Source organism: Strix aluco, chromosome 14, assembly GCF_031877795.1.
Source record: "Strix aluco isolate bStrAlu1 chromosome 14, bStrAlu1.hap1, whole genome shotgun sequence".
Taxonomy (NCBI): Eukaryota; Metazoa; Chordata; class Aves; order Strigiformes; family Strigidae; genus Strix; species Strix aluco.
In genome coordinates, this window is record NC_133944.1 from 24,346,027 (window position 1) to 24,418,115 (window position 72,089).

The following is a 72,089-nucleotide window of genomic DNA, read 5'->3' on the forward strand; positions in this document are numbered from 1 at the left end:
TCTCAAGTGCTATGTAATTACACATTAATATACATTCTTACGAACTGACTAATGTTTTCTTCTGTATTGGTGTTGTTTTCAGAATACACCGATGATAACACCCTGATTCCTAAGAACTCCTCCGTGATTGTTAGAAGAGTCCCTGTTAGAGGAGTCAAAACTACCAGCAAAACACGATTTATGTAAGTACCCATAAAGCACTGTAGTCTGTGAGGGGTTGCAGTGTGTTAACTTTTTGTATGGAGATTAGTTTACAGAGGCATTCGGAGTGTATCTTTCTTCTTTTTACTGCTTTTACAGTAAAGAGAGATACGCATGTTCCCCTCTCAGAAGAGTCTGTCAGTGTTTGACTGTGTCTTGCATGTGGGGGAGGCGGGGTGGGATATGGCAGGTATTCTTATGCCTCAGATCTGGCTTTCTGGCATACTGGCTACAGAGGAGAGACCAAGGGTCGCTGTTTGGATGGTTGGTTATTTAAGAGCACAAAGCTGTAGCACAGACTTCATCGTTTTGATACTTACACAGCAGAGACAAAATATCTGAGGACTTCCTCTGGCACTGTTGTGTTCTAGAGCTGTAAGTCGGACAGTAATTGCTGACAAACTAGAAATGGGATTTTTTTTTTTTTAGTTGCACTGAATGTGCCAAGAGAGAACAGTTTATGTATACAAATACATTTCCACGTTCACTAGACTATCAGAATATAATGTCTTGATGTTCAGGTTTTATAATCTGCTTTCACTGCTTTTGGTTGGGTACAAGTGCTTTGTTCTAAGTTCTCATCACCTTTATTTCTTCCTCTAGAACTCGAACCGAGCCAGTGAGTGGAACACCGAAAGCGGTATGTAAAAACACAACCTCACACTTTTTTTCTACACATTGCACTTAATTCTAAACAACGTAGCCTCGTATTAATCTCCCAAACATTAACTTAATCTGTTCTGCAGCAAGACATAGTATATGTTGTAGAGACCATGTATTTGATTCACAGCACAGTGAAAACTGAGTAATGCCACCATTTGCACAGTTCTAATGTGAATATTGGTATTTGTGCCTAGTGATGCATTGTGTTTCATATTGAATATGCTGGAATATTTCCTGAATGACTTTGTGTTGTACAGATAATGTAGGATTGGTTTTAGATCAGGTAGGTTCAAGGTTTGCACAATTCAATGGGTGCCGTGTTCTACATCTGTCTGTCTAGAGCTAGTATGTTTGTATAGGCTGTCGTGTGCTCTTTGTTTCTTGCAATTAAAATTGTTTGGAGTGTATTTTTTCCATTTTCACATTGTATCACTTAGCTTTTGTTTTTAAATACTTTCTTTGCCTAACAGTTTGGGAAGATGTTATCAAAACCCACTGAGAAACCATTGTTGTTCTACTTGGTACTGTTTCTTACTTTTGACTTGGCGGTTCAAACAAATCCCAAAATCAACGTATCCCATACATTTTGAGGACAGTTCTGTGCAGCTAAGATTCCTTTTCGTGTCCTGAAATACTTGGGTATTTGTTCCTAAAGCTGTATAACTGAAGTGCTATTGTTTGGCCTCCTCTGAGTACTTAAAGGTCTCTAACGGATTGCTGTGAGTTTAAATGTTGTTGCTACCTGAAGTGGCATTCCTAAGTTCTGCATTTGATCTTTCCGTTCTATCAGATGAAACGGTTTAGTTTCACAGTTTGTCTGCAAATGCAAATATCTAAAACCCAGCGCACTGAGTTCAGCTGCTTCTCATGAACCACGTTTGGCCCCCTGAAGCTGTCATAGGTTTGGACTTTGTTTTGAACCAATACACTTACATTAGGTTGGACATGTCTCTTTCCGTGACACTCGGAGGATAGAGTGCAGACTTTCAGACTACAGTAGAGGTTAACTTTTGCTATGTTTTGATTGTACAACTTGAATATGTGTTTAATTTTTTGTGAACAGGTTGAGGACTCTTCTGCACCCACTCCTCTGGCCCAGCTCATTAAGGTATGTGTATATTCTTGTCAAAGACTTCAAAAAACCCCACCACCACCAACAAAAAACCCCACTGGCTTCATATTTTTAAGTCTTGTACGGTGATGTATAACTGGATAACTGCTGTAATGTGAACAAAACTTAATTTTTAATAATTTACAGTATTGGTTTTAACTTTAGAATGTGTGTATATTTCCGTAGCACCCTGTAAAGAGTAGTTCCCAGTTTGGGAGGACAGAAGGGGAGTCCCTCAACACAATGTTGCACTATTGCTCATCTTCAAGACATAAAGAAGCAGCACTTCAGGACCTGTTTACTGTTTTCTCAGACCTTTTGTTAATTTTGTGTTGGAGACCGACACAATTTTCACAGAAGAATTTAACTGGCTGCAAGTTATGGACATTTCGGGGGGGGGGGGGTGTGGGGGGTGTGCAACAGCCAAAATAGAAGCGTTTGTGTAACACGGACAATTGCGTGGCTACTGTTGAGTTTCTAGTCACTGCAGTTATAGAGCCGCTCTCTGAATGCTGCACAGTTTCATAACTTGTAGTCTATGGAGAGTGGACAACACACCCTAATTTGTTTGAACGCAGACTGTAAATTGTGTAAATGTGCCTAACTGTTTGCAGGAATATCCCAATGTGTTAGTGCAGTGTATTAGCAGAGGTGGCCTTCTGAAGCTGCTGTAATGCCATGGTTTGCTGTGGAACTGCTTGCATTTTTTGCTCAACAATGTGTCACTTTGTCTGGGAAAGCACTAGTGGTTGCACTTTGTGAAAAGGCGTAGTGTGAGCCTGTCAAATTACTGGTCTTAGAGAATAGAGAAGGCAGGGCCTCGTGCAGAGGGGCTAGTTCTTTCTTCTGAAAATAAAGGCTGGAGTTCGAGAAATCTCTTCCCACTCTCCTCTTCCCTCTCTCACTGCAGAATTAAATTGTGTACATTTGGGGAAAAAAACCCAACAGTTACTTTGGAAGGTAGTCACCAGAAGAAATTGTTGGTTCTGTAAACTCATGTGAAGTTTGACTCTAAAATGTGAAAAACTGTCCAAGTGCTGTACACATTAAAGCTTTTGAGAAAATGTAGGTATTTCAGAAAAATGCAGGAATGTAACGTAAAGCAGCTCCAAACTGTTATACTCCAACCTCCTCGGTGCAGACGGGCTTGGCATGGAGGCAATGTGTTGACAAGTTTTCTGCTTTATTATTACCTTGTAGGAAATGCCGTATTTGAATTATGGTCTGTGCCTAGCAATGGTTTGTGGGGTTTGGATGTGTCTTGTAAACTGTCTGGGTTTAAACAAATTGGTCAAGTATCTGTAAAGTTTTCTGTAAATGGTAACGGAAGGGGTTTCATAGATGTCGGTCTGGATTATGTTACTGTTGTGTCTATAAAACAACCATTTCATAAACTGTTGAAACTAGTGGGTTGCTTTTGCATATAAACTCAAAACCATGAGTGGTTGCTCTGAATGATGGGTGCTTGGAGGTCCGTATCCTTTACATCCCTCCCTTAGACCCTGCTGGGATCTGGACTAGTGTGTAATGAGAACATTTGAACAAATGCTACTTACAAAAAATCAGCTGGCTTTGGTAATTTGAAGGTCTAGTTCTGCGTAAGGTTTCTATTACAATTTGTGTGTTAGAAGGGCACAGCAAACAGGAAAAAACCTGCAGGTTGTGCTGACCGTAGTTAAATCACTTACCGTGAAGAAGTGAGTAGGCAGGGGACATGCAGTTTGGGCTGCCTACAGCACACCATGGTCCAATTTCTGCTGGAAAGAATCTCTTGTCTTGCTGAGGAATTATAAAAAGCTTGATTCCTCTTAATGCTTCTGTGTCTGAAGCTGAATTTCGGTGAGCAAAAGCAACTTCCCTGACTCTTAAGTTGTGTGTCCTTTTAATGCTGCAAAGTGTAAACACGGATACTTGCATACATCTCCATTAAATGTACAGCGGAGATTTTCTCCTTCAAATAATCTGGAGCTCAGGAATCCATTTAAAAATACTGGATAATGTAATTTTTTCTACGCAGAGCTTCAGTCTGCTTGGAAGACATTTGGATTGGTTACACAAGTCTTTATGTAAGGTACAAACAGAGCCTCAGGTTTTGAGTGCCCAAGAATGCTCCTTCCAAGCAGGTTAACGGGCACAGAGACACCATGTGATGGCGTAAGGGCTCCCCAGAACATCTCTGGGACAACTCTGGCTCATAGAAGCAGCTGCTTTCCTGCAACCTCAGCTACTGCTGGGCTGCTTTTTACAGGGTTGGGTGAGTCTTTGGCTGGGGGAGCTTAAACGTGTTTCTAATGTGCGTGTCCAATAATTACCTGTTAAACAGACCGGCAATCTGGCTGAAGCCAACGCTTCCGAGGAAGATAAAATACGAGCTATGATGATCCAGTCTTGCCGTCAGTACGATCCGATCAAGTAAGTGTTGGCAAAGTCCTACCTGTTCTTTGAAGACTATGGAAACATTGTAGAGATGGTTGTTGGAACAAGAGAGACGCATACATACCATTTTCTTTTTTTCCCAAAAACCTTTTAGTTACGTGAAGAAACCCTTGGGTCCACCTCCACCGTCCTATACTTGCTTTCGCTGTGGAAAACCTGGGCACTATATAAAGAACTGCCCAACAAATGGGGTAAGATTGTGGGGGGCTTCTGGTGTCACTTGGTTTTTCACTTGTTTTACCTTGGCAGTTATGCAGCAGTTACATGAATACCCCTATTAGGAATTGTTTCTCTTGGGCTGAAATACAGAGGTTCTATGGCAGTGGTGCAAAGCCCTTCAAAACTCCAGGGAAAGCTGGGATTTTCAATGGGAAATTTTCTTTCTTCGAGGTCATAGTCCTTGTATATGTCCATAGATCTTTCTCTGTGAACTTTAATGTATATTTTTATATATTTCAATGTTACTGCAAATTTTTCTCATCTTAACTCTTTTTAATGACAGTTTGCAGTTTTTAGTATTTTGTAGAAAAAGATGACGTTTCTCTTGACCCCATCTATTGAATATTTGCGTGTTATAATTACACAAGTCTCTGGTTGAGTATTCAGGCCATTTAACGTTACTCACTGAACGTACGTGCATCAGCTCTGAATTCAACCTTCACCTGTAGGTGGTGAATATCAGTGTCCCCAGTGGCCGATCCAGAGCCCTGCATTAAGCTCTCCCTCTGAACTGCACTTTGGAGGAGGAGGGGGTTTGTGCCTCTCCTCTGAGGGGATGGGGAGCTGAGGGATATTTCACCCTTAAGGACCCTGAAGTTGAGCCAAAGAATGTCGACTGCGTTCAGAACACTGCTCGAGCCTTTGGAGCATCCTGGCTATATTCATTTAGGAAAAAGAGTATTTCGGTCGAGCAACCCTTAGGCTAGGTAAAAGGAGAGGATTAAAGGCCTTTCCTGCTTAAAATAGTGGTTGAAATGTCGTTTTAAGTGTGGGTCTTAAGATGAGCTATGTCTGCATTTCTTTTCTTAACAGGACAGTAATTTTCAGTCTGTTCCCAGACTTAAAAAGTGCACAGGAATTCCCAGGAGTTTCATGGTGGAGGTGGAAGATCCCAATACCAAGGGCGCTATGCTGACGAAGACTGGAAGATATGCAATACCAATTATTAATGCGTGAGTATGGAATTAGCTGGTCTGACCAAAAAGTGAAGGAGAGAAGCCACGTGTCAGTGTCTGAGTGGCAATGCCACCAAGCTGGCCAGCATCTGTAATTACGGGGGAAGAAGCACTGTCATTGTATCGTAACCTTAAAACCTGTGATGATTTCTAATATTAAAATAGGGCAGTGCTGCTGTTCAGGCCCCTGAACGTTGGTTAAGCTTGTGGTATGCTAAGAATCCGTATTTCTGCAAAATATTTCAGTCGTGTTTACAGTGGCGTCATTCTTTTTGAAAGCTCCTTTTGCTTCTGCTTTATCTTGCTAAGGCTTCTTGCAGAATTTAACAAACAGCTGTTGGACTGAGATTCCCTCCCCCTCTGACATTTATCAGATCCCATGTGTGAAGCAGAGGGATGTTTACCTGTTGCTGTAAACTAAGAAAATCCTGCTGTGTGCTGACAAGAGTGGCTGTTTTAAAATGCACTCGGTAGCAGCTCTGTTTTTCTGTCATGGATCTCCTTTTGCAGAAGCTGTAACATAGACTTCTTCCATTTATAAAACATAATTACACAGAGACTGACTTTATCCTGAGCCTGCGATTGACATTTACCCTCTGGCAAAGGAGAGGTGGGGCTCATTTCACCTGGTTTCTAGCTGTCAGAAAATGATTTCTCTAGTCTGAGCTAATTTCTTAGTTGATCCAATGAATGGAAGAGTTCTGCAGAAGGAAAATTGTTCCCCCCTCCCTTTTCTAGCACTCTGGCTATAGAAAAGTAGTTTAAACTAAATGTCTGTATTTTTGAAGGCTAATGTGGAGTGAGAATGACACCTACTGTCTTCATTGGATAAAATCCAAAGCTTGGGAAAGTTCTCCTTTATCCATCTTTAACTTTTTTTCTTTTTCCTTCCCCATCCCCCCTCCAGGGAAGCTTATGCCAGAGGAAAGAAGGAAAAGCCTCCCTTTTTACCAGAGGAGCCGTCCTCTTCCTCCCTTTCCTCAGACGATCCTATTCCGGAGGAGCTGTTATGTTCCATTTGTAAAGAAATCATGGCTGATGCAGTTATTATTCCCTGCTGTAGAAACAGTTACTGTGACGAGTGTAAGTGTTACTGCCATGTTTGCTAATTCAAAACATCACACCCGATCTTCTGACAGCAGAAAGATCATAACATTCCTTTGTTACCAGCTCTGTTTAATACTAAAGTGTACCCTGAATAGGAAAGGACTCTTCTTGTAGAAAGGAAAAAACAAAGGCAGAAGGCTTTTTTCCCTTTTTATGCATCTAGTTAAATCCTCTTTCCATGCAGAAGGATGAGTACGAGAAGAGTGCGTAATGCTGCAGCTGATTACAGTGTTAGTTATCAAATGCACTGAGTTTGTGCACAGTCCTTTCTCTCATACAAAACTATAGAGCCAACGCTGGTGACTTACTGTGGTCTGCAGCAAATGGCTCGTTGGGCATTTAATCCGCATTCTTCTCCACGGGAGAGTTGGTTAAAACCGTCAGAACTTGAACCTACTAATGGTTTTTGGAGATGTGTCTTATTCATGAACCTTGAGCTTGGGGACTTCTCACTGTGCTGGACAGTGGAGAACAGACTAGTCAGAACATCAAGACACGGCCTGCTCTACATCTTCAAATGTTACAATAGTGCAATAGCAAAACTGGGCAGCTATTTCCTGCATACTAGAAATTTTTTACACTGCTGAACATTTATAGCTTCATGCTCTCAGTTCGGAACCATATTCGCCCATTAACCATCTACAGGCCTTTATAATTGATTAGAACCCAGACAATGTCCTTAGTTTAGCTAAAACCTATTTTGATGATTCTGATTATACCCAGGTATTAGAACGGCATTACTGGACTCTGAGGAACATACATGCCCAACATGTCATCAGGCAGGTGTTTCTCCCGACACTTTAGTTGCCAACAAGTGCCTACGCCAGGTAATGCAGTGACTTTTAGATAAACTGTTTGTAAGAAAAGTCTAGTCAGTCAGTTAGCTGAAAGGGAAGAAAATATTAATTTACACCTCCTTAAACAAGGCTAAATGGAATAAGGCTAAATTTACTTTGCAAATACATTCCCTGTTGTTAGAGAAGCTGACAACTCTTGAGCGACAATCTGGCAAATTCAGGTCACACTTGTGTTCAACAGGATTGCCTCAGTTTCAAATTCAGTGTTAACACCGGAGTGCTTTACACACAGATAGTCTGAGTTACCAGTCATTAACACCAGTGTTTAATGGGATGCGTTCATGTATCACAGAAGGGTTTGGCTTGGAAGGGACCTTAAAGCCCATCCAGTGCCACCCCCTGCCACAGGCAGGGACACCTTCCACTAGCCCAGGTGGCCCAAAGCCCCGTCCAACCTGGCCTTGAACCCTTCCAGGGAGGGGGCAGCCTCAGCTTCTCTGGGCAACCTGTGCCAGGGCCTCACCACCCTCACAGGGAAGAATTTCTTCCTTAGATCTAATCTGAATATATCCGTATGTTGGTTTATTTTAGGATGGAGAGTATATACGGGAATACACAAGTAATTCTACTCTGTGGAGGCTTTTGTTCATTGAGCTACTGAAGGTTCATGTTACCTCTTTGTAAATATTTTTCTGCCTCTAGGCTGTGAACAACTTCAAAAATGGAACTGGCTATGCACAGGTGATCCGTAAGCAGAGGCGGCAGCAGCAGCAGCCACCAGCACATCCACCAGCTCTGACCCCTCCTGCTGCGCTGGTGGCTGCCAGGGGACGTCCTCAATCTTCCCCCCTGTCAATCCATGGTTTGCGGGAAGAGAAGGTAGGTTTTCTTCCACCATATGCAGTGATTTTCGTATTTTAGTAGAGCTTATTTTCCAACTGTTTGCACTGATTCACAAGGGCTATCTGGTTCCTGGACTGAGACAGCCAGCATTGCCGAGTCTTCTGGGCTACCAAGGACGATCGATACCCACAACTGGTAAGTAACTGTAACTTACAAATTTCGCTTAAAAAAATTATCTTCAGGTAAACCGAAAGGGATTTTTTTTCTCTCCCCATGCCAAAAGGTCATCCAGTGAGAGCCGGCAAAATTCGCTCGGCAAGTGGCAGACCAGACTGGGAAGTGTAAGTGTGCTACAGAAATTCAATATATTGCTGCTTGTAACCTGTTAAACGAGGCCGTAACACATAACGGACACAACAGCTGATTTATAAGGGAATAAGTATGCACAGATCGTTGTGGAGAATACATGTGGTAACTAATTTTTAAATGGCTTAATTTGAATTGGCCTTCACAAACACAAAGGGGATCTGTGCTCTCCGGAAGATTATTTAAAATAAAACTCCAGTACATGATTGAAAAGAGGACTCTGAAGAATGAAGTCTTTCTGAGGCAATCATAATTACACGTGAAAATGAAACCTAATTAAAGGATCAGATGGAAAGGCACCCTCTTGATTACTGAATAGGGCTGAAGAAATTGATTTCCCAATAGAAATCAGCCTCCAATATTCTTTTTTTAACAACTTAGTTAATACTGATTGAGCAAACTACTGGAAAAGGCAAGGCTGTTACTTTACTATTTAGTCATCTCAAGCAGCCAAGCTGCTTTCTCTCGGTTGGAGAGAGAGGAGTCTCTTTTGGTTTATTGCAGCATCGTTAGTCCTTCCTTTTGGTATCTCTGTGTTATAGATAGATTGTAAGGGTGAACTGTGTGTATAAAATCTTAAAGATAAGTCAAAACAAAAACCAGGGTCCATCCCACAGATTGTCTAAAACCTCAAGTTCAGTATGCAAAAAATAACAATTCAGGGCCAAGAAGGGGCCAAAGACGTCACCATGAGGCAGCAACCTAGGAAGCGTGTGCGGAAGATGTTAAAAGAAGTTTGAGAGAAGATGAGTAAATGTCTGTGCAGTACTTTGAAGATCAGAACTGTGATGTATTAAGCGTGTCAAGGTGTGGCAGAAGAGCGCTTGGCACGTGTCTCTTTTAGCACGGGCAGCCTCCGGCCACAGTTGCCAAACTGACTATAAGAAGGGGAGACTGAGGGATTTGTTGGGGGTGAGGATGTGGAAGGCAAGTATGAGGACCAAGAAATGAGCGTAGTCTCAAATGAACAAAAAGCAGGGAGAAAAATGCTTAAGTTGAGAACAAGAAGTGCTCGCCACCACGCTCCTCCTCCATTCACTTTCCTCTTTAAAATCAGGGCAGAGTGTAACAAGCAGTGACTGGTGTTTTGGGGTTTCTTTAGAAGCTCAAATCGCGGACGCCCGCACAGTGAACGTACCCAGAGGACTCAGGCCCCAGCACTACCAGCATCAACACCGCTCTCTGTGCCTGTGCCTCCACCTCCCTTGTATCCTCCACCACCCTCCGCACTTCCTCTTCCCCCGGGGGTACCACCACAACCGTTTCCTCCTCGGTTTCCACCTGGGCAGCCTCCATCTGCTGGGTGCACTCTCCCTCCTCCAGGATATCTCCCAGCTCCTGCAGACACGTCAGCAGCTTGAGGACCAGCAGCAGTTCCAATGGCTCATTCAAATGCCATCCCAATGACACAAGCACCTCCTTTGGAGAATCATAGAATCACTGAGGTTGGAAAAAACCTCTAAGATCATCGAGTCCAACCGTTAACCCAACACTGCCAAGTCCACCACTAAACCATGTCCCTCAGCGCCACATCTACCCGTGGATGGTGACTCAACCACCTCCTTGGGCAGCCTGTTCCAATGCTGACAACCCTTTCAGTGGAGAAATGTTCCCCAATAGCTGATCTAAACCTCCCCTGGTGCAACTGGAGGCCGCTGCTTCTCCTCCTATCTCTTGTTACTGGGGAAAAGAGACCAACACCCACCTTGCTACAACGTCCTTTCGGGTAGTTGTAGAGGGCGATGAGGTCTCCCCGCAGCCTCCTTCTCTCCAGGCTAAACACCCCCAGTTCCCTCAGCCGCTCCTCACAGGACTTGCTCTCTAGACCCTTCACCACCTTCGTTGCTCTTCTCTGGACGCGCTCCAGCCCCTCAGTGTCTGACTTGTAGTGAGGGGCCCAAAACTGAACACGGTATTCGAGGAGCGGCCTCACCAGAGCCGAGGACAGGGGGACCGTCGCTCCCCTGGTCCTGCTGCGATTTCTGACACAAGCAGGATGCCTTTGGCCTCCCTTGTCTAGGGAGGAGTTTGACAGAGCACAACGAGACTTAAAGAAGAGTGGGGGTTTGGCCCAATGAAGTTGGGCTGTTTTTCATGTTTGTGTTTCGATGGCCTGTCGGATGGCAGTTACACTCGAGTGCATCTGACATCAGCAAAACTGACAGAGTGTTTGCTCCAATAGACTTTCTGGGTGCAGACGGCAAACATGCAAAACTAAAACAAGACAAATGTCATCCTAAAACTTTCCCTAAGACTTGTAGGAATTCTAAACTGGTTTTGCTTAAATAGCATGTCCACCTTTGCATCTGCAAGCAGTATGCATTTTCTCATACTGGCCATGTTTTGTTTCTTGGTGTCTTTTTGTGATAAAGGTCAAGCTGTAATTGTAATAAAGGTCAAACTTATCTTAACAGGGAAAAGAAAAAGTCCAGACTCGATGAGTATACACATGGTTCAGGAGCGGATGGAATCTAAAAAGACTCCAAAGGAGCGCAGGCGTTCCTTTTCCAGGTAACTGCTTTACATGTCCTTAATGGAGGAGCAGGCTGGCTAGAGGAATCGGGAGGATCTCCACTGCCCTCTCCAGGTGGATGGGATGATTCCAGGGATTAGCAGGGAGAGGCGTTCTGTATGTGGGGTACTAGCTCAGCTACGGCAGAGATTACAGTTGACTGAGAGTTACAATTTGGCAGCAGTAGCTGAGGAGCAGGTGTCTCTTTCCCTGAAGCTTCTCTGCAGTGACACCCTTCACCTCCTGACAGCCGTGAGGAGGCCAGAACCTGAAGAGGTCTAGTGCCTGGGTTTTCTGTGTCTCCCTGTTCTGAGTGTAACCGTTACCTCAAAGCTCTTGGGAGGAGATATGGGAGAGAAATTGTATTCACCTCCTCTTTTGTTTATCTCCTGTGGGTACACGGGGAGACGTTAACCTGCACTGCAAACTGGTGGCTTTCCTAGGAATTTCATTGGAGCAGATGGAGCAGAGGAGCCAGGAGTCATGCGGCCTCACTTCGGAAGGCGTGCGCCTTGCTGTCTGCCAGCGCTGGTGGATTTGGGCCTCTGCCGAAACCCTGCTCCTGCTCCTTGAGCTCTACTGGCTGCGCAGGCGGAGGAGCGCTGACTGTGACAGCGGCAGCCAGCGGGGAAGCTCCAGCGATGCTGAGGAGGAGGGAGAGGACGATGACTGGGAGGGCAAAGCAGACCCCAGTGACACCTTGGGTCAAGCCAACCCTCGAGTGGGGACCCCCGCTGCATCTGCCAAGCCCTTCCCAAGAAGTCCTTTCTGACGGGGATGCATCCAGCCTAGGGATGGGGCAGCGCCTACGAACACGTGAGCACCCCCAAGAACAACATCACCAACCGCCTGCTGCTGGTGCCCCTGAGACCACCCCTCGGGCACGTCTTCCACCAGAGCTGGGCACTGTGGGGGATCCGCCAGCGAGGCACTCCTGCATCCCCGGGGAGCACCTGCCAGAGTACGTGCTGTGCTTCCTCCTCTGCCCCGTGACGAGCCAAACAGAAGCCAGGTCCCCGCTTCCCACGCAGCCTCTGTGTCTTCGTATAGCCTCTGCATCTCAAAATCCAATAAAAGGGCTTGTTTTAAGAAATCCTGTGTCCGTGAGAGTAGGGCATTCTCTGCCTGGCTTTCCTGAGCGCTTTGCAGCCTCTCCAGCCCAACAGCAAACCTGGGACTCTGCCTGCGCTTTGGCCCTGAACAAGCATTCTTGCCACATCCAGCCAAACAATCCAAACACTTGTCCTTTGCAGGCACACAGAAGGTGGTGGAAGGGAATTCTCTTGCTGGCTTTCCCGAGTGCCTTGCAGCCTGTCCAGCCCAACAGCAAATCTGGGTCTGTGCGCTTGCTTTGGCCCTGAACTGGTGTTACCGGCAGGGCTTTGGATTTTTCAATCATGGCTTAATATTCCAGTGATTATATTTAAAGAAGTCAATTATATAATTCAACTAAAATAAGTGTGTGTTTTATTAAGAAACCCTATTTTAAAAATATATTTCAGTTTTATATAAACCCTGAATTACACGTTTCTTATAGAAATACATCACTGGAAATCAGCTAGACAATAACCAATGTTTCTGGAATGTCAGTACACTCAAACTGATGGTCAGTCTGTAAAGAAAAAAATTCTTGAGGATTGTCCTGTGTTTGTTCTTCTGGGATACTACCCTTTTGGATCATTCTAGAGGCATTCCAAGAGACACCTGCACTGGGCCAAGGAAATGTAAGGAATAATCGGATTGCCTAATTACTCAATATGGTTGGATATCCTGTGTTCACAAAATTCCCTTGTTTCTCACTGCCTCCCAGCTTCAGCTTCAGTGACAGAGAAATAAAACCCACCTCTGCTCTGAGGGTTGAATTTCTACTTCATAACTGCTGTAATATACAAATGATTTTGATTTATATTAAGAATTAAGTTTGGGACTGAGTTTATGCACCTCTGATACGTTGGCAGCTATCCAGCAAATACCTCGAGTTGTGTTCACTCTTTTAGATGTCAGAGTAGACACTGAGGAGGAAACACAGTTCTCAGATGTTTCTCTTTGACAATGGACAAGTGTTGGAAACACTGAAAGTTAAATCTTGATGCCTGGAACACAGTAGAGTTTTGGGTTTGACTTCAGTGGAAAGAGAATGTGCCCCTGAAAGCAGTTAGTGGAGTGGCCAGGACAAGCAAATTTGTTTTGCTAACACAGTTCAGCAATGTTAGAAAACACTTTTCAAAAAGATTTAAACCTTCCTCTGGACAGGACCAATGAAGCTTCCTTCAGAGCCCATCAGCACCATTTGTTTACAATCAGCCAGAGGGACTGCTGTCTAGTGACAGGAGACACTGTCCAATCCTCGTGGAAATCAGCAGCACCTGCTGTGTGAGTGGGTAAGCAAAACCAACAAGGTGTCGTGAGAGCTCTTTTGCAGCAGCAGGTGTTTTATGTGAGTCAAATCAGAGTAGGAATAGCTTTCCTTGATGAGTCTTCAGTGTCTGTCCTCATCTGTAACTCCACAGGGCCGAGTAAAGTCCTTTACCTCAGCAATACTGCTGCCTGTAAATTCAAGTAATAAGACTCTGGGAATATCTCTGTGTGACCGTTGGAAAGAAATTAATTGTTTAATATTAAGCACTTGTTTCCAAACTGCCCAAAACCATGTCAGGATAAGCAAAGCATATAACTGTCCTTCACCACTGTTGGTTAAAGCTTAGATTATTTCAGCTGGTCAAAACAATTTGTCTTGCCATTGATATTCCCGTGGCAGAGAGCAGAGCTCGTGTGCAGAAAGCAATTCCAGCATCATCCAGAAGGTTCCGTGTTCAGCACTTGGTACTCTGTGCTGGGCTCCCCGCAAACCATCAGGAAAGAAAGGGAAATTCAGCACTCTTCCTTCTCTTTTACCAGTCTGCAATATTTTATTAAATTACATTGTGTGTAATTAAATTACACTGTGTGTAATTATTGAGCAAGTATGTTCTTGTGCCTTTGGGAAGTAGATATTTCTGTGCCACCTGCACACACGCTTCAGCAAGCTGCAGGTTTCTACGGAGATACCTGCCTTTTCTGCTAGCCTAGGAGTGGAATATTTAGCACCGGCTCGAGCAAGTAGTGCAAAGAGGCTGTAGGAATGTCACTTAGGAATGTGCAATACTTAGGGTAAGTATGATTTACAGGGTTCTGGGAATCTTTGACCTGCAGAACTGAAGGAGCAATAAACAAGTGAGTATACTGGGATGTGAAACACTTCTGGCAGTTCTTAAAGTCATCTTGTTTCCACTTCTCATTTTCTGTTGCTTAGATTTACCTTGGAGACATATAGTAAGAATAATAACTAATCGTCTGGTTTTTCTTCTCTTCTTAATTCTAATTGACATGCAAACACTCACCACAGATTTTCCAGCTTTTCCCACCATTACAGCTAACAAAAAGTCATGAAATGTACACAAAGGCTAGCCTCTCCCCCAGCTGGTCACCCCAACGAGCCAGAAGTACTCAGCACTGTTGTCTTTGCAGACGAGAGGAGCACCGCTGTCCCCCTGCAGCGGAGGAGACAGTGGGTGGTGTGGAGGTCGAAGCTGATAAGGCTGCCCGAATAACACAGGGTGCAGCTGCAGGGGGGAGCCCTGTGGAGACAGGACGGCTCTGCTCTGGGGTACCTGGTCAAGTTTCGAGGGCCTTTTGTCTGGTGAATGACCTTTGCTTCATTATCCACCAAATGCATATTAAAGTTAACACCCCTGAACATGCTAACGAGGGCTGACATGATCATGCTAATTGCATCATCCCATGAAACACCTCACCCCTCCCCGTACATGGGATACGTAGGTGTGTGGGTCGACCTAGGGGACGGACCCAAGGGAAGTGGGTATAAATCAAGGGGGAGCAAAAGGGTGGTGGGGGGGGCTGAGAGTGCAGTGAAGCGAAGAACATGGATGGCTCCTGGAACCCTCGCTGGCGGGATCGACGCAGGAACCCAGACCGGTGATCTCTATCCCTCTATTCTCTCCATCTCCCGCCTTTCCTTTTTCCCCTTTTCTTCACTACCATTAAGCAAGGCAAGGCACACCGTATTGCTTGCCATGACTCGTTATATACTTAGCCAATTATCGTGTATCCAGTTAGAACACTGTGGGAAGTTAATAAATGGTTGGACTTTGCGATTTCTCTCACCGTTGTCTGCTCCGTTGGGGATTTACGAATCTGAGTCACTTGTCTCCCTCATCTGAGTGGGACATGACAGTCTGACACAGTACATAGATAGTTATGGGTTGCTCCTAAAGTTCGTTGACTCTTAAATTTCACTGTACACTCATCAAGTGAGGAACGAAGCCACACTGCACCCAACCACAGAGACTCCGCACCAACCAAAGGCACGGGCAGAACCCGGCAAGAAACTCAACCTGTGCAGCGTGTTGGAGCTGGAAGCACCGAGCTAGCCCAGGGCTACAGCAACCACCACTGCCAAACCCCGCTGAAACTGCCAACCCCGCTGCGTTGTTACGTGTGTCCTGATGAGACGCTTCCGCCTTTCTCTCCTACGTCGTGTTCCTTAGTACAGGAATATGCACATGGTTAATCTTGAACAGGCTGTTACATTATTCAGCTATGCAAACCAGAGAGGGACCGAGAGAGAGAGAGATGTGTAGATGAACTAAACTACAAAATAATATCATTGACTACAAAGCAGAAGACCCAGAGACCGGCTGTCGGTTTTGTAAGGACAAAAGCAGATGCAAGAAGTACACGGAAGCGTTGGCAGGTGGAAACCTAGCACGAGACTAGAGATTCATGACCTGTCACTAGAAGGCAGCGGATGCTCTCAGAGCTGATCTGACATGTGCCAAGACATTTAATGTGGGATCTCCCGGTGCAGATGGGGTGAGCAGCCACCTTTATTGTGCTGGTGACAGGGGCCAGCACTTGGGGCTGATGCATGACCGCTCAGAAGCGTTCTCCGGGCCGGCTGTATGGTTTTTGTGCCCGACGCTCTAATGGTGCGCGATGTCGGATCCTGTCTGGCCCCAGGTGGCCGGAGCCTCTCCTGTTCTCAAGCACTGAAGTACCACAGGACAACCGTGGTGCTGCATGTCTGGAAGAGCTGGAGCTGCTCCTCTCAAGTGCCAGGGTGCAAAGGGGTCTGCTCCTGCCTTGCCCTCAGTGAGTAGCTGGGGGATTGGGGATTTGGCACTTTGGGGAGGGGGGGGTGTTTCCCAAATCCCCTTGACCCCTCTTTGCCACCCCCTCCACCCCCAGATGCTTGGGTCCTGCAGGGCAACCTCCCCTTACTTAAGATGGAGCTTAAGCGGGCACCCAAGAGATGGCAAAATCTTCTGATCAGTCACTACACGTGTACGAATCACCACACACACCGCATTAATTCTCATTTTGGGGACAAAGAGCCATCTTCTAGATTTTCAGCACATCACGGAACTTCAGAGATCCTTGCCTACTGGCACTCTGCTCGTTACTATCAGCATTGCTTTTGTTTGTACCTTCTGTGCTCTTTCCCTGAGGAAAAGAAGGGAACCGCTTGTGGTGGGTTGATCTCAGCCAGATGCCCGGCAGCCAGAAAAGAGCCTGACCCAGGGATGGAACAGCTGATTTCAGCGGAAGCCTTTGAAGCAAGGACAGAGGTGATCCGGGCCATGGGAAAGGAGGCGGGGAGGAGGGGTTGTGGAGACCACCAGAAGAAGAAGAGAGAAGAGAAGGAGGCACTAAACGTCTTAAGTGCAACCACTGCAAACGTAAATTCAAGAACAAACTTCATCTGTTTAAGAGGTAACATTCCCCAACAAAGTTGCCCAGACAATCACGGACACAGGATTTCTTAAAACAAGCCTATTTATTGGATATTTACATAGGGTAAATCCCTCCTGCGCCTCCAAGCAGGAGGAGCATCACAGCTGTGAGCAGATGCAGAGGCTGTGTGGGAAGCGGGGACCCGGCTGGTGTTCAGCTCGTCACGGGGCAGAGGAGGAAGCACAGCACGCTCTTCATCAGGTGCTCCACAGGGATGCAGCAGCGCCTCGCTGGCAGATCCCCCCGGTGCCCAGCTCTGGTGGAAGACGTGCCCGAGGGGTGGTCTCAGGGGCACCAGCAGCAGGCGGTTGGTGATGTTGTTCTTGGGGGTGCTCAGGTGTTGGTAGGCGCTGACCCATCCCTAGGCTGGATGCATCCCCGTCAGAAAGGAGTTCTTGGGAAGGGCTGGCAGATGCAGTGGAGGTCCCCACATTATCTTGAGGCTTGCCTTGGCCCAAGGTGTCACTGGGCTCTGCTTTGCCCTCCCGGCCATCCTCCTCTCTCTTCTCCTCGGCATCGCTGGAGCTTCCCCGCTGGCTGCCGCTGTCGCAGTCAGTGCTCCTCCGCCTGCGCAGCCAGTAGAGCTCAAGGAGCAGGAGCAGGGCTTCAGCAGAGGCCCAGAACCACCAGTGCTGGCAGACAGCGGGGAGCATGTCTTCTGGACTGAGGATGCATGGCTCCTGGCTCCTCTGCTCCATCTGCTCCATCAGCCAGGCCATCTCCTGCCGCTGCTGCTCCTCACGCTGCCGCAGGAGCTCTTGTGTGGCCGTGTCACTCTGGTCACCCGCTCTCAGAGCGTGTTGCAGGACGCTCAGCAGGGTCAGGACGCGGGTGATACGCACAGCCATGGTCTGGAGGAGGAGGGGGAGAAGGGGCTCAGTGGGGCTGGGTGGGAGGGAGGTGGCGGCTGGGGCAGCAGGGGAGAATATGCCGGGGCGCGGGGACGGGTGGGAGAGGGGGTGAGAGAATTTGGAGACAATAAGGAGAAGGGTGGTGAGCGCTGCAGGGACGGGGACATCTCCCCACAGCCCCCGGGCACTGGCCGTGGCTGGCAGCCCCGGCACCCCTGCGCCCAGCCCCGAGGGCGGCACCTGCCCTGTCCCAGGTGCCCCCCGCAGTGGCTGCGCCCTCGCCCGGCTGTAGAACCCCCCCTGAGGGGCCAGAGCTTCTGCCCCGGCCCTCGTCCAGCCCAGTCTTCCCCCCGCCGGCCTCACTCACCGCTGGCCCGAGCTGGACTGCAGCGGGTGCTGCCGGCTGGCACCCTGGTGACATCCCTCGGTGACTTCTCCTCTGTGATGTCACAGGCACCAGAGCCCCATGGGGACACCCGCCCCTCGGGCCACGGCCACTGCCCCCGGCTCTGCAGCCCCTGCAGCGGGAAAAGCACAACCCCCCTGGCAGGACAGAGCTCCCAGGGCCTCTCCACGTGCCCGGCTGAGCCCCGGGGTTGCGCTCCCGGCTCCCCCCATGGCCCAGCACCACCATCAGCAGCAGCTGCAGCAGCAGCCAGGAGCCTTTGGGGAGAAGTTATTTCTCACGCTGTCACACGTGTGCGTGTAGCACACGCACCCACACCTCTGCTGCTCCGACCTGCGTTGGACTGTTATACCCCTGCATTGCACCCAGAGACTCCTGACTGCCCGGCCCGTTGGGAAATCAGACCCCCCTGATCAGGAGAGTGACGGAGGCGGGTCTGTCAGTGGCCGTATTCCCACTGTCTAGCGAGGAAGAAAAGTAATGTGTGTGAAAAAAAAAAAAAGATCTTTTCCCCACAGCAGCAGCTTCCCTTCTTTTTAACATTGTTTAGGCAGGGATAAACCAGCACGAAATGAACAAATAATTAAAGAAAAGTTCATGTCTTAGAGCAGGGGAAAGGCTTCTCAATTATTTTTTCATTCACAGAAAAATTCTCCCAATAGAACACTTGAATTTCAAAGAATTCTGCTATTATAAAGGCATTTCTGTCTTCTCTAGCTTAATTTTTAAGTCTTTATGCAGGCGATCTCTGGGTTTGGAAAGGGATCTCTAGGTGAACTGGGGATGCTAGCGCTCACAGTAATTATCCTTCCTCATCCCCAGTGAACTTCATTACGGTGCCGGCACAGCGTTGCCTCCTGTGCGTCCCCCTCTGTGACGGGCACCTGGCAGGCAGGAGACAGTTCTGCCCGTGCAGGCAGGTTGCCGGCTTGGGCAGCCCTCAGAGGTCGGTGTCACTGACTGAGCCGAAGGGCTGGTGTGGACAAGGAAGGACACTTGGAAATTCATTCTGGATGAGTTATTGAAGGGATGTGGTTAATCTGGGTTGAGCCCCTGACTGGACACTCTCACAGAAAATTGTAATGACCTCAATTTGGTTTGGTTTCATTTACTTTGGAAGTGATTTAAACTCACTGAGTAGTGAATAGGGAAGTATGACTTAAGACAGATCTCAAATATTCAATATCCCCAATTTTAAAAAGTGAAAAAATATATTAAAATAAAAATATGCTTCTTAAAATGGTTCTGAAGTTTGACTCTGATCCACAGCCAATACCGTGAAAGAGTGGTACAAATCAAGAGGAAAACGTCAGCAGGGAACAATTCAACAAAAACTGTTAGCAGGAGGGCTCACACGGGCAGAAACCAATGCAGGAATCGATCCCCCAGGATGTAATTTATCTCAGAAAAGTGAACAAACCCCACCGTCTGGTTTGGCAGGCTAGATGGGGTCCATGTCTCAGTTCAGTCAGGCTGGTTAAGCCTGTCCTTAAGGCACAGCTCTGGGCTCCACCCAGCTCAGGGCTGGGACAAGAGCACAACACGCAGCAGCACTTCTCTCCAGGCCCAATTCTCATTTTCTTGAGACACAAACAACAGCGTGTGAGAGGGAAGAGCACAGCGCTGTGCTCCAACAGGCAGGCTGCCCTACACAGCCCAGGGCAACCAACCTGCGGCGCTCACACCGGCACACACCTGGCTCACAAACAAGGTGCGAGCAGCACGTGTCTACACGTGTCAGTGCCAGCAACGGGACCACAAACATCTCACCTGAAATTGCAGTTAGGGCACGTATTTCACATCTCTGACAGCTGGAGTAGTCTGCTAAGCAATCTGAGGGGAAAAAATAATCTTATTGCACTGTATCTTCTCCTAATTTTCACTCCACTTCTTGGTTTTAAACCAGCAAATGAACCGGAATTACCCTTTAACGAGTGATATTGCAAGTGCTAAAGACAGCCAGAACAGCCCCACCATAAATAAATTGTAATATCGCCTTCCAACGGGTTATAAAATGGGCATTTATATATTTTAATTACATTTATTACATAAGATGAGAGAATTAACGTTAACTGAAACTTAAATGACCCAATTAGTCACACCAGTTGTTTCTTTCACTGTGCAGACCCCCAAGATGCAGGAGCTGGCGCAACAACCCCACCTCAGCACTGCCAGCCGAGTCCCCTTTTCAATCCACTGCTCTATGCCATCTTGTTACTATTTGCAGTTTGAAGCCGGTTTTACCACCTCCAAAATTTTTGTTTCAGTTTATGGATGGCACAGAAGCAGCTTTAAAGACCCAGGGCAGTGTGTGCTGCTGGTGCCTTGGTGCTCACACCACGGTGAAGGTCGCTGCTCTCAGCAGCTGCAGACTGAGGAATTTCTGTTCACCCCTCAGCGGTGAGGGGTAAATAGCTCCTGATTCCAGTGGGCATCTGACACAGGTCAGCCTGCAGGACGCAGACCTACATATTAAAAACACAAGTAATTTGTTTTTCAAATAGGTTAAGTACACCAAAACACACACACAAGCAAACAAAAAAAACCATTAATGGGGAAAAACCTCGGGTTTTACCTTTACAAGTAAATCCAGTGCCACCAACTGAAACCGTGTTCCTGGAACGCCCGTCACTGTGTGCCCTTCTGCAGCTTCACACCGCAGCAGGTCTCTTCTCAACCTCAGGGTCTGCAACGGACATGGAAAACCACAGCACTGCCAACTCAGAGCAGAGGCTCCAGGCTCTCACCTCTGAGGCAAAACCCTTCACACCTACACTGACGCATTTTATACAAAGTCTACCAGCCATCCAAAAAGCTCAGTGCACCCTAAAAACAACACCTGGCTGCTATTGTTACGGATGTGGCTGGTCATGGATTATAAAGAACAGAAACCCGGGGTCTGGGAGCATCGCTTCACCGTGGGTATATCCCAGAAACACACGGCCACAGAGACCCTTGCACCACCGTCCTGTGCTCCTCCTGCACCAGAAATAATTCTGCCAGTTCTGTACATTTCCTTCCTCTTTATACCCGGCACCAACCAGGGCATTAACTCTTGCTTCCTCAAGCAGTTACACTCTTACCTTGGTTAAAGGGTTCTAACAGCCATCCCATGTCAGACTCCAACCCCAATCTCTAGACAGCCTGGCAGATGGTGTTCTGGAGGGTAATGCCGGGTGTCTGCTGTGAGTCTGACATCAGCATTCCCTAGAGACAACTCCCCGCAGCTTTTACAAATCCATAAATACACACAGTCCAGTTATACTGAGAAGGGACGAGAAAACTAATCCTTTATTCAATCTCACTATTGCCCCAAATGCAATTTCCACATGGACTTGGCACCTAGAAACACCTATTTTCTTCTCATTTTTGTTAACTTTACTTTGCACGCTTTCAGTTTTGTCCTTCGTGCAGTTTCTCCCTTTCCCATGAACACGTACAGACTCTCAGTAGATACCTCCCCCCCCGCCCCGGGAAAAGATGGAACTGCAAGGTGCCAAAAACATCCCTCTAAGAAATAAAGGCTTTGTTTACAGTATGTTTATTAGAAAAACAACTATAAAAAGCAGCACGGCCGCCTCTTCAGCAGCAAGGCGGCTATGACCAAAGTGCCCCAAACACGTTGGTATTCGTACTGAACTTCCACAGCATCAAACCGAAGCATCTACCGAAACCTGGGCTCAGGAGCTTCATCCACAATCCACAGAACATCTGTTAAGGAAAGGCGATATCAAGACTGCTGACAGAGGAGGACACGGGCTGCGGGCACTGGAAGTTTAATTAGTTCTGATTTCCCATAAGACAGAACAGAACTTTGGAAACGATTCCCCACCTCTGGGTGTGAGTTTATTTGGAGTTGTGACTCTCTCAGGGCCTGACCAGACGTTGCTTTGCCTTAGTCTCGTTTAAGGGCTGGACAGGCTGTTTGGATTTGTGCATCATTTTTACCACTTCTCTTTGACACGAGGTTCCCAGTTTCACCGGGATTTTTAAAACGAATATCACACCCCCCAGTTCCCGGATGGCACTGCTGCAAGAGCTGGAGTGCTGCCCCGCCAGGCCCCGCTCAGTGACCGCACGGAGCAGTTACGGACAGACCGAGCGGTTTATAAACTCTGTGAAGAATCTCCAGCGGAGCGAGTCCCGCCAAAGGAAGGGCAGCAGAGGCAGTTCCCATCAGTGCCGGAGTGTTCCCGGCCGTCTGCCCGGGATCCCCGCCCGCATGAACCCGTGTCCCGGACCAAGCGGCCGCCCCCGGCCCCGCCGGCCCCGCGCGGTCCCTCCAGCAGCGCCGCACCGAGGCCCCGCGGCGGCCCCGCGCAGCGCCGAGCGCTTCAGCGCGGACACCGAGCCGCGGCGAGCGGGGCGCGCGGCCGGCAGCGGCCTCTGCGGGAACGGAGCCGCGGCCCGGGCAGCGCTGCCCGCGGCCCCGACCCAGCGCGGCGGCGGCGGCGCGTCCCCAGCGCGCAGCCGCGGGCGGGCGCTGCCCGGAGCGGCCCCGAGGGCGGGCGCGGGCCCCGCTCAGACGGGCCCCCTCGGCGCGGAGCCCGGCGCCGGCTCCGGGGGAAGCGGCGGGGCCGCGCGAGCCCCGTGAGCTGCCGGCGCCGGCGCCGCGCGTCGCTCCGCGCCCCCCCGCGCCCGCGCACGGACCAGCCGCCCCCCCCCGGCGGGCGCGAGCGCAGCCTGACCGTGGGGCGGGAGGCGCCGGGGGAGCCCCGGAGCGGTCCGGGCTGTCCCTGTCTGCCGCCAGCTCGGCCGGCGCCGGCCGCTGCTCCCCCGCCTCGGGGCCGCGGCGCCGGGGCGCGCCGGGACGGGCTGCCCGGGCGGGGCCGGCTCCCCCCGCGCAGGCGCCCGCCCCCCCCCCGCGCCCCGCGGCCGGCAGCTGCCCCGCCCCGCCCCGCGCCCCCCCGCGCCGGCCGCCCCTCCCGCGGGCGTGTGTGTCCGCTGTTTCTGCGCGGGGCTCTGCGCCCGCCCGGCCCCGGTGCCCGTGTGCCCCCGCCCCTGCGCGCCTGTGCCGCTGCGCCTGCGGCGGGGGGTGGCGGCCGCGTCTCCCGGGGCCGGTCGCGCGTGGCCGTGGCCGTGTCTCGGCTCCGGGCGGGGCCGGGACTCCGCGGGCGGGGGCGCGTCCGCGCACGGTCCCCGCGCCGCTGCCGCCGGGCGCTCTCCAGGGTGCTGAAGCGGCGCTGCCCGCTCTGCCCGTCCCTGCCCGCTCTGCCCGCCGCTGCCCGCCGCCCTCCCGCCCCGGCGGCCCCGCGGAGCACCGAGCGCCCTCCCCGAGCCCCGCCGCGCTCCCTGAGCCCCTCGGGCCGGCCGCCCCCTGCCCCGCTCACGGGGCCCATCGGCGCGGGGCTGCGCCGGAGCTGCGGGCAGCGTCTCCCCGGGATGGGACCGAGCACCAGCCCCGGGCACGGCCGCTCACACCCTGCGCCGAACGTGCCCGCGGCTGCTGCGCGCAGGGGGGGAGAGCTCGGGGGGGGCCCGGCGGGCTGGGGGGAAGGGCTCATCCCTGCCGAGGAACCCGCGCTGCAGCTCCCACGGCCCCACTCCGCAGAATAAAGCAGCTACATGCAATTAAATGTCTACAGCTGATTTTAATTAGAACTTAGCTGTAAGTACACACATCCTACAGGTGATATTTATCCAGGATCTCCCCCAACAGACAATTTCGCAGCCCGGTTTGATTTGGAGAGTAAACAAAAGATGCTTCACTCACCTTCAGCCGTTAAAACTTCATCTGTGGGACCTCAAGAGCAAACACTCTAACACAGAACACAGCGCGTTGTGCTCAGTCACGCTGTGAAATTCCTTCTTAGTACTTACACTAACACTACTAACTGAGTGTTTATCTCATGACAGAGTTGCTGCAGTAACATCTGTAAATCGCCTGCTACAGTTCATCTCCACTCCTGAGCCGTCCCCACCCTGCATCTCTGCCGTGCTGCCTGTCTCCATCCCTGCCCCCGCTGAGACGGCAGGTGAGGGTCGTCGCTTGTGGGAGGCATCGGCCTGTCAGCCCTGCGCAGCCCCTGAGGAGCAGCAACGCTTTGATGAGAAACAGGCCTGGGGAGAAAGATCAGAAACTGCCGAGTTGTGCCGAGGTGGCGGGGAAAAACAACGGCCAGCTGCAACACTGAGCTGTGGGAAAGTGCTGAGCTGTGAGAAGTTACCGCCGCGTGAACAGCGCGTGAACGAGAGGGTGACTGGTCTGCACAGCGCGTGTTAGAGGGGTCTGATGGTGATCGGAGAAAAGGTTGAGAGCTGTCTAATTGCTGATTTGCTAATTATGAAGTAAGAGCTTTGGCGACAGCATAAGTATGTGCTGTTGGAAAAATAAACGGCTTTGCTTGTTATAACTCTTATAGAGTTGTGCAACTCCAATATTCTCCCGCAACAGTGGGTAATGAAAAATTGTTTAATTTGTTATGGTTCTTGTGGGAATTGATCCAAAAACGTCAGAATCCCTATTATGTGTTGCACATTCTTAGTCACAGTACCCTACCAGGATTTTTAGCAGAAGGGAATGCACAGGCTGACAGGTTTGTGTCTATATGTATGTAAGAGAATGCTATGAGAGCTCAGAAATCAAGTACAGTGATAACGGGGTTGAGAGTGTTTGGATTAGGTTAAGGGCCAATAGAGCAGACCTTGCGGTGGGAGTCTGCTATAGACCCCCCAACCAAAGCAGTGAGGGGGATGAAGCTTTCTATAAACAGTTGGGAGAAATCTTGCAGTCACTTGCCGTTGTTCTTGTGGGGGACTTTAACCTCCGGGTATCTGCTGGGATCACAGCACAGCAGAGAGGGAACAATCCAGGAGGTTCCTGGAATGTGTGGAGGATAACTTCCTCACACAGCTGGTGAGTGAGCCGACCAGGGGAGGTGCCCTCCTGGACCTGCTGCTTGTGAACAGGGAAGAGCTTGTGGGGGAGGTAAAGGTTGGAGGCCGTCTGGGGTGCAGTGATCATGAGATGATTGAGTTTTCGATCCTTCGAGAAACAAAGAGAGGGCTTTAGTAAAACTGCCACCTTAGACTTCCGCAGGGCAGACCTTGACCTGTTCAAAACACTGATTGACAAAATCCCTTGGGAGGCTGCCCTGAATGAAATGGGAGTCCAGGAAGGCTGGACATACTTCAAGAGAGAAGTCTTAAAGGCACAGGAGCGGGCTGTTCCCGTGTGCCGGAAAACAAGCAGGAGGGGAAGGAGACCAGCCTGGCTAAACAGGGACCTTTGGCTGGATCTCAAGAACAAAAGGAGAATCTATGACCTGTGGAAGAGGGGCCAGGTCTCTCATGAAGACTATAAAGATGTAGTGAAGCTATGCAGGGAGAGCATTAGGAGAGACAAAGCACAGCTAGAGCTCAACTTGGCTACAGCTGTTAAGGATAATAAAAAATGTTTCTATAAATTCATTAACAGCAAAAGGAGGATTAGGGAAAACCTCCCTCCTTTACTGGATGCAGAGGGAAACACGGTAACTAAGGATGAGGAAAAGGCTGAGGTGCTCAACGCCTACTTTGCCTCAGTCTTTAGCAGTGGAACTGGCTGTTCCCTGGACACCCAGCCTCATGAGCTGGGAGATGGGCAGGGGAAGCAGACTGAGGTCAGCACAGTTGAAGAGGAGGTGGTCAGAGACCTGCTACACCACTTGGATGCACACAAGTCTGTGGGACCGGATGGGTTACACCCAAGGGTGCTGAGGGAGTTGGCAGATGTGCTCGCCAAGCCGCTGTCCGTGATTTACCTGAAGTCATGGCTGACTGGGGAGGTCCCATTGCACTGGAGGGTGGCAAATGTGACACCCATCTACAAGAGAGGCAGAAAGGAGGATCCAGGAAACTATAGAGCTGTCGGTCTGACCTCGGTGCCAGGGAAGGTCATGGAGCAGGTCATCTCGAGTGCCATTAAAAGTCATATGATGGACAGCCAGGGGATCAGGCCTAGTCAGCATGGGTTTATGAAAGGCAGGTCCTGCCTGACAAACCTGATCTCCTTCTATGACAAGATGACCCGACTGTTGGACGAGGGAAAGGCTGTGGATGTTGTCTACCTGGACTTTGGAAAAACATTCGACACAGTTCCCCATAGAATTCTCACAGAAAAACTGGCTGCCCATGGCCTGGATGAGCGAACGGTCTGCTGGGTCAAGCACTGGCTGGATGGACGGTCCCAGAGAGTGGTGGTCAATGGAGCTAAACCCAGCTGGAGGCCGGTCACAAGTGGTGTTCCTCAGGGCTCGGTGTTGGGACCATTTCTGCTCAACATCTTTTTTGATGATCTTGATAAGGACACAGAGTGTATCATCAGTAAGTTTGCAGATGACACCAAGTTAAGCAGGAGTGTCGATCTGCATGAGGACAGGGAGGCTCTACAGAGAGACTTGGATAGATTGGATCGGTGGCCAACGTCAACGGGATGGGCTTCAACAAGGCCAAGTGCCAGGTCCTGCACTTGGGCCACAACAACCCCCTGCATGGCTACAGGCTCAGGGAGGTGTGGCTGGAGCTGTCTGGAAGAGCAGGATCTGGGGGTTCTCATTGACAAGCAGCTGAACATGAGCCAGCAGTGTGCCCAGGTGGCCAAGAAAGCCAACGGCATCCTGGCTTGGATTAGAAATAGTATGACCAGCAGAAGCAGGGAGGTGACAGTCCCCCTGTGCTCTGCACTGGTGAGGCCACACCTGGAGTGTTGTGTCCAGTTTTGGGCACCTCAACACGAGAGAGATCTCAAGGTGCTGGAGCGAGGGCAGAGGAGGGCAACGAGGCTGGGGAAGGGCCTGGAGAATAAATCCTGTGAGGAGAGACTGAAGGAGCTGGGACTGTTCAGTGTGAGGAGGAGAAGGCTGAGGGGAGACCTCATCACTCTCTACAGCTCCCTGAAAGGACATTGTAGAGAGGTTGGTGCTGGTCTCTTCTCACAGGTGATTAGTGACAGAACAAGAGGGAACGGCTTTAAACTGCAACAGGGGAGGTTCAGACTGGACATGACGAAAAAAATGTTTCCCAGAAAGAGTGGTCAGAGAGTGGAACAGGCTGCCCAGAGAGGGAATGGAGTCCCCATCCCTGGATGTGTTTAAGGGTTGTTTGGATGGGACCTTGGGGGATGTGGTGTAGGGGAGAACTTTGTAGAGTCAGGCTGAGGGTTGGACTCGATGATCTCAAGGGTCTTTTCCAACCTGAGTGATTCTGTCATTCTGTGATTCTTCTCAACAACCCCTCCTCCCCGCCTCCTTTCCCACAGCCCCAACCACCTCTGTCCTTGCTCCAAAGGCTTCCGCTGAAATCAGCTGTTCCATCCCTGCGTCGGGCTCTTTTCTGGCTGCCGGGCATCTGGCTGAGATCAATCCACCACACGCGGGTCCCTTCTTTTCCTCAGGGAACGGGCACAGAAGGCAGAAACAACAATTGTATTAGTGACGAGCAGAGTACCAGCAGGCAAGGATCTCTGAAGTTCAGAGATGTGTGAAAATCTAGAAGATGGCTCTTTGTCCCCAAAATGAGAATACACTGAATGAAAAGATTAGGAGCCCACTATTACTACAAAGTAGAAAATATCAAGAATCTTCAGACTGTACTTCTCTTCCCATATCCTTTGTTTCCTAATCCTTCAAAAGACCACTAAAAAGTGTCCTTACTTCATGAAACTGTTACTAAATTTAATCTCAGCAAACTACTTACTGCCATATATTACAGCATTTTACATCTTTATTTCAGGAACAGGTTTCTGCTTTTCCATTCTTGGCCTTTTATTCTTGCTACAATTATTTTTATCTGTTGACATCTTTTTAAGCTGAAATTTTATTTTTTTTGCAAGAAATGAAGTCTGTTTCATTTAGTTCTGAAATCTTACCCATACTTGATGGTGTTGAATGTTTTCTCATTAAGTATCATTATACACGTATAATGACCGATTAGAAGATTTTGTCATCGCTTGGGTGAGCGCTGAAACTACATCTCAAGTGAGGGGAGGTTGCTGCAGGCGCAGCGCTGCCCTGAAGGACCCAGGCACCCAGGAAGCGGGGGAAAGGGGACCTCCCGCTTAGGGCTACCCTACCTGCAACGTCTGGGACTTGTACAAACGCGTGTGCAAACGCGTGTGTAAAGTTTGGAGATTGTGCAAAGGCCTGTGTGGTGCTCAGGCTTGTAGAAAAGCACGTGCCGTGTTTGGTGCTGGTGCAAATGCTGGTGCAATACCTGGGACTTGTGCAAGCCCTGGTGCGTGTCCAAGAGCCCCGGGACGTGGAGGGACAGGGCTGCACTGCAGGGCACTGGGATGAACTGGGGGCACTGGGAGTTCATTGGGTTATTAACAGCAGGCGGGTGCAGATAGTTAGAGGTGATCCCTGGGTGTGGGCAGCCTGTGAAGTGGATCCTGGGACCCTTGGGGACATCGGGGGGCACCCAGGTCACCCCCTGTCCCCCCCACCCAGAGGGGTCCCAGCACACTGGAGAATACTGGGAGACATTGAGGGGGGACATGTGGAAACTGGGGGACATTCAGGGACACTCTGGGAACCCCCAGACCATCCTCTATGTCCCCATAGAAGGGTGCCAGGACACTGGGGGACACTGGGGGGAACACATGGGGACACTGGGTGACCCCAGGGACATGGAGGGACTCCCCCAGGCCAACCCCTGTCCTCATAGAGGGGTCCCAGGACACTTGGGGACGCTGGAAGACACTGGGGGACACACATGGGGACACTGGGGGATGCTCAGGGACATTTTGGGGATCCCCAGGCCACTGTTTGTGTCCCCATAGAGGGGTCCTAGGACACAGGGGGACACAGGAGGGGAACACTGTGGGGGACCACCAGGCAACCCCACCCATCCACATAGAAAGGTCCGAAGAACACATGGGGACCCCTAAGTCGCGTGGGGACACTGCAAGGGGGAACATGGAGACACTGGGGGACCCCCAGGTCACCCCCTGTCCTTATAGAGGCATTCCAGGACACTGGGAGACCTGGGGGGGGACACTGGAGGGCCCCCAGGACACTCCCCAGCCCCATAGAGAGGTCCTGGGGCACTTGAGGACACTGCAGGGGTGACATGGGGAGAGCAGAGGACCACGAGGCCACCCCCTGTTACCAGCAGCAGGGTCCCAGTGGGGTCACTGCACAGACTGGGGGGACTGTGCCATTGCCCGGGGATCCTGTTGGCTTTCCCAAAGGAGGAGGGGGGCAGCTGTGGACTGTCCCCAGGCTCTGATGTGGGGGGGGACAGCACTGGAGGCGGTGGCAGAGGGGGCAGTTTGGGTGCTGGGGTGGTGGCACCCGTGGGTGTCCCAGTGTCCCTCTTGGTGTCACTGGTGGGGGACAGGGACACCACGCTGCACTTCTGGACACTGCCAGTGACAGTGGCACTGGGGACCGTGGGCACCGCTGACACCAGTTTGACCACAGGCTGGACACTGGGGACAATGGTGGTGCCAGGGGAGGTGGCCCATGGGCACGGGGCTTTGGCTGAAGGTCGTCACCTGTGGGGCACGGGGACAGTGTGGGGCATGGGGACACGGGGGGCACAGGCACCATCAGGGGTGTGGGGACCATGGGGGGACATGGGACAGTGTGGGACAAGGGAATGTGGGAGGACATGGGGACAGTCTGGGGCATGGGACATGGGACTGGCATGGGGACATGGGGACCATGGTGGGACATGGGGGGGCATGGAGTCCATGGGGACAGTGTGGGGATATGGGGACAGTGGGGGGCACAGGGACATGGGGACAGTGTGGAGATGTGGGGACAGTGTGTGGACTCAGGCACCATTGTTGCCACCGTGATGGGGACCCCAGGACCCTTGGGGTGACACGGGTGACAAGTCCCCAGCTGGGTCTGGCGCGAGTGCTCGTGCAGGGGCTTTCCTACCCCCAAGGCTCGGCTCACACTGACTCCAAAAGGCAGTTTATTGCCACAGAAAAGGGCCCTTTCCACCGGGACTCCACCGGGACTTCCACCGTGACATGGGTGGCACCAACCTCAGAGCGGGTGGCAGGAGGCTGAGGGCGTCCCTGCCTGTATGTGGGGGTGGCGATGTCACCGTGGCCATGGTAACCTGCCAAGGGTGTCCCTGCCCATATATGGGGGTGTGATGTCACCGTGGCCATGGTAACCTGCCAGGGGTGTCCCTGCCCATAGATGGGGGTCCCGATGTCACAATGGCCGCTGTGACCCATGGGGACAAGCCTATAAAAGGGATCGCTGGGCTCCAGCCGTGGTCAGTGCGACCTGGGAGGTGAGGAGAGGGCAGGGGAGGGATGGGGCTTGTGGAGGGCTGCCGAGGGAGGAGGGGGGGTCCCACACCTCGGGGCGCTGGGGCTGTGCTGAGAGCTGACCTGCGCCCCACTTCTCCCTCAGAGTCAGCCGAGGAGCATCTGGGAGAGACACCCCGGTGCTGCTGGGACAGGGACGCTCCCAACGCTCACTGTGGACATGTCCATGTCTGACAGGAAAGAGGAGGAGGCCCCCGACTCAATGGAGCAGGGTGAGAGCAAAGTTTCCCTCCTGCAGTGCAGCAGAGGGGCTGTCGGGGCGGTCAGCGTGGGGCCGAGCACGGTGGCAGGGGGTGACAGTGCCTGCAATGCCCCTTCCTCGCCACGGCCCCCAGCCCTTCCCCTCAGCCCCTCAGGGACAGAGCAGGCCCCTGGGGGACAATCCCTCAGGGACACTTCCCCTGGCCCTGCAGAGGTGCTCATTCCCGCCGGCATTTGCTCTCTCCCCTCCAGCGTGCGTGCTGTGTGGCCAGGCAGCGGTGGACCTGGTTCTCTGGGGGCAGAAAATCGATCAGGAAGAGCTCTATGCCCATTTCTTTTGCCTGGTGAGTGCCCCGGGGCTCCTCCAGCTTGCCAACAGGCACTCCCGGCCATGCTCTCATCAGCTCCTCCTCTCCTCTCTCCTGCAGATTTTTGCCAGCAAGCTGCTTTACTGGCAGGACGAGGAATCAGGGCAGCGGAGATTTATTCCTGAGGACATTCCCTGCGTACTTGAGCGGGTAGTCGACAAGGTCAGGGAGCTTTGTGTCAGGAGAGGTTTGGGGGAGCTTAGCCCAGAGCCCAGGAAAGAAAGCCCACCCCCTCCAAGCAGCTCTGGGACAAAAGTCTTGCTCCCAGCAGCTCCAGCCCAGGAGCCTCGTGCTCCAGGTGGACTGTGGCCCAGCAGCGGCCACATGCTGCACCCTGCCCGGAGGCGTGGGGCTGGCTGGGGAGGCCCTGAGGCTGCCGCTGACGGGGGCTGCTCTGCTCTTTCCAGCAATGCTTCGTCTGTGGTGAGAATGGGGCCGCCATCACCTGCTGCCGCGAGGGCTGCGACCGCAGCTTCCATCTGCCCTGCGCCGCGGAAGGTGAATGCGTCACCCAGTACTTTCTTCCGCACAGGTACCTCCTCTCCCCTCCTCACCCCCAGTGGGGAAGGACCCAGTGCTTCTCACCTCACCTCACCTCACCTCACCTCACCTCACCTCACCTCACCTCACCTCACCTCACCTCACCTCACCTCACCTCACCCATCCCTTCCCTCTTCCCCCAGGTCCTTCTGCAGGGAGCACCGCCCAGAGCAGAAGGTGGAGGCAGTTCCAGAGAAGGACACTGCCTGCATCATCTGCCTGGAGCCTGTGGAGGACAGAAAGTCCTACTACACCATGGTGTGCCCGGCCTGCAAAGACGCCTGGTTCCACAGGGGCTGCATCCAGGTAGGAGCCGTTCCCTCACCCCCGGGACACAGCAGGCGCTCGGCAGCAGCAGGGCCTCACTCCTGCTCCTTTTGTTTCTGCTTCAGGGCCAGGCTCGGTACACTGGTACTATTTCCTTCAGCTGCCCCCTCTGCAGGGACAAGTATGCCTTTCTGCATGACATGCTCACCATGGGCATCCGAATCCCCGTGAGGTTGGTGTCCTGCCGGCTCACAGGACAGGAGGCTGCCAGCCCTGGGCCATGCCAGGGGCTGTCCCTGCAGTCCTGGCCCTCCGCTGTCCCGTCTGCCTGGGCTTCAGCTTCACGGAGGAGCTGTAAACCGGGCAGGGGGGAGGAGCAGGGCTGCCCTGCATCGGCCTTATGCCGGGGCAGCAGGGGCTCAGCCATTTCCCTTTCTCCATCAGATTGCCATCACAGGACAACGGGCCTCCAGAGTGCGAGAGCTGTGCTGGCCAGGGCACCGGTAAGAGGCAAAGCACCTTCATGCCCCTGGGCTGGGGCCAGGGCGCAGGCAAGGCCTGGCAGCGGGTGCCCAGGCTGGGCTTGGCAGAGCCTCTCTGCTCCAGGAGGGCTGGGGGCACTGCTCTGGCCTCTCCACAGTGGCCTCTGTGCCCGTGACCTTCCTGCTTCCCCTTACAGACTCCAGTGACAGCTCAGAGCTCGCTGGCTCTGGCACTGGGTCATCCCACGGCTCGCCAGCACCAGAGAGCAGCAACTCCAGCACCGGCAGCCAGGCAGCATCAGGGCCGGCTGAAGACTCCCCAGTGCGTGAGAGCAGCAGCTGCCCCATCTCACCTGGGCCCATCCACACGCGACACCGCTCCCGGGTGCAACGTCGGGCCCAGACGCCCTACAGCCGGCCCAGGAGGCGCCAGGAGAGGAGCCACGCGCCAGCACCAGGTGCTGAGAGCAACACCCCCGGCCAGGCAGCACTGGGGATGTCCCACGGCTCCCCAGTACCAGCGACCAGCAGCCCCAGCACCGCCAGCCAGCTGCCATTGGGGTCCTCCTGCCCCGCTCCAGCGCTCGAGAGTGGCAGCCGCTCCAGCCGCCGGGGGCCTGTGCGGATGAGGGACCGCTCCCGCGTGGAACGTCGGGCCCAAATGCCCTACAGCCGGTGCGGATGCAGACGCGGGAGCAGCCGTGCGCCGTCCCCGCGTGCTGGCCCTGATCCCCCTCCACCGGCGCAATAAAGTGAGCCGTTAATCTCTGCCCTGGGAGACTCCACACTCATTTGTCGGTTTCCTCCTCCTCTCCCTTTCTCGAGGGGCAGCGTTAGGGGCTGGCCCCAGAGGCTTTTCTTCCCCCGGGGCCTGGCAGCCCCTTGCCCAGCCCTCCCTCCTTGCGGGCTGGCCTTGGCCGGCTGCCCAGCGCCATGGCCGTGTGCTTCGGGCCTCGCTGGCCCGCAGCCTGCTCAGTCTCCCCAGGGAAGGTTCACAGCAGTGGCAAAGCTACTTTTCTTTACAAGTTCCGCTCAGTGTCACCTCCGGAGCTGTGACATGGAGATTGCTGTAGATGGTCTTGCGACAGTAGCCAAAGGTCACTCCCCTTGCCCAGTTCCGGGTCCTGCTGCCCACCCTGATTGCTGCTGTACCAGACCCATCCAAACACACCATCAGCTCAGGCCACACAGAAGGTCCTAGGAAGGAATGTTGTCCCCGACCTTCACCAGCCCTTGGCAGCCTGTTCAGCCCAAGAGCAAACCTGGGGCTCTGCGCTTGCTCAGCCCCTTGTCATGCTTTGAACTCGCCCGGCAGCCAAACCCCATGCAGCCAATCGCTCACCCTCCCCCTGCCCGGGAAGTGGAGGACCCATTGGAGGGACAAAGGGGGACTCATGGGCTGAGATAAAAAATAGTTTAGTAACTGTAATAAAACAATAACAATGATAGAAAGGACAAACGGGTAATGCACCCTGTGATTGCTCACCACCCGCCACCTGATACCCAGCCCCTTCCCAGCCAGCGATCCCCAAAAACCGAGACCCCGCAATCGCAATCCCAGATGCAGGAGAGAGCCTCCTGCTTCCCAGCTGCCCCTCCTCGACATCCTGAGCATGACGTTACAGGATATGGGATATTCCACTGGATAATTTGGTGCTCTGGCTGTGCCCCCTCACAGCTTCCTGTACACCTGTGCATGGACAGGACGTCAGGAATTGGAGAGACCTTGATCTCTTACATCAATCCCTGTATTATCAGCAATCTTCTCATAGCAAATCCCGTATTGAATCCAAAACACAGTGCTCTTCTAACTAAGAAGAAAAATTAACTCCTCCCAGCTGAAACCAAAAGAGGCTCCACCCCTTACGTTATACCATTTATATACCTTTTACGTTAGGGTCAGGTTCCCAATACATTCTAAGGAATCCCCATCCCATTCCCTGGTCTCAAATGTATCTCCACAGATCTCATTCCCTTTGTCTCTGGGCCATCCCTCCAAAATGTGTGGTGAGATCATTTAGACCATAACTTTGGGTTCCATCTGTCATGACAGTCTTTTAAGGCAGGAGGGATGAGGCGGAGTTGGCTCCATCAGCGGAGCGGGTGACCTTGGGCTCAGCGCGACGATGGCGTGAAGTCTCTGCTGCAAGTGGAGCTGGTGCATCTGGCGCGGTCCCTGCTCACAGTCTGCAGGCCGAAGATGTCCATCTCCGGGATGTTGCTGGGCACCAGTTGCTGAAATCAGCCCTGCCCCTACCAAAGTTCATTTTTTTTATTAATGTGATGACATCAGTGTAAGATCTATCCACCATAGCGATGATGCGATGCAATAGCAGGTTTATCACAGAATCACAGAATCATTCAGGTTTGAAAGACCCTTGGGATCATCGAGTCCAACCATCAGCTTGACTCTACAAAGTTCTCCCCTACACCACATCCCCCAATATCTCATCCAAATGACCCTTAAACACACCCAGGGATGGTGACTCCACCCACTCCCTGGGCAGCCTATTCCACTCTCTGACCACTCTTTCTGGGAAACATTTTTTCCTCACGTCCAGTCTGAACCTCCCCTGTTGCAGTTTAAAGCCGTTCCCTCTTGTTCTGTCACTAATCACCTGTGAGAAGAGACCAGCACCAACCTCTCTACAATGTCCTTTCAGGGAGCTGTAGAGAGTGATGAGGTCTCCCCTCAGCCTTCTCCTCCTCACACTGAACAGTCCCAGCTCCTTCAGTCTCTCCTCACAGGATTTATTCTCCAGGCCCTTCCCCAGCCTCGTTGCCCTCCTCTGCCCTCGCTCCAGCACCTCGAGATCTCTCTCGTGTTGAGGTGCCCAAAACTGGACACAACACTCCAGGTGTGGCCTCACCAGTGCAGAGCACAGGGGGACTGTCACCTCCCTACTTCTGCTGGTCACACTATTTCTAATCCAAGCCAGGATGCCGTTGGCTTTCTTGGCCACCTGGGCACACTGCCGGCTCATGTTCAGCTGCTTGTCAATGAGAACCCCCAGATCCTGCTCTTCCAGACAGCTCCAGCCACACCTCCCCGAGCCTGTAGCCATGCAGGGGGCTGTTGTGGCCCAAGTGCAGGACCTGGCACTTGGCCTTGTTGAAGCTCATCCCGTTGACGTTGGCCACCGATCCAATCTATCCATTGGATCTTCGGGCCTCGCTGGCCCGCAGCCTGCTCAGTCTCCCCAGGGAAGGTTCACAGCAGTGGCAAAGCTACTTTTCTTTACAAGTTCCGCTCAGTGTCACCTCCGGAGCTGTGACATGGAGATTGCTGTAGATGGTCTTGCGACAGTAGCCAAAGGTCACTCCCCTTGCCCAGTTCCGGGTCCTGCTGCCCACCCTGATTGCTGCTGTACCAGACCCATCCAAACACACCATCAGCTCAGGCCACACAGAAGGTCCTAGGAAGGAATGTTGTCCCCGACCTTCACCAGCCCTTGGCAGCCTGTTCAGCCCAAGAGCAAACCAACCATTTGATCGACACTCCTGCTTAACTTGGTGTCATCTGCGAACTTACTGATGATACACTCTGTGTCCTTATCAAGATCATCAAAAAAGATGTTGAGCAGAAATGGTCCCAACACCGAGCCCTGAGGAACACCACTTGTGACCGGCCTCCAGCTGGGTTTAGCTCCATTGACCACCACTCTCTGGGACCGTCCATCCAGCCAGTGCTTGACCCAGCAGACCGTTCGCTCATCCAGGCCATGGGCAGCCAGTTTTTCTGTGAGAATTCTATGGGGAACTGTGTCGAATGTTTTTCCAAAGTCCAGGTAGACAACATCCACAGCCTTTCCCTCGTCCAACAGTCGGGTCATCTTGTCATAGAAGGAGATCAGGTTTGTCAGGCAGGACCTGCCTTTCATAAACCCATGCTGACTAGGCCTGATCCCCTGGCTGTCCATCATATGACTTTTAATGGCACTCGAGATGACCTGCTCCATGACCTTCCCTGGCACCGAGGTCAGACCAACAGCTCTATAGTTTCCTGGATCCTCCTTTCTGCCTCTCTTGTAGATGGGTGTCACATTTGCCACCCTCCAGTGCAATGGGACCTCCCCAGTCAGCCATGACTTCAGGTAAATCACGGACAGCGGCTTGGCGAGCACATCTGCCAACTCCCTCAGCACCCTTGGGTGTAACCCATCCGGTCCCACAGACTTGTGTGCATCCAAGTGGTGTAGCAGGTCTCTGACCACCTCCTCTTCAACTGTGCTGACCTCAGTCTGCTTCCCCTGCCCATCTCCCAGCTCATGAGGCTGGGTGTCCAGGGAACAGCCAGTTCCACTGCTAAAGACTGAGGCAAAGCAGGCGCTGAGCACCTCAGCCTTTTCCTCATCCTTAGTTACCATGTTTCCCTCTGCATCCAGTAAAGGAGGGAGGTTTTCCCTAATCCTCCTTTTGCTGTTAATGAATTTATAGAAACATTTTTTATTATCCTTAACAGCTGTAGCCAAGTTGAGCTCTAGCTGTGCTTTGTCTCTCCTAATGCTCTCCCTGCATAGCTTCACTACATCTTTATAGTCTTCATGAGAGACCTGGCCCCTCTTCCACAGGTCATAGATTCTCCTTTTGTTCTTGAGATCCAGCCAAAGGTCCCTGTTTAGCCAGGCCGGTCTCCTCCCCTGCCTGCTTGTTTTCCGGCACACGGGAACAGCCCGCTCCTGTGCCTTTAAGACTTCTCTCTTGAAGTATGTCCAGCCTTCCTGGACTCCTATTTCATTCAGGGCAGCCTCCCAAGGGATTTTGTCAATCAGTGTTTTGAACAGGTCAAGGTCTGCCCTGCGGAAGTCTAAGGTGGCAGTTTTACTAAAGCCCTCTCTTTGTTTCTCGAAGGATCGAAAACTCAATCATCTCATGATCACTGCACCCCAGACGGCCTCCAACCTTTACCTCCCCCACAAGCTCTTCCCTGTTCACAAGCAGCAGGTCCAGGAGGGCACCTCCCCTGGTCGGCTCACTCACCAGCTGTGTGAGGAAGTTATCCTCCACACATTCCAGGAACCTCCTGGATTGTTCCCTCTCTGCTGTGCTGTGATCCCAGCAGATACCCGGAGGTTAAAGTCCCCCACAAGAACAACGGCAAGTGACCACGAGATTTCTCCCAACTGTTTATAGAAAGCTTCATCCCCCTCACTGCTTTGGTTGGGGGGTCTATAGCAGACTCCCACCGCAAGGTCTGCTCTATTGGCCCTTAACCTAATCCAAACACTCTCAACCCCGTTATCACTGTACTTGATTTCTGAGCTCTCATAGCATTCTCTTACATACATATAGACACAAACCTGTCAGCCTGTGCATTCCCTTCTGCTAAAAATCCTGGTAGGGTACTGTGACTAAGAATGTGCAACACATAATAGGGATTCTGACGTTTTTGGATCAATTCCCACAAGAACCATAACAAATTAAACAATTTTTCATTACCCACTGTTGCGGGAGAATATTGGAGTTGCACAACTCTATAAGAGTTATAACAAGCAAAGCCGTTTATTTTTCCAACAGCACATACTTATGCTGTCGCCAAAGCTCTTACTTCATAATTAGCAAATCAGCAATTAGACAGCTCTCAACCTTTTCTCCGATCACCATCAGACCCCTCTAACACGCGCTGTGCAGACCAGTCACCCTCTCGTTCACGCGCTGTTCACGCGGCGGTAACTTCTCACAGCTCAGCACTTTCCCACAGCTCAGTGTTGCAGCTGGCCGTTGTTTTTCCCCGCCACCTCGGCACAACTCGGCAGTTTCTGATCTTTCTCCCCAGGCCTGTTTCTCATCAAAGCGTTGCTGCTCCTCAGGGGCTGCGCAGGGCTGACAGGCCGATGCCTCCCACAAGCGACGACCCTCACCTGCCGTCTCAGCGGGGGCAGGGATGGAGACAGGCAGCACGGCAGAGATGCAGGGTGGGGACGGCTCAGGAGTGGAGATGAACTGTAGCAGGCGATTTACAGATGTTACTGCAGCAACTCTGTCATGAGATAAACACTCAGTTAGTAGTGTTAGTGTAAGTACTAAGAAGGAATTTCACAGCGTGACTGAGCACAACGCGCTGTGTTCTGTGTTAGAGTGTTTGCTCTTGAGGTCCCACAGATGAAGTTTTAACGGCTGAAGGTGAGTGAAGCATCTTTTGTTTACTCTCCAAATCAAACCGGGCTGCGAAATTGTCTGTTGGGGGAGATCCTGGATAAATATCACCTGTAGGATGTGTGTACTTACAGCTAAGTTCTAATTAAAATCAGCTGTAGACATTTAATTGCATGTAGCTGCTTTATTCTGCGGAGTGGGGCCGTGGGAGCTGCAGCGCGGGTTCCTCGGCAGGGATGAGCCCTTCCCCCCAGCCCGCCGGGCCCCCCCCGAGCTCTCCCCCCCTGCGCGCAGCAGCCGCGGGCACGTTCGGCGCAGGGTGTGAGCGGCCGTGCCCGGGGCTGGTGCTCGGTCCCATCCCGGGGAGACGCTGCCCGCAGCTCCGGCGCAGCCCCGCGCCGATGGGCCCCGTGAGCGGGGCAGGGGGCGGCCGGCCCGAGGGGCTCAGGGAGCGCGGCGGGGCTCGGGGAGGGCGCTCGGTGCTCCGCGGGGCCGCCGGGGCGGGAGGGCGGCGGGCAGCGGCGGGCAGAGCGGGCAGGGACGGGCAGAGCGGGCAGCGCCGCTTCAGCACCCTGGAGAGCGCCCGGCGGCAGCGGCGCGGGGACCGTGCGCGGACGCGCCCCCGCCCGCGGAGTCCCGGCCCCGCCCGGAGCCGAGACACGGCCACGGCCACGCGCGACCGGCCCCGGGAGACGCGGCCGCCACCCCCCGCCGCAGGCGCAGCGGCACAGGCGCGCAGGGGCGGGGGCACACGGGCACCGGGGCCGGGCGGGCGCAGAGCCCCGCGCAGAAACAGCGGACACACACGCCCGCGGGAGGGGCGGCCGGCGCGGGGGGGCGCGGGGCGGGGCGGGGCAGCTGCCGGCCGCGGGGCGCGGGGGGGGGGCGGGCGCCTGCGCGGGGGGAGCCGGCCCCGCCCGGGCAGCCCGTCCCGGCGCGCCCCGGCGCCGCGGCCCCGAGGCGGGGGAGCAGCGGCCGGCGCCGGCCGAGCTGGCGGCAGACAGGGACAGCCCGGACCGCTCCGGGGCTCCCCCGGCGCCTCCCGCCCCACGGTCAGGCTGCGCTCGCGCCCGCCGGGGGGGGGCGGCTGGTCCGTGCGCGGGCGCGGGGGGGCGCGGAGCGACGCGCGGCGCCGGCGCCGGCAGCTCACGGGGCTCGCGCGGCCCCGCCGCTTCCCCCGGAGCCGGCGCCGGGCTCCGCGCCGAGGGGGCCCGTCTGAGCGGGGCCCGCGCCCGCCCTCGGGGCCGCTCCGGGCAGCGCCCGCCCGCGGCTGCGCGCTGGGGACGCGCCGCCGCCGCCGCGCTGGGTCGGGGCCGCGGGCAGCGCTGCCCGGGCCGCGGCTCCGTTCCCGCAGAGGCCGCTGCCGGCCGCGCGCCCCGCTCGCCGCGGCTCGGTGTCCGCGCTGAAGCGCTCGGCGCTGCGCGGGGCCGCCGCGGGGCCTCGGTGCGGCGCTGCTGGAGGGACCGCGCGGGGCCGGCGGGGCCGGGGGCGGCCGCTTGGTCCGGGACACGGGTTCATGCGGGCGGGGATCCCGGGCAGACGGCCGGGAACACTCCGGCACTGATGGGAACTGCCTCTGCTGCCCTTCCTTTGGCGGGACTCGCTCCGCTGGAGATTCTTCACAGAGTTTATAAACCGCTCGGTCTGTCCGTAACTGCTCCGTGCGGTCACTGAGCGGGGCCTGGCGGGGCAGCACTCCAGCTCTTGCAGCAGTGCCATCCGGGAACTGGGGGGTGTGATATTCGTTTTAAAAATCCCGGTGAAACTGGGAACCTCGTGTCAAAGAGAAGTGGTAAAAATGATGCACAAATCCAAACAGCCTGTCCAGCCCTTAAACGAGACTAAGGCAAAGCAACGTCTGGTCAGGCCCTGAGAGAGTCACAACTCCAAATAAACTCACACCCAGAGGTGGGGAATCGTTTCCAAAGTTCTGTTCTGTCTTATGGGAAATCAGAACTAATTAAACTTCCAGTGCCCGCAGCCCGTGTCCTCCTCTGTCAGCAGTCTTGATATCGCCTTTCCTTAACAGATGTTCTGTGGATTGTGGATGAAGCTCCTGAGCCCAGGTTTCGGTAGATGCTTCGGTTTGATGCTGTGGAAGTTCAGTACGAATACCAACGTGTTTGGGGCACTTTGGTCATAGCCGCCTTGCTGCTGAAGAGGCGGCCGTGCTGCTTTTTATAGTTGTTTTTCTAATAAACATACTGTAAACAAAGCCTTTATTTCTTAGAGGGATGTTTTTGGCACCTTGCAGTTCCATCTTTTCCCGGGGCGGGGGGGGAGGTATCTACTGAGAGTCTGTACGTGTTCATGGGAAAGGGAGAAACTGCACGAAGGACAAAACTGAAAGCGTGCAAAGTAAAGTTAACAAAAATGAGAAGAAAATAGGTGTTTCTAGGTGCCAAGTCCATGTGGAAATTGCATTTGGGGCAATAGTGAGATTGAATAAAGGATTAGTTTTCTCGTCCCTTCTCAGTATAACTGGACTGTGTGTATTTATGGATTTGTAAAAGCTGCGGGGAGTTGTCTCTAGGGAATGCTGATGTCAGACTCACAGCAGACACCCGGCATTACCCTCCAGAACACCATCTGCCAGGCTGTCTAGAGATTGGGGTTGGAGTCTGACATGGGATGGCTGTTAGAACCCTTTAACCAAGGTAAGAGTGTAACTGCTTGAGGAAGCAAGAGTTAATGCCCTGGTTGGTGCCGGGTATAAAGAGGAAGGAAATGTACAGAACTGGCAGAATTATTTCTGGTGCAGGAGGAGCACAGGACGGTGGTGCAAGGGTCTCTGTGGCCGTGTGTTTCTGGGATATACCCACGGTGAAGCGATGCTCCCAGACCCCGGGTTTCTGTTCTTTATAATCCATGACCAGCCACATCCGTAACAATAGCAGCCAGGTGTTGTTTTTAGGGTGCACTGAGCTTTTTGGATGGCTGGTAGACTTTGTATAAAATGCGTCAGTGTAGGTGTGAAGGGTTTTGCCTCAGAGGTGAGAGCCTGGAGCCTCTGCTCTGAGTTGGCAGTGCTGTGGTTTTCCATGTCCGTTGCAGACCCTGAGGTTGAGAAGAGACCTGCTGCGGTGTGAAGCTGCAGAAGGGCACACAGTGACGGGCGTTCCAGGAACACGGTTTCAGTTGGTGGCACTGGATTTACTTGTAAAGGTAAAACCCGAGGTTTTTCCCCATTAATGGTTTTTTTTGTTTGCTTGTGTGTGTGTTTTGGTGTACTTAACCTATTTGAAAAACAAATTACTTGTGTTTTTAATATGTAGGTCTGCGTCCTGCAGGCTGACCTGTGTCAGATGCCCACTGGAATCAGGAGCTATTTACCCCTCACCGCTGAGGGGTGAACAGAAATTCCTCAGTCTGCAGCTGCTGAGAGCAGCGACCTTCACCGTGGTGTGAGCACCAAGGCACCAGCAGCACACACTGCCCTGGGTCTTTAAAGCTGCTTCTGTGCCATCCATAAACTGAAACAAAAATTTTGGAGGTGGCAAAACCGGCTTCAAACTGCAGATAGTAACAAGATGGCATAGAGCAGTGGATTGAAAAGGGGACTCGGCTGGCAGTGCTGAGGTGGGGTTGTTGCGCCAGCTCCTGCATCTTGGGGGTCTGCACAGTGAAAGAAACAACTGGTGTGACTAATTGGGTCATTTAAGTTTCAGTTAACGTTAATTCTCTCATCTTATGTAATAAATGTAATTAAAATATATAAACGCCCATTTTATAACCCGTTGGAAGGCGATATTACAATTTATTTATGGTGGGGCTGTTCTGGCTGTCTTTAGCACTTGCAATATCACTCGTTAAAGGGTAATTCCGGTTCATTTGCTGGTTTAAAACCAAGAAGTGGAGTGAAAATTAGGAGAAGATACAGTGCAATAAGATTATTTTTTCCCCTCAGATTGCTTAGCAGACTACTCCAGCTGTCAGAGACGTGAAATACGTGCCCTAACTGCAATTTCAGGTGAGATGTTTGTGGTCCCGTTGCTGGCACTGACACGTGTAGACACGTGCTGCTCGCACCTTGTTTGTGAGCCAGGTGTGTGCCGGTGTGAGCGCCGCAGGTTGGTTGCCCTGGGCTGTGTAGGGCAGCCTGCCTGTTGGAGCACAGCGCTGTGCTCTTCCCTCTCACACGCTGTTGTTTGTGTCTCAAGAAAATGAGAATTGGGCCTGGAGAGAAGTGCTGCTGCGTGTTGTGCTCTTGTCCCAGCCCTGAGCTGGGTGGAGCCCAGAGCTGTGCCTTAAGGACAGGCTTAACCAGCCTGACTGAACTGAGACATGGACCCCATCTAGCCTGCCAAACCAGACGGTGGGGTTTGTTCACTTTTCTGAGATAAATTACATCCTGGGGGATCGATTCCTGCATTGGTTTCTGCCCGTGTGAGCCCTCCTGCTAACAGTTTTTGTTGAATTGTTCCCTGCTGACGTTTTCCTCTTGATTTGTACCACTCTTTCACGGTATTGGCTGTGGATCAGAGTCAAACTTCAGAACCATTTTAAGAAGCATATTTTTATTTTAATATATTTTTTCACTTTTTAAAATTGGGGATATTGAATATTTGAGATCTGTCTTAAGTCATACTTCCCTATTCACTACTCAGTGAGTTTAAATCACTTCCAAAGTAAATGAAACCAAACCAAATTGAGGTCATTACAATTTTCTGTGAGAGTGTCCAGTCAGGGGCTCAACCCAGATTAACCACATCCCTTCAATAACTCATCCAGAATGAATTTCCAAGTGTCCTTCCTTGTCCACACCAGCCCTTCGGCTCAGTCAGTGACGCCGACCTCTGAGGGCTGCCCAAGCCGGCAACCTGCCTGCACGGGCAGAACTGTCTCCTGCCTGCCAGGTGCCCGTCACAGAGGGGGACGCACAGGAGGCAACGCTGTGCCGGCACCGTAATGAAGTTCACTGGGGATGAGGAAGGATAATTACTGTGAGCGCTAGCATCCCCAGTTCACCTAGAGATCCCTTTCCAAACCCAGAGATCGCCTGCATAAAGACTTAAAAATTAAGCTAGAGAAGACAGAAATGCCTTTATAATAGCAGAATTCTTTGAAATTCAAGTGTTCTATTGGGAGAATTTTTCTGTGAATGAAAAAATAATTGAGAAGCCTTTCCCCTGCTCTAAGACATGAACTTTTCTTTAATTATTTGTTCATTTCGTGCTGGTTTATCCCTGCCTAAACAATGTTAAAAAGAAGGGAAGCTGCTGCTGTGGGGAAAAGATCTTTTTTTTTTTTTCACACACATTACTTTTCTTCCTCGCTAGACAGTGGGAATACGGCCACTGACAGACCCGCCTCCGTCACTCTCCTGATCAGGGGGGTCTGATTTCCCAACGGGCCGGGCAGTCAGGAGTCTCTGGGTGCAATGCAGGGGTATAACAGTCCAACGCAGGTCGGAGCAGCAGAGGTGTGGGTGCGTGTGCTACACGCACACGTGTGACAGCGTGAGAAATAACTTCTCCCCAAAGGCTCCTGGCTGCTGCTGCAGCTGCTGCTGGTGGTGGTGCTGGGCCATGGGGGGAGCCGGGAGCGCAACCCCGGGGCTCAGCCGGGCACGTGGAGAGGCCCTGGGAGCTCTGTCCTGCCAGGGGGGTTGTGCTTTTCCCGCTGCAGGGGCTGCAGAGCCGGGGGCAGTGGCCGTGGCCCGAGGGGCGGGTGTCCCCATGGGGCTCTGGTGCCTGTGACATCACAGAGGAGAAGTCACCGAGGGATGTCACCAGGGTGCCAGCCGGCAGCACCCGCTGCAGTCCAGCTCGGGCCAGCGGTGAGTGAGGCCGGCGGGGGGAAGACTGGGCTGGACGAGGGCCGGGGCAGAAGCTCTGGCCCCTCAGGGGGGGTTCTACAGCCGGGCGAGGGCGCAGCCACTGCGGGGGGCACCTGGGACAGGGCAGGTGCCGCCCTCGGGGCTGGGCGCAGGGGTGCCGGGGCTGCCAGCCACGGCCAGTGCCCGGGGGCTGTGGGGAGATGTCCCCGTCCCTGCAGCGCTCACCACCCTTCTCCTTATTGTCTCCAAATTCTCTCACCCCCTCTCCCACCCGTCCCCGCGCCCCGGCATATTCTCCCCTGCTGCCCCAGCCGCCACCTCCCTCCCACCCAGCCCCACTGAGCCCCTTCTCCCCCTCCTCCTCCAGACCATGGCTGTGCGTATCACCCGCGTCCTGACCCTGCTGAGCGTCCTGCAACACGCTCTGAGAGTGGGTGACCAGAGTGACACGGCCACACAAGAGCTCCTGCGGCAGCGTGAGGAGCAGCAGCGGCAGGAGATGGCCTGGCTGATGGAGCAGATGGAGCAGAGGAGCCAGGAGCCATGCATCCTCAGTCCAGAAGACGTGCTCCCCGCTGTCTGCCAGCACTGGTGGTTCTGGGCCTCTGCTGAAGCCCTGCTCCTGCTCCTTGAGCTCTACTGGCTGCGCAGGCGGAGGAGCACTGACTGCGACAGCGGCAGCCAGCGGGGAAGCTCCAGCGATGCCGAGGAGAAGAGAGAGGAGGATGGCCGGGAGGGCAAAGCAGAGCCCAGTGACACCTTGGGCCAAGGCAAGCCTCAAGATAATGTGGGGACCTCCACTGCATCTGCCAGCCCTTCCCAAGAACTCCTTTCTGACGGGGATGCATCCAGCCTAGGGATGGGGCAGCGCCTACCAACACCTGAGCACCCCCAAGAACAACATCACCAACCGCCTGCTGCTGGTGCCCCTGAGACCACCCCTCGGGCACGTCTTCCACCAGAGCTGGGCACCGGGGGGATCTGCCAGCGAGGCGCTGCTGCATCCCTGTGGAGCACCTGATGAAGAGCGTGCTGTGCTTCCTCCTCTGCCCCGTGACGAGCTGAACACCAGCCGGGTCCCCGCTTCCCACACAGCCTCTGCATCTGCTCACAGCTGTGATGCTCCTCCTGCTTGGAGGCGCAGGAGGGATTTACCCTATGTAAATATCCAATAAATAGGCTTGTTTTAAGAAATCCTGTGTCCGTGATTGTCTGGGCAACTTTGTTGGGGAATGTTACCTCTTAAACAGATGAAGTTTGTTCTTGAATTTACGTTTGCAGTGGTTGCACTTAAGACGTTTAGTGCCTCCTTCTCTTCTCTCTTCTTCTTCTGGTGGTCTCCACAACCCCTCCTCCCCGCCTCCTTTCCCATGGCCCGGATCACCTCTGTCCTTGCTTCAAAGGCTTCCGCTGAAATCAGCTGTTCCATCCCTGGGTCAGGCTCTTTTCTGGCTGCCGGGCATCTGGCTGAGATCAACCCACCACAAGCGGTTCCCTTCTTTTCCTCAGGGAAAGAGCACAGAAGGTACAAACAAAAGCAATGCTGATAGTAACGAGCAGAGTGCCAGTAGGCAAGGATCTCTGAAGTTCCGTGATGTGCTGAAAATCTAGAAGATGGCTCTTTGTCCCCAAAATGAGAATTAATGCGGTGTGTGTGGTGATTCGTACACGTGTAGTGACTGATCAGAAGATTTTGCCATCTCTTGGGTGCCCGCTTAAGCTCCATCTTAAGTAAGGGGAGGTTGCCCTGCAGGACCCAAGCATCTGGGGGTGGAGGGGGTGGCAAAGAGGGGTCAAGGGGATTTGGGAAACACCCCCCCCTCCCCAAAGTGCCAAATCCCCAATCCCCCAGCTACTCACTGAGGGCAAGGCAGGAGCAGACCCCTTTGCACCCTGGCACTTGAGCAGCTCCAGCTCTGCCAGACATGCAGCATCAGGGTTGTCCTGTGGTACTTCAGTGCTTGAGAACAGGAGAGGCTCCGGCCACCTGGGGCCAGACAGGATCCGACATCGCGCACCATTAGAGCGTCGGGCACAAAAACCATACAGCCGGCCCGGAGAACGCTTCTGAGCGGTCATGCATCAGCCCCAAGTGCTGGCCCCTGTCACCAGCACAATAAAGGTGGCTGCTCACCCCATCTGCACCGGGAGATCCCACATTAAATGTCTTGGCACATGTCAGATCAGCTCTGAGAGCATCCGCTGCCTTCTAGTGACAGGTCATGAATCTCTAGTCTCGTGCTAGGTTTCCACCTGCCAACGCTTCCGTGTACTTCTTGCATCTGCTTTTGTCCTTACAAAACCGACAGCCGGTCTCTGGGTCTTCTGCTTTGTAGTCAATGATATTATTTTGTAGTTTAGTTCATCTACACATCTCTCTCTCTCTCGGTCCCTCTCTGGTTTGCATAGCTGAATAATGTAACAGCCTGTTCAAGATTAACCATGTGCATATTCCTGTACTAAGGAACACGACGTAGGAGAGAAAGGCGGAAGCGTCTCATCAGGACACACGTAACAACGCAGCGGGGTTGGCAGTTTCAGCGGGGTTTGGCAGTGGTGGTTGCTGTAGCCCTGGGCTAGCTCGGTGCTTCCAGCTCCAACACGCTGCACAGGTTGAGTTTCTTGCCGGGTTCTGCCCGTGCCTTTGGTTGGTGCGGAGTCTCTGTGGTTGGGTGCAGTGTGGCTTCGTTCCTCACTTGATGAGTGTACAGTGAAATTTAAGAGTCAACGAACTTTAGGAGCAACCCATAACTATCTATGTACTGTGTCAGACTGTCATGTCCCACTCAGATGAGGGAGACAAGTGACTCAGATTCGTAAATCCCCAACGGAGCAGACAACGGTGAGAGAAATCGCAAAGTCCAACCATTTATTAACTTCCCACAGTGTTCTAACTGGATACACGATAATTGGCTAAGTATATAACGAGTCATGGCAAGCAATACGGTGTGCCTTGCCTTGCTTAATGGTAGTGAAGAAAAGGGGAAAAAGGAAAGGCGGGAGATGGAGAGAATAGAGGGATAGAGATCACCGGTCTGGGTTCCTGCGTCGATCCCGCCAGCGAGGGTTCCAGGAGCCATCCATGTTCTTCGCTTCACTGCACTCTCAGCCCCCCCCACCACCCTTTTGCTCCCCCTTGATTTATACCCACTTCCCTTGGGTCCGTCCCCTAGGTCGACCCACACACCTACGTATCCCATGTACGGGGAGGGGTGAGGTGTTTCATGGGATGATGCAATTAGCATGATCATGTCAGCCCTCGTTAGCATGTTCAGGGGTGTTAACTTTAATATGCATTTGGTGGATAATGAAGCAAAGGTCATTCACCAGACAAAAGGCCCTCGAAACTTGACCAGGTACCCCAGAGCAGAGCCGTCCTGTCTCCACAGGGCTCCCCCCTGCAGCTGCACCCTGTGTTATTCGGGCAGCCTTATCAGCTTCGACCTCCACACCACCCACTGTCTCCTCCGCTGCAGGGGGACAGCGGTGCTCCTCTCGTCTGCAAAGACAACAGTGCTGAGTACTTCTGGCTCGTTGGGGTGACCAGCTGGGGGAGAGGCTAGCCTTTGTGTACATTTCATGACTTTTTGTTAGCTGTAATGGTGGGAAAAGCTGGAAAATCTGTGGTGAGTGTTTGCATGTCAATTAGAATTAAGAAGAGAAGAAAAACCAGACGATTAGTTATTATTCTTACTATATGTCTCCAAGGTAAATCTAAGCAACAGAAAATGAGAAGTGGAAACAAGATGACTTTAAGAACTGCCAGAAGTGTTTCACATCCCAGTATACTCACTTGTTTATTGCTCCTTCAGTTCTGCAGGTCAAAGATTCCCAGAACCCTGTAAATCATACTTACCCTAAGTATTGCACATTCCTAAGTGACATTCCTACAGCCTCTTTGCACTACTTGCTCGAGCCGGTGCTAAATATTCCACTCCTAGGCTAGCAGAAAAGGCAGGTATCTCCGTAGAAACCTGCAGCTTGCTGAAGCGTGTGTGCAGGTGGCACAGAAATATCTACTTCCCAAAGGCACAAGAACATACTTGCTCAATAATTACACACAGTGTAATTTAATTACACACAATGTAATTTAATAAAATATTGCAGACTGGTAAAAGAGAAGGAAGAGTGCTGAATTTCCCTTTCTTTCCTGATGGTTTGCGGGGAGCCCAGCACAGAGTACCAAGTGCTGAACACGGAACCTTCTGGATGATGCTGGAATTGCTTTCTGCACACGAGCTCTGCTCTCTGCCACGGGAATATCAATGGCAAGACAAATTGTTTTGACCAGCTGAAATAATCTAAGCTTTAACCAACAGTGGTGAAGGACAGTTATATGCTTTGCTTATCCTGACATGGTTTTGGGCAGTTTGGAAACAAGTGCTTAATATTAAACAATTAATTTCTTTCCAACGGTCACACAGAGATATTCCCAGAGTCTTATTACTTGAATTTACAGGCAGCAGTATTGCTGAGGTAAAGGACTTTACTCGGCCCTGTGGAGTTACAGATGAGGACAGACACTGAAGACTCATCAAGGAAAGCTATTCCTACTCTGATTTGACTCACATAAAACACCTGCTGCTGCAAAAGAGCTCTCACGACACCTTGTTGGTTTTGCTTACCCACTCACACAGCAGGTGCTGCTGATTTCCACGAGGATTGGACAGTGTCTCCTGTCACTAGACAGCAGTCCCTCTGGCTGATTGTAAACAAATGGTGCTGATGGGCTCTGAAGGAAGCTTCATTGGTCCTGTCCAGAGGAAGGTTTAAATCTTTTTGAAAAGTGTTTTCTAACATTGCTGAACTGTGTTAGCAAAACAAATTTGCTTGTCCTGGCCACTCCACTAACTGCTTTCAGGGGCACATTCTCTTTCCACTGAAGTCAAACCCAAAACTCTACTGTGTTCCAGGCATCAAGATTTAACTTTCAGTGTTTCCAACACTTGTCCATTGTCAAAGAGAAACATCTGAGAACTGTGTTTCCTCCTCAGTGTCTACTCTGACATCTAAAAGAGTGAACACAACTCGAGGTATTTGCTGGATAGCTGCCAACGTATCAGAGGTGCATAAACTCAGTCCCAAACTTAATTCTTAATATAAATCAAAATCATTTGTATATTACAGCAGTTATGAAGTAGAAATTCAATCCTCAGAGCAGAGGTGGGTTTTATTTCTCTGTCACTGAAGCTGAAGCTGGGAGGCAGTGAGAAACAAGGGAATTTTGTGAACACAGGATATCCAACCATATTGAGTAATTAGGCAATCCGATTATTCCTTACATTTCCTTGGCCCAGTGCAGGTGTCTCTTGGAATGCCTCTAGAATGATCCAAAAGGGTAGTATCCCAGAAGAACAAACACAGGACAATCCTCAAGAATTTTTTTCTTTACAGACTGACCATCAGTTTGAGTGTACTGACATTCCAGAAACATTGGTTATTGTCTAGCTGATTTCCAGTGATGTATTTCTATAAGAAACGTGTAATTCAGGGTTTATATAAAACTGAAATATATTTTTAAAATAGGGTTTCTTAATAAAACACACACTTATTTTAGTTGAATTATATAATTGACTTCTTTAAATATAATCACTGGAATATTAAGCCATGATTGAAAAATCCAAAGCCCTGCCGGTAACACCAGTTCAGGGCCAAAGCAAGCGCACAGACCCAGATTTGCTGTTGGCCTGGACAGGCTGCAAGGCACTCGGGAAAGCCAGCAAGAGAATTCCCTTCCACCACCTTCTGTGTGCCTGCAAAGGACAAGTGTTTGGATTGTTTGGCTGGATGTGGCAAGAATGCTTGTTCAGGGCCAAAGCGCAGGCAGAGTCCCAGGTTTGCTGTTGGGCTGGAGAGGCTGCAAAGCGCTCAGGAAAGCCAGGCAGAGAATGCCCTACTCTCACGGACACAGGATTTCTTAAAACAAGCCCTTTTATTGGATTTTGAGATGCAGAGGCTATACGAAGACACAGAGGCTGCGTGGGAAGCGGGGACCTGGCTTCTGTTTGGCTCGTCACGGGGCAGAGGAGGAAGCACAGCACGTTCTCCGGCAGGTGCTCCCCGGGGATGCAGGAGTGCCTCGCTGGCGGATCCCCCACAGTGCCCAGCTCTGGTGGAAGACGTGCCCGAGGGGTGGTCTCAGGGGCACCAGCAGCAGGCGGTTGGTGATGTTGTTCTTGGGGGTGCTCACGTGTTCGTAGGCGCTGCCCCATCCCTAGGCTGGATGCATCCCCGTCAGAAAGGACTTCTTGGGAAGGGCTTGGCAGATGCAGCGGGGGTCCCCACTCGAGGGTTGGCTTGACCCAAGGTGTCATTGGGGTCTGCTTTGCCCTCCCAGTCATCGTCCTCTCCCTCCTCCTCAGCATCGCTGGAGCTTCCCCGCTGGCTGCCGCTGTCACAGTCAGCGCTCCTCCGCCTGCGCAGCCAGTAGAGCTCAAGGAGCAGGAGCAGGGTTTCGGCAGAGGCCCAAATCCACCAGCGCTGGCAGACAGCAAGGCGCACGCCTTCCGAAGTGAGGCCGCATGACTCCTGGCTCCTCTGCTCCATCTGCTCCAATGAAATTCCTAGGAAAGCCACCAGTTTGCAGTGCAGGTTAACGTCTCCCCGTGTACCCACAGGAGATAAACAAAAGAGGAGGTGAATACAATTTCTCTCCCATATCTCCTCCCAAGAGCTTTGAGGTAACGGTTACACTCAGAACAGGGAGACACAGAAAACCCAGGCACTAGACCTCTTCAGGTTCTGGCCTCCTCACGGCTGTCAGGAGGTGAAGGGTGTCACTGCAGAGAAGCTTCAGGGAAAGAGACACCTGCTCCTCAGCTACTGCTGCCAAATTGTAACTCTCAGTCAACTGTAATCTCTGCCGTAGCTGAGCTAGTACCCCACATACAGAACGCCTCTCCCTGCTAATCCCTGGAATCATCCCATCCACCTGGAGAGGGCAGTGGAGATCCTCCCGATTCCTCTAGCCAGCCTGCTCCTCCATTAAGGACATGTAAAGCAGTTACCTGGAAAAGGAACGCCTGCGCTCCTTTGGAGTCTTTTTAGATTCCATCCGCTCCTGAACCATGTGTATACTCATCGAGTCTGGACTTTTTCTTTTCCCTGTTAAGATAAGTTTGACCTTTATTACAATTACAGCTTGACCTTTATCACAAAAAGACACCAAGAAACAAAACATGGCCAGTATGAGAAAATGCATACTGCTTGCAGATGCAAAGGTGGACATGCTATTTAAGCAAAACCAGTTTAGAATTCCTACAAGTCTTAGGGAAAGTTTTAGGATGACATTTGTCTTGTTTTAGTTTTGCATGTTTGCCGTCTGCACCCAGAAAGTCTATTGGAGCAAACACTCTGTCAGTTTTGCTGATGTCAGATGCACTCGAGTGTAACTGCCATCCGACAGGCCATCGAAACACAAACATGAAAAACAGCCCAACTTCATTGGGCCAAACCCCCACTCTTCTTTAAGTCTCGTTGTGCTCTGTCAAACTCCTCCCTAGACAAGGGAGGCCAAAGGCATCCTGCTTGTGTCAGAAATCGCAGCAGGACCAGGGGAGCGACGGTCCCCCTGTCCTCGGCTCTGGTGAGGCCGCTCCTCGAATACCGTGTTCAGTTTTGGGCCCCTCACTACAAGTCAGACACTGAGGGGCTGGAGCGCGTCCAGAGAAGAGCAACGAAGGTGGTGAAGGGTCTAGAGAGCAAGTCCTGTGAGGAGCGGCTGAGGGAACTGGGGGTGTTTAGCCTGGAGAGAAGGAGGCTGCGGGGAGACCTCATCGCCCTCTACAACTACCCGAAAGGACGTTGTAGCAAGGTGGGTGTTGGTCTCTTTTCCCCAGTAACAAGAGATAGGAGGAGAAGCAGCGGCCTCCAGTTGCACCAGGGGAGGTTTAGATCAGCTATTGGGGAACATTTCTCCACTGAAAGGGTTGTCAGCATTGGAACAGGCTGCCCAAGGAGGTGGTTGAGTCACCATCCACGGGTAGATGTGGCGCTGAGGGACATGGTTTAGTGGTGGACTTGGCAGTGTTGGGTTAACGGTTGGACTCGATGATCTTAGAGGTTTTTTCCAACCTCAGTGATTCTATGATTCTCCAAAGGAGGTGCTTGTGTCATTGGGATGGCATTTGAATGAGCCATTGGAACTGCTGCTGGTCCTCAAGCTGCTGACGTGTCTGCAGGAGCTGGGAGATATCCTGGAGGAGGGAGAGTGCACCCAGCAGATGGAGGCTGCCCAGGTGGAAACCGAGGAGGAAACGGTTGTGGTGGTACCCCCGGGGGAAGAGGAAGTGCGGAGGGTGGTGGAGGATACAAGGGAGGTGGAGGCACAGGCACAGAGAGCGGTGTTGATGCTGGTAGTGCTGGGGCCTGAGTCCTCTGGGTACGTTCACTGTGCGGGCGTCCGCGATTTGAGCTTCTAAAGAAACCCCAAAACACCAGTCACTGCTTGTTACACTCTGCCCTGATTTTGAAGAGGAAAGTGAATGGAGGAGGAGCGTGGTGGCGAGCACTTCTTGTTCTCAACTTAAGCATTTTTCTCCCTGCTTTTTGTTCATTTGAGACTACGCTCATTTCTTGGTCCTCATACTTGCCTTCCACATCCTCACCCCCAACAAATCCCTCAGTCTCCCCTTCTTATAGTCAGTTTGGCAACTGTGGCCGGAGGCTGCCCGTGCTAAAAGAGACACGTGCCAAGCGCTCTTCTGCCACACCTTGACACGCTTAATACATCACAGTTCTGATCTTCAAAGTACTGCACAGACATTTACTCATCTTCTCTCAAACTTCTTTTAACATCTTCCGCACACGCTTCCTAGGTTGCTGCCTCATGGTGACGTCTTTGGCCCCTTCTTGGCCCTGAATTGTTATTTTTTGCATACTGAACTTGAGGTTTTAGACAATCTGTGGGATGGACCCTGGTTTTTGTTTTGACTTATCTTTAAGATTTTATACACACAGTTCACCCTTACAATCTATCTATAACACAGAGATACCAAAAGGAAGGACTAACGATGCTGCAATAAACCAAAAGAGACTCCTCTCTCTCCAACCGAGAGAAAGCAGCTTGGCTGCTTGAGATGACTAAATAGTAAAGTAACAGCCTTGCCTTTTCCAGTAGTTTGCTCAATCAGTATTAACTAAGTTGTTAAAAAAAGAATATTGGAGGCTGATTTCTATTGGGAAATCAATTTCTTCAGCCCTATTCAGTAATCAAGAGGGTGCCTTTCCATCTGATCCTTTAATTAGGTTTCATTTTCACGTGTAATTATGATTGCCTCAGAAAGACTTCATTCTTCAGAGTCCTCTTTTCAATCATGTACTGGAGTTTTATTTTAAATAATCTTCCGGAGAGCACAGATCCCCTTTGTGTTTGTGAAGGCCAATTCAAATTAAGCCATTTAAAAATTAGTTGCCACATGTATTCTCCACAACGATCTGTGCATACTTATTCCCTTATAAATCAGCTGTTGTGTCCGTTATGTGTTACGGCCTCGTTTAACAGGTTACAAGCAGCAATATATTGAATTTCTGTAGCATACTTACACTTCCCAGTCTGGTCTGCCACTTGCCGAGCGAATTTTGCCGGCTCTCACTGGATGACCTTTTGGCATGGGGAGAGAAAAAAAATCCCTTTCGGTTTACCTGAAGATAATTTTTTTAAGCAAAATTTGTAAGGTACAGTTACTTACCGGTTGTGGGTATCGATCGTCCTCGGTAGCCCAGAAGACTCGGCAATGCTGGCTGTCTCAGTCCAGGAACCAGATAGCCCTTGTGAATCAGTGCAAACAGTTGGAAAATAAGCTCTACTAAAATACGAAAATCACTGCATATGGTGGAAGAAAACCTACCTTCTCTTCCCGCAAACCATGGATTGACAGGGGGGAAGATTGAGGACGTCCCCTGGCAGCCACCAGCGCAGCAGGAGGGGTCAGAGCTGGTGGATGTGCTGGTGGCTGCTGCTGCTGCCGCCTCTGCTTACGGATCACCTGTGCATAGCCAGTTCCATTTTTGAAGTTGTTCACAGCCTAGAGGCAGAAAAATATTTACAAAGAGGTAACATGAACCTTCAGTAGCTCAATGAACAAAAGCCTCCACAGAGTAGAATTACTTGTGTATTCCCGTATATACTCTCCATCCTAAAATAAACCAACATACGGATATATTCAGATTAGATCTAAGGAAGAAATTCTTCCCTGTGAGGGTGGTGAGGCCCTGGCACAGGTTGCCCAGAGAAGCTGAGGCTGCCCCCTCCCTGGAAGGGTTCAAGGCCAGGTTGGACGGGGCTTTGGGCCACCTGGGCTAGTGGAAGGTGTCCCTGCCTGTGGCAGGGGGTGGCACTGGATGGGCTTTAAGGTCCCTTCCAAGCCAAACCCTTCTGTGATACATGAACGCATCCCATTAAACACTGGTGTTAATGACTGGTAACTCAGACTATCTGTGTGTAAAGCACTCCGGTGTTAACACTGAATTTGAAACTGAGGCAATCCTGTTGAACACAAGTGTGACCTGAATTTGCCAGATTGTCGCTCAAGAGTTGTCAGCTTCTCTAACAACAGGGAATGTATTTGCAAAGTAAATTTAGCCTTATTCCATTTAGCCTTGTTTAAGGAGGTGTAAATTAATATTTTCTTCCCTTTCAGCTAACTGACTGACTAGACTTTTCTTACAAACAGTTTATCTAAAAGTCACTGCATTACCTGGCGTAGGCACTTGTTGGCAACTAAAGTGTCGGGAGAAACACCTGCCTGATGACATGTTGGGCATGTATGTTCCTCAGAGTCCAGTAATGCCGTTCTAATACCTGGGTATAATCAGAATCATCAAAATAGGTTTTAGCTAAACTAAGGACATTGTCTGGGTTCTAATCAATTATAAAGGCCTGTAGATGGTTAATGGGCGAATATGGTTCCGAACTGAGAGCATGAAGCTATAAATGTTCAGCAGTGTAAAAAATTTCTAGTATGCAGGAAATAGCTGCCCAGTTTTGCTATTGCACTATTGTAACATTTGAAGATGTAGAGCAGGCCGTGTCTTGATGTTCTGACTAGTCTGTTCTCCACTGTCCAGCACAGTGAGAAGTCCCCAAGCTCAAGGTTCATGAATAAGACACATCTCCAAAAACCATTAGTAGGTTCAAGTTCTGACGGTTTTAACCAACTCTCCCGTGGAGAAGAATGCGGATTAAATGCCCAACGAGCCATTTGCTGCAGACCACAGTAAGTCACCAGCGTTGGCTCTATAGTTTTGTATGAGAGAAAGGACTGTGCACAAACTCAATGCATTTGATAACTAACACTGTAATCAGCTGCAGCATTACGCACTCTTCTCGCACTCATCCTTCTGCATGGAAAGAGGATTTAACTAGATGCATAAAAAGGGAAAAAAGCCTTCTGCCTTTGTTTTTTCCTTTCTACAAGAAGAGTCCTTTCCTATTCAGGGTACACTTTAGTATTAAACAGAGCTGGTAACAAAGGAATGTTATGATCTTTCTGCTGTCAGAAGATCGGGTGTGATGTTTTGAATTAGCAAACATGGCAGTAACACTTACACTCGTCACAGTAACTGTTTCTACAGCAGGGAATAATAACTGCATCAGCCATGATTTCTTTACAAATGGAACATAACAGCTCCTCCGGAATAGGATCGTCTGAGGAAAGGGAGGAAGAGGACGGCTCCTCTGGTAAAAAGGGAGGCTTTTCCTTCTTTCCTCTGGCATAAGCTTCCCTGGAGGGGGGATGGGGAAGGAAAAAGAAAAAAAGTTAAAGATGGATAAAGGAGAACTTTCCCAAGCTTTGGATTTTATCCAATGAAGACAGTAGGTGTCATTCTCACTCCACATTAGCCTTCAAAAATACAGACATTTAGTTTAAACTACTTTTCTATAGCCAGAGTGCTAGAAAAGGGAGGGGGGAACAATTTTCCTTCTGCAGAACTCTTCCATTCATTGGATCAACTAAGAAATTAGCTCAGACTAGAGAAATCATTTTCTGACAGCTAGAAACCAGGTGAAATGAGCCCCACCTCTCCTTTGCCAGAGGGTAAATGTCAATCGCAGGCTCAGGATAAAGTCAGTCTCTGTGTAATTATGTTTTATAAATGGAAGAAGTCTATGTTACAGCTTCTGCAAAAGGAGATCCATGACGGAAGAACAGAGCTGCTACCGAGTGCATTTTAAAACAGCCACTCTTGTCAGCACACAGCAGGATTTTCTTAGTTTACAGCAACAGGTAAACATCCCTCTGCTTCACACATGGGATCTGATAAATGTCAGAGGGGGAGGGAATCTCAGTCCAACAGCTGTTTGTTAAATTCTGCAAGAAGCCTTAGCAAGATAAAGCAGAAGCAAAAGGAGCTTTCAAAAAGAATGACGCCACTGTAAACACGACTGAAATATTTTGCAGAAATACGGATTCTTAGCATACCACAAGCTTAACCAACGTTCAGGGGCCTGAACAGCAGCACTGCCCTATTTTAATATTAGAAATCATCACAGGTTTTAAGGTTACGATACAATGACAGTGCTTCTTCCCCCGTAATTACAGATGCTGGCCAGCTTGGTGGCATTGCCACTCAGACACTGACACGTGGCTTCTCTCCTTCACTTTTTGGTCAGACCAGCTAATTCCATACTCACGCATTAATAATTGGTATTGCATATCTTCCAGTCTTCGTCAGCATAGCGCCCTTGGTATTGGGATCTTCCACCTCCACCATGAAACTCCTGGGAATTCCTGTGCACTTTTTAAGTCTGGGAACAGACTGAAAATTACTGTCCTGTTAAGAAAAGAAATGCAGACATAGCTCATCTTAAGACCCACACTTAAAACGACATTTCAACCACTATTTTAAGCAGGAAAGGCCTTTAATCCTCTCCTTTTACCTAGCCTAAGGGTTGCTCGACCGAAATACTCTTTTTCCTAAATGAATATAGCCAGGATGCTCCAAAGGCTCGAGCAGTGTTCTGAACGCAGTCGACATTCTTTGGCTCAACTTCAGGGTCCTTAAGGGTGAAATATCCCTCAGCTCCCCATCCCCTCAGAGGAGAGGCACAAACCCCCTCCTCCTCCAAAGTGCAGTTCAGAGGGAGAGCTTAATGCAGGGCTCTGGATCGGCCACTGGGGACACTGATATTCACCACCTACAGGTGAAGGTTGAATTCAGAGCTGATGCACGTACGTTCAGTGAGTAACGTTAAATGGCCTGAATACTCAACCAGAGACTTGTGTAATTATAACACGCAAATATTCAATAGATGGGGTCAAGAGAAATGTCATCTTTTTCTACAAAATACTAAAAACTGCAAACTGTCATTAAAAAGAGTTAAGATGAGAAAAATTTGCAGTAACATTGAAATATATAAAAATATACATTAAAGTTCACAGAGAAAGATCTATGGACATATACAAGGACTATGACCTCGAAGAAAGAAAATTTCCCATTGAAAATCCCAGCTTTCCCTGGAGTTTTGAAGGGCTTTGCACCACTGCCATAGAACCTCTGTATTTCAGCCCAAGAGAAACAATTCCTAATAGGGGTATTCATGTAACTGCTGCGTAACTGCCAAGGTAAAACAAGTGAAAAACCAAGTGACACCAGAAGCCCCCCACAATCTTACCCCATTTGTTGGGCAGTTCTTTATATAGTGCCCAGGTTTTCCACAGCGAAAGCAAGTATAGGACGGTGGAGGTGGACCCAAGGGTTTCTTCACGTAACTAAAAGGTTTTTGGGAAAAAAAGAAAATGGTATGTATGCGTCTCTCTTGTTCCAACAACCATCTCTACAATGTTTCCATAGTCTTCAAAGAACAGGTAGGACTTTGCCAACACTTACTTGATCGGATCGTACTGACGGCAAGACTGGATCATCATAGCTCGTATTTTATCTTCCTCGGAAGCGTTGGCTTCAGCCAGATTGCCGGTCTGTTTAACAGGTAATTATTGGACACGCACATTAGAAACACGTTTAAGCTCCCCCAGCCAAAGACTCACCCAACCCTGTAAAAAGCAGCCCAGCAGTAGCTGAGGTTGCAGGAAAGCAGCTGCTTCTATGAGCCAGAGTTGTCCCAGAGATGTTCTGGGGAGCCCTTACGCCATCACATGGTGTCTCTGTGCCCGTTAACCTGCTTGGAAGGAGCATTCTTGGGCACTCAAAACCTGAGGCTCTGTTTGTACCTTACATAAAGACTTGTGTAACCAATCCAAATGTCTTCCAAGCAGACTGAAGCTCTGCGTAGAAAAAATTACATTATCCAGTATTTTTAAACGGATTCCTGAGCTCCAGATTATTTGAAGGAGAAAATCTCCGCTGTACATTTAATGGAGATGTATGCAAGTATCCGTGTTTACACTTTGCAGCATTAAAAGGACACACAACTTAGGAGTCAGGGAAGTTGCTTTTGCTCACCGAAATTCAGCTTCAGACACAGAAGCATTAAGAGGAATCAAGCTTTTTATAATTCCTCAGCAAGACAAGAGATTCTTTCCAGCAGAAATTGGACCATGGTGTGCTGTAGGCAGCCCAAACTGCATGTCCCCTGCCTACTCACTTCTTCACGGTAAGTGATTTAACTACGGTCAGCACAACCTGCAGGTTTTTTCCTGTTTGCTGTGCCCTTAAAACACACAAATTGTAATAGAAACCTTACGCAGAACTAGACCTTCAAATTACCAAAGCCAGCTGATTTTTTGTAAGTAGCATTTGTTCAAATGTTCTCATTACACACTAGTCCAGATCCCAGCAGGGTCTAAGGGAGGGATGTAAAGGATACGGACCTCCAAGCACCCATCATTCAGAGCAACCACTCATGGTTTTGAGTTTATATGCAAAAGCAACCCACTAGTTTCAACAGTTTATGAAATGGTTGTTTTATAGACACAACAGTAACATAATCCAGACCGACATCTATGAAACCCCTTCCGTTACCATTTACAGAAAACTTTACAGATACTTGACCAATTTGTTTAAACCCAGACAGTTTACAAGACACATCCAAACCCCACAAACCATTGCTAGGCACAGACCATAATTCAAATACGGCATTTCCTACAAGGTAATAATAAAGCAGAAAACTTGTCAACACATTGCCTCCATGCCAAGCCCGTCTGCACCGAGGAGGTTGGAGTATAACAGTTTGGAGCTGCTTTACGTTACATTCCTGCATTTTTCTGAAATACCTACATTTTCTCAAAAGCTTTAATGTGTACAGCACTTGGACAGTTTTTCACATTTTAGAGTCAAACTTCACATGAGTTTACAGAACCAACAATTTCTTCTGGTGACTACCTTCCAAAGTAACTGTTGGGTTTTTTTCCCCAAATGTACACAATTTAATTCTGCAGTGAGAGAGGGAAGAGGAGAGTGGGAAGAGATTTCTCGAACTCCAGCCTTTATTTTCAGAAGAAAGAACTAGCCCCTCTGCACGAGGCCCTGCCTTCTCTATTCTCTAAGACCAGTAATTTGACAGGCTCACACTACGCCTTTTCACAAAGTGCAACCACTAGTGCTTTCCCAGACAAAGTGACACATTGTTGAGCAAAAAATGCAAGCAGTTCCACAGCAAACCATGGCATTACAGCAGCTTCAGAAGGCCACCTCTGCTAATACACTGCACTAACACATTGGGATATTCCTGCAAACAGTTAGGCACATTTACACAATTTACAGTCTGCGTTCAAACAAATTAGGGTGTGTTGTCCACTCTCCATAGACTACAAGTTATGAAACTGTGCAGCATTCAGAGAGCGGCTCTATAACTGCAGTGACTAGAAACTCAACAGTAGCCACGCAATTGTCCGTGTTACACAAACGCTTCTATTTTGGCTGTTGCACACCCCCCCACCCCCCGCCCCCGAAATGTCCATAACTTGCAGCCAGTTAAATTCTTCTGTGAAAATTGTGTCGGTCTCCAACACAAAATTAACAAAAGGTCTGAGAAACAGTAAACAGGTCCTGAAGTGCTGCTTCTTTATGTCTTGAAGATGAGCAATAGTGCAACATTGTGTTGAGGGACTCCCCTTCTGTCCTCCCAAACTGGGAACTACTCTTTACAGGGTGCTACGGAAATATACACACATTCTAAAGTTAAAACCAATACTGTAAATTATTAAAAATTAAGTTTTGTTCACATTACAGCAGTTATCCAGTTATACATCACCGTACAAGACTTAAAAATATGAAGCCAGTGGGGTTTTTTGTTGGTGGTGGTGGGGTTTTTTGAAGTCTTTGACAAGAATATACACATACCTTAATGAGCTGGGCCAGAGGAGTGGGTGCAGAAGAGTCCTCAACCTGTTCACAAAAAATTAAACACATATTCAAGTTGTACAATCAAAACATAGCAAAAGTTAACCTCTACTGTAGTCTGAAAGTCTGCACTCTATCCTCCGAGTGTCACGGAAAGAGACATGTCCAACCTAATGTAATTGTATTGGTTCAAAACAAAGTCCAAACCTATGACAGCTTCAGGGGGCCAAACGTGGTTCATGAGAAGCAGCTGAACTCGGTGCGCTGGGTTTTAGATATTTGCATTTGCAGACAAACTGTGAAACTAAACCGTTTCATCTGATAGAACGGAAAGATCAAATGCAGAACTTAGGAATGCCACTTCAGGTAGCAACAACATTTAAACTCACAGCAATCCGTTAGAGACCTTTAAGTACTCAGAGGAGGCCAAACAATAGCACTTCAGTTATACAGCTTTAGGAACAAATACCCAAGTATTTCAGGACACGAAAAGGAATCTTTTAGCTGCACAGAACTGTCCTCAAAATGTATGGGATACGTTGATTTTGGGATTTGTTTGAACCGCCAAGTCAAAAGTAAGAAACAGTACCAAGTAGAACAACAATGGTTTCTCAGTGGGTTTTGATAACATCTTCCCAAACTGTTAGGCAAAGAAAGTATTTAAAAACAAAAGCTAAGTGATACAATGTGAAAATGGAAAAAATACACTCCAAACAATTTTAATTGCAAGAAACAAAGAGCACACGACAGCCTATACAAACATACTAGCTCTAGACAGACAGATGTAGAACACGGCACCCATTGAATTGTGCAAACCTTGAACCTACCTGATCTAAAACCAATCCTACATTATCTGTACAACACAAAGTCATTCAGGAAATATTCCAGCATATTCAATATGAAACACAATGCATCACTAGGCACAAATACCAATATTCACATTAGAACTGTGCAAATGGTGGCATTACTCAGTTTTCACTGTGCTGTGAATCAAATACATGGTCTCTACAACATATACTATGTCTTGCTGCAGAACAGATTAAGTTAATGTTTGGGAGATTAATACGAGGCTACGTTGTTTAGAATTAAGTGCAATGTGTAGAAAAAAAGTGTGAGGTTGTGTTTTTACATACCGCTTTCGGTGTTCCACTCACTGGCTCGGTTCGAGTTCTAGAGGAAGAAATAAAGGTGATGAGAACTTAGAACAAAGCACTTGTACCCAACCAAAAGCAGTGAAAGCAGATTATAAAACCTGAACATCAAGACATTATATTCTGATAGTCTAGTGAACGTGGAAATGTATTTGTATACATAAACTGTTCTCTCTTGGCACATTCAGTGCAACTAAAAAAAAAAAAATCCCATTTCTAGTTTGTCAGCAATTACTGTCCGACTTACAGCTCTAGAACACAACAGTGCCAGAGGAAGTCCTCAGATATTTTGTCTCTGCTGTGTAAGTATCAAAACGATGAAGTCTGTGCTACAGCTTTGTGCTCTTAAATAACCAACCATCCAAACAGCGACCCTTGGTCTCTCCTCTGTAGCCAGTATGCCAGAAAGCCAGATCTGAGGCATAAGAATACCTGCCATATCCCACCCCGCCTCCCCCACATGCAAGACACAGTCAAACACTGACAGACTCTTCTGAGAGGGGAACATGCGTATCTCTCTTTACTGTAAAAGCAGTAAAAAGAAGAAAGATACACTCCAAATGCCTCTGTAAACTAATCTCCATACAAAAAGTTAACACACTGCAACCCCTCACAGACTACAGTGCTTTATGGGTACTTACATAAATCGTGTTTTGCTGGTAGTTTTGACTCCTCTAACAGGGACTCTTCTAACAATCACGGAGGAGTTCTTAGGAATCAGGGTGTTATCATCGGTGTATTCTGAAAACAACACCAATACAGAAGAAAACATTAGTCAGTTCGTAAGAATGTATATTAATGTGTAATTACATAGCACTTGAGAGAACCCCTTCACAGACAGAAAAGCAAAATTTTGTATGTGACATGGCACTCCTGTCGTCTCAACACACTAACAGAACCTTTCAAGAAGTCTTCAGGTTTGAGAATCAAACACCAGCAGCAAAACCTTTTCCATTCTTTTCAAACAGTTTGGATGCCAGCAGCAAAATGGTCTCAGAGGTCACTAAAGGAGAGTCTGCTCATGCCTGAGGTTCTTTCCTGACCTAGCTCAAGTTGCTTTTGCTTCTGTGAGGCTACAAACCCGAGAGATCTTTGGAGAGGAACAAACCACAGCAAAGTCTCACCTGCGTAAACCGGATTCTAAAGTCTGACCAGCTTGCCCTGCAACAAAGCAGGCGCTCGGCTAAAGCATGCAAACTCTGCGCCGCTGCTTTCCGAGCTGTTCACTAAAAACGATTCCCCTGGGCTGCGAGTGCTGGGGACTGACAGAACACAGAAGAGAGCCGCCAGCTCTCTGCTTCTCGGGGCTTCATCCATCGACAGCCACACTGTCAGCTGCTCAGGGCTGTACATGCGGATGCAAACGGAACTGGCAGTGCTGGAGTTTGGATCACAGGAACCTGAGGGGTTTTTTGAGCTTGCTTTCACACGTAGGGCAGAACTGGCTCCAACTAAAGTGGTGTCTCCTCTCTTAAGCTAATCATCTAGTTTGAATAAGCCAAAGGGACGTGAATTCTTTCAATTCACTTTTTGCAGAGCAGAGAGACTCAAATGAAATTAATTACGAAGACAAGTCTTCTGAAAAGCCTTTTGAAACCAGAGTGTGCCTGAAGGTCTCCATGCTTTGCCTTGGCTTACACCGTGTTCGTCTTTTGAAGAGGAGGAGCTACCTGAGACACTTTGACTGAGTGAGCCTCAAATGTGAAGATCTCCCATGAGTGAGTCTCACATGTAAAGATGTCTCCATGAGAATGGTTTATATATTGTACTTGCACAAGCTGGATATGACTAAATGTTTTAAAGCACCATCAGCAGCCATGCCCTGTGATCTGCCTACAGTTTTAACTATTAAAAGCCGTTACCTTTGGAGGCAGAATCAGAACAATGGCCCGAAAGCCAAAGTTGCTGTGAAAGTACTACTAACGACAAAACCCAAAGCTTTTACAGAAGTCATACCCTGAAACCAACGCCTAGAGCTCTGCTCAAATGGGGAATCTCACCATTACACAGCCACCTGTCAGGAAAGGCCTGAGATGGGACTTTTTGATGTCGGAGGAGCTCAAACAGCACTGAGGCTGACAAGCAACGGGGAGATGATGCCAGCTGCAGCTCTGGAAGCCCAAAGCAGCTGTTTCCACCTGCTGAACGGAGTCATACAGAGTGTTCTTTCTGGTCCAGATCACAAACCACTGACTGAGATTTCAGAGGCACAGGATAAGTAACAGTGGCTCCACAAAAAGGCAGGAGTTTGCTACGCCTGTGCCCAGCTGAGGGTTGTGGTAGGTCTGCAGAGGATTGCAGGTGGCAGCACCTCTCCTCGAGGGAGGCTGTGTATATGAGGACAGCAACCAGTGCACTTATTCGCCAATTCTGCAAGCGTGCAGAGGTCAGCTGGAACATGCACAACAGGTGTATGATGCAAAGAGAGGAATGGGTCCTCTTTTTGTATTTTATGACAATTCATTGACCATTAGAAGCATTGACATCTGCCTTCTGAATAGACTGTCCTTGCATGAGATATATATCGACAGAGGGAGGGATGCTTGTTTTCAATCCACTTGTGAAGTGCACAGGGAGGAGACCTCCAGCCACCTAATACCAGACTGATAGAAAAATGAATTCCCCTTAAAAGTCAATCAGTACACATTGAAATGGATCAACTGAAAACTGAAGAGTGACAATAACCTGGTGAAGTAAAGGCTTTACTTGCACAGGACACTTATCAGGGCACATATTTGTATGTGGGACTTGAAGCATCCCACCAGCTGGGTCACTGAGGCAGAGGATTTGTGGAAGAGGGTTTACAAACAGCCGAGTGCGCTGCCGAGGTAGTTCTGTGAAGGGACCTGAGACCTGTTGGCTTTCATACATTTATTTTTCCTTCACGTCAATTAATTGAGTTCATTTTGGTGATGAAATCTGTGTCAATGATGAAATCTGGTGAAGTCAAACAATGTAGACTTAAAAGTTAACTTTTTTGTTTTTAAATAGGAAAGGACTAAAGCTGGAGCATTAGTCCTGAAGTCCCTGGAAATTTCTGTTTGCTCCCTTTGAATTTAACAGCTGCCAGCTTAGTCTAACAGCTCTCAGACAAAAGTGGCATCTGCCAGCAGGAGCCTGTTCCCCGCAGGCAGCAACATCCCGTGTAGCTGCGGGGCCTTGGCAACTACCAGTGTCACTCTGCCTCGCCACGACTCCACATCTGCAGATTGAGCAGCGACATCACGCTCAACAGGGCTACTTTTCACACTTGTCCAAGCAGAGCTCCGACAGAAATGTTCAACAAAGCTGGAGCCAACACCATTGTTGATTCCCACTCCCTTCTAGCACAAAACTTGTTTTACTGCCAGTGATGGCCAGTAAGTGGCTACTGGGCTTTTGCAAGCACTAGACGTTGCACATGGACCACGTAGTCTCCTACGCCCAGCTCCGTGTCTAACAACAGATCGGAACGGCTCTGTGAGGTCCCCGCACAAGCCACAGCTACCGATGGTGGCCGAATCGCACTGTCCCTTCCCACCCCACTGAATCGCTGGCGCCACTTGCCCTCCCGGTTCCCCGCACGCCGGCGGGACGGGCCCCAGGCTGACTCACGCCACGTGGGGACAAGCCACAGAGAGCAGAGTGTGGCTCCCGCAGGCCGTGGCCGCCGCCAGCCGGGCAGTGCCCGAGGCCCCGTGCCCGCCGCCCCCACGCACCTTCTCCGGTCTGGGCGTTGGATATCTGCAGCTCGCAGTTGGTCACCTTCAGCTTGTGGCGGCCCATGATCTGGCGCTTCAGGTCGCCCAGGGAGATGTTGAGGCCGCTGAAGGTGACTGTGTCGTACTGCAGCAGGGAGAAGAACTTGTAATGCACGCACGGCATGGCTGATGTTCCACTCACTGGCTCGGTTCGAGTTCTAGAAGAAGAAATAAAGGTGAGGAGAACTTAGAACAAAGCACTTGTACCCAACCAAAAGCAGTGAAAACAGATTATAAAACCTAAACATCAAAACATTATGTTCTGATATGTTCATTATGTTCTGCTGGTAAGGACTTTGTGAGTCCCAGCTGGGAATGGCCTAACAGGCCCATGTGGGCCTAGGACTCAAAAGATGGTGCAAGTCCATCCCAGAGAATGGGATTTTGCCATCTACGTGCCAGTACAGGCATCCAGAAGGTAACTGCTGCCTTTATGACACTATTCAGCAAAAGTGTTTATTTTGTTTGGTGCTTCCAAGCTTATGCCAAGCGAATACGGCCAGTGGGTTCCTCTCTCTCTGAGGGCCATCTATTCAGAAGATGAAAAGCCAGGAAAACAATCCCCCGTCTCCGCAAAAGGAGGCTGGTGCTGTGTGAGGAGCCAGGGCTCTGACACGTGTACATTGACCCTCCTGCTCCGAGGGGGAGCCGCTGCCCACGGCTGGGCCACCCGCTGCCCTGTGCTGCGCCTCAGGGACTTCACCTCGAGGAACTGCTCTGGCTTCCACAGTTATTAACCTCAGCTACTACTGCCGTGCTTGTCAGAAGCCATGCCGGGACACAACTACTGAACAAAACTGACCCAAGTCAGCAGGCGACATTTGGATGGGGCTTTGGAGCCCAACAATAATTGATTGGTCTCTTCCAAGCCCACCAAACCCTTAAGCACACGTACCGTTTTACTCAGGTGATAACCACGGGAGGGAGAGGCCACAGTCTCTCCAAATCACCTCGTATCTTTGCTGAAAAATCTGCAGGACCCCTTCAGCCCTGGTCATCTGACCTCAGTGAGACCACCGCTCACCTTGCCCCACGGACACACCGCTCACATTCACCTGGGTTTTGTTTCAAAAGCTTCACACTACTTCCTTTACTCTTTGTCTCACCTGACTGTTTGAACCTTTGTCTAACCTCACTGTTTGGCTGCTCTGAAACTCACAACCTGCAGCTCTGAAGCCAGACAACAACAAGGGGAAGGCCTGAGGCCAGCGGCCCCGCTCCCAGCACACGCCGTCACCACGGCGCATGGGCCCGGGATGTGCAGAGGAGCCGGGTTCAAGGTGCCGACCTGTGCCCAACGGCTCCCTCCAGCCAAACCCCTCACCCAGAACCACCGCTCTGCCCGCGTCGAGCGCCGGGAAACACCTTCAGGGCTTCCAGCTGTTTGCAGTGCTCAATTCCACATCGTTATTCTTACAGAATTGAAAGGCCAGGGGCCGTGAAACGAGCGCAGCCACCCAGTTCACCCAGTTCACGCGCAAGGGGTGACCCTGACTGCACCATGGCCCCCGTGGCCCCCCTGCTGCCAACCCCTGGGACCACGTGGGAGGGACAGCGACCGGCCCGGCCCCTGGACCCACCCCCCTCTCCCCGGAGCCTGCCCGGACCGGCCCTGGGCCCTCTGGAGACCCCCTTGAGCCCCTCCCGGCCCCAGAGCCCACCCAGACCGGCCCTGGGCCCTCCGGAGCCCCCCTGAGCACCCCACCCGGAGCCCCCCAAGCCCATCCCCGGGCGCCCCCCAGACCCCCCCCGGCCCCGCTCACGACGGCGGCGGGCAGCTCAGGTCAAAGGGCCGGCGCTCTGGGCGCGGCGAGGGGCAGCCCTGCCGAGGAGCCTGTCGGGTCTGGCTCTGGCTCTGTCCTCACCTGGGAGCTGCTGGTGGCACTGGTCGCCGTGTCCTGATGCTGCTCGCCATGGTCGTGATGCTGCTCGCCGTCTCCTCCTCCTCGCTGATCGCCTCCTCCTCACTGATCACCTCCTCCTCCTCCTCCTCAGTAATTGCCTCCTCCTCACTACTCGCCTCCTCCTCCTCCTCACTACTCGCCACCTCCTCGCTACTCGCCTCCTCCTCCTCAAATGATCGCCGCTGCCCTGGCAGTGCTGGTTGCGTCCTGGGCATTATTAGGACACAATGGGGGCGGGGCTTCACTCGGCCAATAGCAGCAGTGCTACTGCCCAGGTTGCTAGGAGCCAACTGGGGGCGGCGTTTCACTCAGCCAATAGCAGCAGTGCTGCCCTGGTTGCTAGGAAACCGGGCAGGGGCGGGGCTTCGCTCGGCCAATAGCAGCAGTGCTACTGCCCAGGTTGCTAGGAGCCAAATAGGGGTGGCGTTTCACTCAGCCAATAGCGGGAGTGCTGCCCTGGTTGCTAGGAAACCGGGCAGGGGCGGGGCTTCGCTCAGCCAATAGCAGCAGTTCTGCTGCCCAGGTTGCTAGGAGCCGGATGGGGGCGGGGCTACGCTCGGCCAATGGCGGCAGTGCTGCCCGGCCTTCTTTCTGTCTTTGCTGACTGAAGAATCGCAGTGATGGACAAGGAGCCTGCTGAGGTCCTGACCAGACCGACCCTGACAAAGCCTGGCACTGCCACACAGTGAGAGAGCTGTAAACGTCATTCACAGCAAAAGCTGTGGGGAAAGTCACGAATCATCTCCCATTCTGCAAGCCAAATTCTTGACTGTTTCCTCACTACTGCTGATTTAACTGTAAATTGCTTCAAAATAACACTTAAAATTCCTAACTTTTCATACCAGTAGTTTCTTCGTGCCGTAAGAGAAACACTGTGCTGAGAAGGCACTATGAACATACAGCAATATTTACATATAGACATTTTGTCTTCCCTTAGATGAAGTTATTTTGTAATTTGAAACCTTAGCGGAAGGATTTTTGCTTTTCTCCTGATCAGACATTTAAGTGTCAGCCCCCTGCTACAGCTGCAGCAGAAGTATTCAAGCTGTTTCAGCACCAAATTAAACTTTCACTTTCCACTTGGCCGTTATTTTTTCCTTCCTCTCAATTTTTCTATTTAAACAAAGAGTTTAAGTATTTGCTTACCTGGGGAAAAAAAGTGCTATCCTTCTCCTGTTATGATAGGCTACTGATCTGAAGGGCAGAAGGCTGAGACCCCCACGAAGATATTTAGAAGAGTGGGAAGAATTTGAGAGTCATAAGTTGGATGTTCTTTGGCTGGCCAAAACTGAGGAGGGGGAAGAAGCCCTACAGGGAGCTCAAGGGAAGCACAAGAGAGCATCTGGGAGCCAGCAGCGTGATGGGGGCATGAGACAGCGCTGCACTGCCGTGTGTCAGGCACAGTGTTTTCAGCAACTGCAGAGGAGAGTTAATGCCACTGACGAGAGCACAGCTCGTCTGACGTGGTGGCCCTGCTGGTCCTTCACGTACCGGAAAGATGAACTGTCCCTGGAAGAACTGGCGAGGAGAGCTGCGGGGATCGCTGGGACATGGGAGATGGACACGCGTGCTGACGTCAGGAGTGCGGGATTTGCTTGGGCCAGAAAAGCAAGTGGGAGAAGAGTGGGGTGACTGCTGTAAATGCAGAAGAGGGAAATAACACTTAGGGAGAACAGTTACTAAGACTGAAGGGTGTGGGCACCAGAAAAAATGTGTAATGCCTGGCCCTGAGTAACTTTAAGCTGCAAACTGGAAGAAAACTCTTTAATGCTTAGAAGATTTGGGTTCTGCAAGAGCCTTCCAAGGGAAATAAAGAAAGGAGGAAGCAACCAGCCAACCCCTGACTGCTCACTATGGAGCTCAGTCACCTTTTGATGGGCCTGGAGATCTCTTCCAGTCTCTCCTTCCTCCAAATTAACTGCCTCTGCGGGCATTGCCTTTCAAGATACGTGTTCCCTCTTCACTTTTTAATTGCTCTGATGTCTTCTTGTTTGAAACACTGAACTGTTGCTGATCAAGTATTTTGATGGCAAGAAGCGCTATGCTGGCAGGATCGTTTCACTTGTGAATTGTGCTTAGGTACCAACTCACATAATGTGGTTTCATATAGCAAGAATTACACTTTTTAACCAGTTAACAAGCACGGGAAGGACTTTACCATGTTTGAACTCCTCTCCCGTTACCGCTGGCGTTGACGCAGATCCCTTGTGTGCAGAGTTCTGCTGTGGAGAGCCTGGGGTGAGGAACCCCGTTACACGGTACCGGTCTGAGGGGTTCATCTCGGATGTTAAAACAATTGTGCTTAGCATCAGTTTGGGTTAGAAAAAAGTTTAAAGGCTTCTGAATTCAATGTTTACACACCCTAGGGTCCTACAGTGGCAAACTAAGATTGCTGTCTTTGGGTTGTTTCAGCAGTGCAGGATTTGGCCATTCCCTCTATAAGAAAACCCAGTAACTGTCCATCTAAAACTCTGCCATGTAACTCAGGGTAGGACTGAATGCTGTCAATGTAAATCTTATATGAAGAACTACCTCTAGAAGTGTTACTTCCTTCTGCAAATTAAAATAAAGAATAGCTCTTACCATTTTGAAAAAAAAAAAAAAAAAAAAACAATCCCCAAAAAAACCCAAGAAGAACTTGTTCACAAGAGCAGAAGCCAAAGCATTTGGATAGAGCGGACATGTTCTTGCTACCAGCATTGCCCAGGAAACCCCACCATGAAATCCCAGCAGGTTGGAGTAAATGCCATGATCTAGAGCGGACACTGGAGTTAGCCTGCAGTCTTCCAATACCCACGGATATCCCTTCAAATTTGCAGCACCAACTTCACAATCTATAGAATACTCAGTACACTTCAGCCTCCAAGTCAGTTGTTATTGCAGTGCGATGAGGCCAAAACTGTTGGTCCTTAACAGTGATGAGAAAAAGGATCATTACCACACCACTCCCCAAAATACTGCTACTCTGAAATTTGCCTACACTGCTACAGCTACTGCTTCACTCCAACTTCCCTTAAGACAAAATTTCTGCCATTCTTCTAGTACCTGCTCTAGCCACATGCACAAACAATACTTTCTTATTCCTTATGGATCAAGCTTTTATACTTAACTTGGCTTTTTTACCATCTGTAGTCAGGTTCCTGATAAGCAATAAAGCGCCTTGTCTTGCAGGCACTCCCCTCTTCTCCCCACTCTACCCCCATTAAAAAACACACCCACTCTACCCCATGGACAGACCTTGAATCTAAACTAAAAAACTGGCTTTTGCTTGAAAACTGTCATTTAAATGGCTCTCCATGGCTGAAGTACTTCTAATGGTCTTATCTTTTCAGCATGAGGTGCCTCTGAAAAGCTTAAAGATTACAAACAATCACCTTACTCACGTTTTGCCCACAGCTTAATCGCACGGAGCGTGAGCCAGAAGTTCTCCTCACTTGGCACTAGATGTAGCATTTCATCGGTAACTCTAAGAGAAAAGTTGAAGGACAGAAGTTCCTAGTAACAGGTACAGGTCCTTTTTATGCTACGCTGGATCAATAGCTTACAGTTTATCGTTCAAATCTATGAAAACAAGTTTGGATTACTCGCTTTGTAGTACGTTAAAAATTACAGATTACACATAACATTCCGTATCCCTACAGGTAACTGGTGCCCTCAACAGCTTTGTCATAGTTTATAGACTACCACCAACCATTTTTAATAAGGCCTTTCTAGAGGATTCCGACAGCCAGGTTTCTTCAACAGCCAGGAACAATTAAACCAGTCACTCTTAAACAGCGAGCAAGTTAGGCTTTGGGTATTTTAAATATCTTCCTTTTTTTAATGAACTACCACACATTCTCCTCTATCAAGTGCTCCACCTATTCATCTGAAGCAGTCTCTGTGGCAACGTGGAACAGTGCACACACCCTGATCCACGAAACATGAAATACAGGTCTATCTAAACACACAGCTCCTTGAAACATCTAAATTTACACCCACTTGCCACCTCCTCGGATCTCAAGTACACAGGAGATCAGCTTATGCACCTCGTACAGAAACTGGAGTTGTGTCATGTGCATTCTAGACCAACTTCAGTAACACTTTCTTCTTAAAGATGTGTAAATATGCTCACCATTTGCGCTTCATACACATCTCCTATCCAGGCTTCTCAGCTGCCAGTCATCTCCGAGATCAAGATTATCAGAAACAGTTTGCACAGACGGTCTTGCAAACCCCAGATCAATCTTAAGAGGAAAAAAAGTGCCAACCGTGAGTTAGAATGCTGCACTGTTTGTGAACAGCACATCAGTGGGGGACAGTTAGTCAAGTCTAAAAAGAGTGGTTAACATTTGTATTTAGAACTATGTGACTATAGATACATCTCCCAAGAGATTTATTTGCCAAAAAACTCAAGAAAATTGCTAGAAGTTCCATATTTTATTTTTAAAACCCTTCATTTACCCCCTTTCTTTTTAAGAGAACTTTACAAAAACCCCCTTCCTTTTAAGCTAGGGAAAGGAAGGGGGTTTTAAGTTGAAAAAGATTACTCTAAACTTAGAATTTCCATTAAAAGGGAAGTTAAAATTAATTATAGAATTAAGACGTAAGTTCAGTCACCTCAGCTGTACTTCAGCAAAGGAGAGAGCACTTTCTCTATGCAGTAAGCCCTTTTGATCCTGAAGAGTCTGGTTCATAGCACAGTCTGAGGAAAGAAAGTTATTCTGTGAATGTCTGCACCAGACAAAGGCCACAAGAAGGTCACGGAACAAGTGACTTCATGAGAGTGGTACCAAGCAGTGACTTGC